The sequence below is a fragment of the Phoca vitulina genome, unplaced genomic scaffold (genome assembly GCF_004348235.1).
Source record: "Phoca vitulina isolate PV1807 unplaced genomic scaffold, GSC_HSeal_1.0 scaffold64, whole genome shotgun sequence".
Classification (NCBI taxonomy): domain Eukaryota; kingdom Metazoa; phylum Chordata; class Mammalia; order Carnivora; family Phocidae; genus Phoca; species Phoca vitulina.
The window spans coordinates 1,199,710-1,271,798 of NW_022589767.1; the positions used below are offsets into that span (position 1 = coordinate 1,199,710).

At 41.3% G+C, this 72,089-nt stretch overlaps 2 protein-coding genes across 2 annotated transcripts in view; one reads left to right on the forward strand and one right to left on the reverse strand.

The window, feature by feature from the left end:
* The first annotated feature begins 28,250 nt into the window (after window positions 1–28,250).
* On the forward strand, window positions 28,251–47,389 carry BCL2L14 (BCL2 like 14). The gene is made up of 6 exons (XM_032391769.1): window positions 28,251–28,410; window positions 33,890–34,326; window positions 38,391–38,570; window positions 40,647–40,717; window positions 42,878–43,144; window positions 47,054–47,389. Exons 2-6 carry the CDS (start codon window positions 33,897–33,899, stop codon window positions 47,093–47,095), a joined length of 990 nt encoding a protein of 329 aa, XP_032247660.1. The 5' UTR covers window positions 28,251–28,410; window positions 33,890–33,896; the 3' UTR covers window positions 47,096–47,389.
* A 12,389-nt stretch (window positions 47,390–59,778) lies between these two features.
* Window positions 59,779–72,089, reverse strand: part of LRP6 (LDL receptor related protein 6) — a 181,164-nt gene continuing 168,853 nt past the window's right edge. Inside the window, exons 20-23 of the mRNA XM_032391785.1 lie at window positions 70,372–70,602; window positions 69,004–69,140; window positions 68,245–68,342; window positions 59,779–65,469 (exon numbers count right to left, since the gene is read on the reverse strand). Of these exons, the coding sequence (XP_032247676.1) occupies window positions 65,175–65,469; window positions 68,245–68,342; window positions 69,004–69,140; window positions 70,372–70,602 (761 nt within the window). The 3' untranslated portion in view covers window positions 59,779–65,174. The remainder of the gene's footprint in view (window positions 65,470–68,244; window positions 68,343–69,003; window positions 69,141–70,371; window positions 70,603–72,089) is intronic.

Consider the following 72,089-nt stretch of genomic DNA (forward strand, 5'->3'; position numbering starts at 1 on the left):
ATCTACACAGTGTTAATTCTTTTACTATACATTCTTTTATTGCAATAAAGCCAGTCTCCTGACCTCTGCCCCATTTATCTGAAAGCAAACTGTGAAGCACTTCCATTCTACATCCTGGTGATTTTTAGTGACCTGGGCTAATGTGTTGTTTCAAGATATGAAAGCTTAGTTCTGGAATATTTTCTTCTTTTGTTGCATTGGTAATATTTTTCCACCCATTATCTCTGTTTTTTCTTTCCAAAACTCCTAACAGTTGAATGTTGGACCACTTGAACATATATTCTAGGTTTTTTTGTTTTGTTTTGTTTTGTTTTGTTTTGTTTTGTTTTCAGAGAAGGAGGAGGGCCAGAGGGAGAGGGAGAGAATCCCAAGCAGGCTCCACACTCAGCGAGGAGCCCAACACCAGGCTCCATCTCACCTGAGATCATGACCTGAGCCAAAACCAAGAGTCAGACGCTTAACCAACTGAGCCACCCAGGTGCCCCAGATATTCTAGTTTTTTAACTTTTCTCTCTGTGTTAGGGAATATGATTCAGCTAGGAATAAAAGAACATCCAATTAAACAGCTTAACACATTAAGGATTTATTTTTTTTCTCACACAGAAAGTCAAAAGATGTGGTTAGACTGGTATTATTTCAGCAGCTCACGAATGTCAGGGCAAAGATCTCTGGGACTCTCTTGGCCTCTCACCCATGGCCACAAGATAACTGCTGCAGCTCCAGCCATCACATCTACACTCAAGGCAGGAATGAAGAGGAAGGGGAAGGAAGCAGATAGGGTGGCATTTGTATCAGGAAAACAAAGGCTTTCTAGAAATCCCCTGCAGACTTCAACTTAAAACTCATTGATCAGAAATGTGTCAAAACGAGGGGCGCCTGGGTGGCTCAGTCAGTTAAGTGTCTGCCTTCGGCTCAGGTCATGATCCCAGTCTCCTGGGATCGAGCCCAACATCAGGCTCCCTGCTCGGCGGGAAGCCTGCTTCTCCCTCTCCCACTCCCCCTGCTTGTGTTCCTGCTCTCGCTGTCTCTCTCTCTCTCTCTCTCTCTGTCAAATAAGTAAATAAAATCTTTTTTTAAAAAAATGTGTCAAAACGCAAATCTAACTACAAGAAAGTCTGGGAATGGAAGAGCAACAAGAGAAAAGTGGTTGTAAAAGAGGAATGAGCCAACCCAGTGTCCTATTTTCCAGGTTTTTTTTACTACTTTATGCAAAAATTCTGCAATTTCATCTTCCAAACTCTGTTGAATTTTTTATTTCTACTCTAATCATTTTAATTTTTTTTTTCAAGATTTTATTTTTAAGTAGTCTCTATACCCAACATGGGGCTCGAACTCACAACCCCAAGATCAAGAGTCACATGCTCCAGCAACTGAGCCAGCCAGGCGCCCCTGATCATTTTCATTTCTTTCTCTTTCTTGTTTTCTGATATTTCCCTGTGTTTGTCTGCTTTAACGGCACCCATTCTCATTTCATGGCTGCAATATCATCTCATCTCTCTAAAGATACTTATAATTTTTCTTTAAATTTTTTGCCCCTTCCTTACAACATTTCTTTTTTCTTCTAATTGATAGTCTTCCCATACACACACTTTGTTCTCTGTCTTTTATTTTGATGGTGTCTCTCAAAAGTCTGATGATCCTTGGCTTAAAAATGAGACACCAAAAAAATAAAAGTTTTATTGGTCCTAAAAAAAAAAAAAAATGAGACACCAAGTAGTTGTTTGGAAAGGCTGTGTGGTTGGATCAGATTTGTCACCTAGTGGCTGGAAGAGTGATCAGGTGTTGAGTCACTCTGTCATTAGGAGATACACACCTCCCTCCCAATTGTCATGTGTGAGTATTTACTCTGGAGCCATTGAATTTTTCCATGGACTTTTCACTTTGATCTTCTTCAACATGATGGGGTTGGTGAACTGGGTCTGTGTAATAAGCCTGCACCATAGTGGGAGCAGGGGGGATGACGGGGACTCACCAGCTAGCATGGCCCAGAGCCACCAACTCTGGTCAGTTTCTTCAGAGAAGGAACTCCCCTGTTCTACAGGAATTAGAGAGAGGTTGTCCCACAATAGTGTGGGTTCAGAGGCATAATACGTCCTTAGGGAAACTTTCAAACCATCTCCCTCTTCTCAGTCCATGACTCACCCTTGCTCCTTCCACTTGGCTAGTATCTCCAATTCCAGAACCCTTCAAGGAGCTCTAGGGAACAAACCTTTTGCTGCTCATCAATCTTCCTTTCCACAGGCACTTGGGTTTCAGTCACTTCTATCTGCTAAGTCTGTTACCATCCTTCAAAACACTTTTCATCTCCCAGGTGTGAACACATCTCTTTTCTACTCTTTCCTGTCTCTTCTCCAATTCTCTTTGTCTTTATGGGTTTAAGCCATTTTATTTTTTTCACTGTGATTTTGGATGGAGAGAGAAGGATGGGGATGGAGCTCAGATAAAAGTATGTGTTTAAAGTCTACATACATATTTTTCAATTTCTCCAATTTCATAATACATTTCCCAAAAAAAAAAAAAACCCTCATAACTATTTTATTATGAATGCGGCACCTGCCACCAGTAAGAATATGCCTTAGCAAGTTTATAAATATGTGCTAAATTTTAAACATTTGATAAACCCACATTTGGTTGGTAGCCCCTATGGATTCTCCAAAATAAATATAAAGAGGAAGAAGGTAAAACAAATTCGGATTGTGTTTATGTTCTATAAGTCCCAAGGTTTTGAGAAGTAAATTCAGGTCTTCCAATATTATAAGATCTGGAGGGTAAGGATAAAGAGAGCTAGGCTTGTACATTAAAGGAGTAGTTGAACACCTACCAAAAAAACTGTGATTGCTAGAGGAAACCAAATTGTGAAAATGTATAAACAACCTCAAGATAATTATATAAAAGAAAATGCATTTTCAAAAGCTAAGAGACATCGAGGAATAAAAACTCTAACATAACCATAGGGAAAAAATTAATGCACCTAGGGCTTATTTCCTAAGAATGGCTTGTAAAGTATATCTTTTGATCTAACAAATCTAATTCTAGGGATAAGTTCTACAGATACAGTTGCCCAAGTGTTCAATTACATACACTCAAGGATGGTTTCAGGAGCATTTTTAACAACACTGCAAAATGGAAACATGCTATACATTCTTCAGTGAGGCCCACCAGCCCCAGGGATCCAGCGGCCATAGCAATGATACCTAGGCTGTGAGTGTAAACAAAAGACACAGCAGTGAGCCAGAGCCAGGACTCATTGGCCTGTGTAGGACCCATTTAACAGTGATGGTTCAAGCTGCTTGTGCTCTCAGTCTCTCCAGAGACTCTGCCTGGCATTTGGAAACAAGGCTGACCTCCTTGGACTGAACAAATCCCTCGTGCAGACCATGGGAGGAGCCTGGGCTTCCTTCTCCACCTGGCAGTAAAGAGAAGCCTCTCCTTTCCCTGCTGAGGTGGTATCAGAGGAGGCGTAGTGGAGAGTCAGGATTTTCACCATCACCCAAAGTTTATAAAACCACCTCCACCATGGTGTCAGTGAAGACTATATAGGACTTCCAGAACCCATGGACAATAACAAAAGAAAAATGAGATCTAATATCCATGTCATCAGAGTCCCAGAAGGAGAAAAGAAAGAAGACAGACAGAAAATAAAGAATTACCACAGAAATAATGGTTGAAAACTTCCCAAATTTGCCAAGAGACATAAACCTACAGTTTCAAAAAGCTGCACAAACCACAAACAAGACAAATCCAAAGAAATGTGCACCAAGATACATCATAGCCAAATTTCTGAAAACTGAAAACAAGGGAAAAATCTTGAAATCAGCCAGAGAAAAACAGAGGCAAAACAATTAGAATGGCAGACTTCTCACCAGAAAACCACAGATGCCAAAAAGAGGTGGTGAAATATTTTTCAAGTGGTGAAAGAATAACTGTCAATCCAAAATTCTATACCCCACAGAAAGAAAGTATCTTTCCAGACCTAAGGAGAAATCAAGATATTCTCAGATGAGGGAAAACTAAGAAAATTTGTTACCACTCTCACTCTTTGCAGATGATACGATACTTTATGTGGAAAACCCAAGAGACTCCACCCTAAAACTGCTAGAACTCATACAGGAATTCAGTAAAGTGGCAGGATATAAAATCAATGCACAGAAATCAGTTGCATTTCTATATACCAACAAGACAGAAGAAAGAGAAATTAAGGAGTCGATCCCATTTACAATTGCACCCAAAACCATAAGATACCTAGGAATAAATCTAACCAAAGAGGCAAAGGATCTGTACTCAGAAAACTATAGAATACTCATGAAAGCAATTGAGGAAGACATAAAGAAATGGAAAAACGTTCCATGCTCATGGATTGGAAGAATAAATATTGTTAAAATGTCTATGCTACCCAGAGCAATCTACACATTCAAAGCAATCCCTATTAAAATACCATCGACATTTTCCACAGAGCTGGAAAAATAATCCTAAAATTTGTATGGAACCAGAAAAGACCCCGAATAGCCAGAGGAATGTTGAAAAAGAAAAGCAAAGCCGGTGGCATCACAATTCCAGACTTCAAGCTCTATTACAAAGCTGTCATCATCAAGACACTATGGTACTGGCACAAACACAGACACATAGATCAGTGGAACAGAATAGAGAGCCCAGAAATGGACCCTCAACTCTATGGTTAACTAATCTTTGACAAAGCAGGAAAGAATGTCTAATGGAAAAAAGACAGTCTCTTCAACAAATGGTGTTGGGAAAATTGGACAGCCACATGCAGAAGAATAAAACTAGACCATTTCCTCATACCACACACACAAATAGCCACAAAATGGATGAAAGACCTAAATGTGAGACAGGAATCCATCAAAATCCTTGACGAGAACACAGGCAGCAACCTCTTCGACCTCAGCCGCAGCAACTTCTTCCTAGAGACATCTCCAAAGGCAAGGGAAGCAAGGGCAAAAATGAACTATTGAGACTTCATCAAGATAAAACACTTTTGCACAGCAAAGGAAACAGTCAACAAAACCAAAAGACAACCGACAGAATGGGAGAAGATATTTGCAAATGATGTATCAGATAAAGGGCTAGTATCCATAATCTATAAAGAACTTACCAAACTCAACACCCAATGAACAAATAATCCAATCAAGAAATGGGCAGAAGACATAAACAGACACTTCTGCAAAGAAGACATCCAAATGGCCAACAGACACATGAAAAAGTGTTCAACATCACTCGGCATCAGGGAAATACAAATCAAAACCTCAATCAGGTACCACCTCACACCAGTCAGAATGGCTAAAATTAACAAGTCAGGAAACGACAGATGTTGGTGAGGATGTGGAGAAAGGGGAACCCTCTTACACTGTTGGTGGGAATGCAAGTTGGTGCAGCCACTCTGGAAAACAGTATGGAGGTTCCTCAAAAAGTTGAAAATAGAGCTACCCTATGACCCAGCAATTGCACTACTGGGTATTTACCCCAAAGATACAAATGGAGTGATCTGAAGGGGCACATGCACCCCAATGTTTATAGCAGCAATGTCCACAATAGCCAAACTATAGAAAGAGCCTAGATGTCCATCAACAGATGAATGGATAAAGAAGATGTGGTATATATATACAATGGAATATTATGCAGCCATCGAAAAATGAAATCTTGCCATTTGCAATGACATGGATGGAACTAGAGGGTATTATGCTAAGCGAAATAAGTCAATCAGAGAAAAACAATTATCATATGATCTCACTGATATGAGGAATTTGAGAAACAAGACAGAGGATCATAGGGGAAGCGGGGGAAAAATGAAACAAGATGAAACCAGAGAAGAAGACAAACCATAGGAGACTCTTAATCTCAGGAAACAAACTGAGGGTTGCTGGAGGGGAGGGGGGTGGGAGGGATGGGGTGGCTGGGTGATGGACATTTGGGAGGGTATGTGTTATGGTGAGTGCTGTGAATTGTGTAAGACTGATGAATCACAGACCTGTACCCCTGAAACAAATAGTACATTATATGTTAATAAAAAGGAAAAATAAGAACATTTGTTACCAGTAGAACTATCCTAAAAGAATGCTGGAAGTTCTCTAAACAGAAAAGAAATAAGAGAAGGAACTTTGGAACACAATGAAGCAAGGAAGAGAGTACACAGTATGCAAAAATATGGACAAATACAATAGGCTTTCCTTCTCCTTTTGAGTTTTCAAAATTATGTTTGATGGTTGAAGCAAAATTTATACCACTGATGTAGTTCTTAATGTGTGTAGAGGAAAAAATTAAGACAATTATAAAAAAAAAAAAAAAAAAGGAAAGGAAAGAGATGTGAAGAGAGGAAAGGTTTCTATACTTCACTCAAACTGGTAAAATGATACCAGTTGACTATGATAAGTTATGTATATAAAGTATAATACCTAGAGCAACCACTAAAAAAGCTATACAAAGAGATACACTCAAAAACACTATAAATAAATCAACAGGGAAAAATGTTCAACTAACCCAAAAGAAGGCAGAAGAAAGTAAACACAAAAACAAAAATCAGAGAACAAATGGAAAACAAAAACAAAATACCTTAAGCCATAACATATCAATAATTACATTATATGCAACTGGTTTAAATACATCAACTAAAAGACAGAGATTGCAGATTGGATTTAAAAATATGACCTGCCCAACTATATTTGCTGTCTACAACAATTTCATTTCAAATAATGATACAGGTAGATGAAAGTAAAAGGATGGGGAAATATATGCCATGCAAGCATTAATAAAAGAAAGCAAGAATGGCTATATTAATATCAGATAAAGTAGACTTCAGAGCAAAGGAAATTACCAGAGACAGAAAGGTACTTTATAAAATGATAAAAGAGGGGCGCCTGGGTGGCTTGGTCGTTAAGCATCTGCCTTTGGCTCGGGTCATGATCCCAGGGTCCTGGGATCCAGCCCTGCATCGGGCTCCGGGCTCACCAGGGAGCCTACTTCTCCCTCTCCCTCTGCTCCCCCTTCCCACTCGTGCTCTCTTTCTCTTTCTCTCTCAAATAAATAAATAAAATCTTTAAAAAAATAAAAAATAAAATAAATAAAGAAAATGATAAAAGAGTCAATCGACTAAGAGGTTACAGCAATTCTGTGTATGTACCAAAAAAAAAAAAAAAAAAAACAGAGCTGCAAAATACCTGAAGAAGAAACTGATAGGAGAAATAAACAAATTCACAATTATAGTTGAAAACTCCAACATCTCTAAACAATTGATATAACAACTAAAGCAAATATCAGCAAGAGTGTAGAAGAACTCTCCAACATCATTAGCCAATATAGGACACTTGACCCAGCAGCAGAATATACATTCTAATATGCATTCTTTTCGAGTGCCCATTGAACATACACCAAGATATATATTGGACAATAAAATGAACCTCAACAAATTTAAAGGAACTGAAAAAAAATGGAACAAAGCTAAAAATCAATAACAGAAAAATATTAGGAAAATATCTAAATACTTGGAAACCAAACAACTCACTTCTAAATAATTCACGGATCCAAGAAGTCTTAGCCCCACATCACATCGGGCTCCTTGCTCAGCAGGGAGCCTGCTTCTCTCTCTCCCTCTGCCTGCCACTCCCCCTCTTGTGTGTTCTCTCTCTCTCTCTCTGTCAAATAAATAAATAAAATCTTTTTAAAAAAATGAAAATGTAATATATTGGGTGTCTGGGTGGCTCAGTCGGTTAAGCGTCTGCCTTCGGCTCATGTCATGATCCCAGAGTCCCCAGATGGAGTCCTGCACTGGGCTCCCTGCTCAGCAGGGAGTCTGCTTCTCCCTCTGACCCTCACCCAACTTGTGGTCACTCTCTCTCTCTCTCTCTCTCAAATAAATAAATAATATCTCTAAAAAAAAAGAAAAAGAAAATGTAATATATTAAAATTTGTGAAACAAAGTAAAGCAGTGCTAAGAAAAAATTTGTAGCACTAAATGCATACATTAGAAAAGAGGAAAAGTCTCAAATCAGTAATCTAAGCTCCCACCTCAAGGACTTAGAAAAAAGAAAAGGCAAAATATACTCAAAGCAAGTAGAAGGAAAGAAATATAAAGACAAGGGCAAAAATCAATGAAATTGAAAACAATGGAGAAAATCAAGAGTTGGTTCTTTGAAAAGATCAATAAAATTGACTAACTTCCAACAAGACTAACAAAGAAAAAGAGGGCAAAGACACAAATTACCAATATTGGGAATGAAATAGGAGATACCACTACAGCCCCTGCAGACATCAAAAGGACGAAAAGGGAATTCTACAAACAATTCTACATACATAAATTTGACAACTTTGGTGAAATAGACCAATTCCTAAACACACACACACACACACACTACCACAACTCACCCAAAATGAAATAGGCCATGTGAATAGTCACATGACTATAAGGAAATTGAATTCATATTTTTAAAATTAAAAAAAAAAAAGAAATCTCCAGGCCCAAATGGCTTTTTTTTTTTTAAGATTTTATTTATTTCTTAGAATGAGAGAGAGAGAGAGCACAAGAGGGGGGAGGGTCAGAGGGAGAAGCAGTGTCCCTGCTGAGCAGGGAGCCTGATGCGGGACTCCATGGAGGGGGGCGCGGGGAACAACTCTGGGATCATGACAAGAGCCGAAGGCAGACGCTTAACCAACTGAGCCACCCAGACACCCGCCAAATGGTTTCACTAGACAATTCTACTAAATGTTTAAAGAATTAATGCTGGGACGCCTGGGTGGCTCAGTCGGTTAAGTGTCTGCCTTCCACTCAGGTCATGATCACAGGGTTCTAGCATTGAACCCCACACCAACCTCCCCACTCAGCAGGAAATCCGCTATTCCCTCTCTGTCCCTCCCCCTACTTGTGCTCTCTCTCTCAATTAAATAAATAAAATCGTTTAAAAAAAAAAGGCTCTTTCAATATTCAAAAATTAATCAGTATAATTAACCATATTAACAAGCTAGAGAAGAAAAATTACATAAGCATATCAATTAATGCAAAAAGACATTTGACAAATTTCAACATTTATTCATGGTACAAATTGTCAAAAAAATATGAATAGAAGGGATGAAGATGCTTTGGTAAAAGCATCTACAAAAAGCCCACAGCAACATTACACTTAACGGTGAAAGACTGAATGCTTTCCCCTCCCAAGATAGGAATAAGACAAGGATATTCACTCTCATTACTCTTATTCAATATGGTCCTGGAAGTTCTACCCTGTGCAATAAGGCAAAACAAAACAAAGTAAAAAAGCAGAGTACTGAGTACTGAGTTCAGCAAAGTTGCAAGATATAAGATAAGCATACAAAAATCAATTTTATTTCTGTATACTAGCAATGCACATGTGGACACCAAAACTAAAAATATAGTACCATTTACAATCACCCAAAAAATAATGAAACACTTAGATGTAACTCTAATAAAATATACACAGGACTTTTATGCTGAAAACTATAAATACAATGCTGATGAAAGAAATTTTTAAAAATCTAAATAAAAGGGGGCACCTGGGTGGCTCAGTCAGTTAAGCATCTGCCTTCAGCTCAGGTCGTGATCCCAAGGTTCTGGGATCGAGCCCCACATCGGCTCCCTGCTCAGGGGGGAGTCTGCTTCTCCCTCTCCCTCTGCCTGTCACTCACCCTGCTTGTGCTCTCTCTCTATCTCTTTCTGTCAAATAAATAATAAAATAAAAAATTTTTTTAAATCTAAATAAAAAGAAAGATATAGTGTGTTCATGAACTAGAAGATTCAATATAGGTGAAATATCGGTATGTTGATAAAGATAGATGAACATAAGTATATAAAGATAAGATATAGCTATATAAAGATAGATAAACATAAATGGAATATAGAATATAAAGATGCAGCATAGATGTCAAACTTCCTCAAATTGATGTACAGATATAATGCAATTCCTGTCAAAATCCCAGCAAGAGGGGCGCCTGGGTGGCTCAGTCGTTAAGCGTCTGCCTTCGGCTCAGGCCATGGTCCCAGGGTCCTGGGATCGAGCCCCGCATCAGGCTCCCTGCTCGGTGGGAAGCCTGCTTCTCCCTCTCCCACTCCCCCTGCTTGTGTTCCCTCTCTTGGTGTGTCTCTCCCTGTCAAATAAATAAATAAAAATAAAATCTTAAAAAAAAAAAAATCCCAGCAAAATTTTCTTGTAGATAAGGCAGTTATTCTAAAATTCAAATGGAAAGGCAAGGAACTAGAATAGCTAAAAATAATTTTGAAAAAGAAGAAAAAAAGTGGAAGGAATTAGTCCATAGTAATCAAGATTGTATGGTATTGGTGGAGGGATAGACACAGAGATCAATGGAATACAATGGACAACCCAAAAGCAGAAACACACAAATAAGCCCAACTGATTTTTGACCAGGTGCAAAAGCAATTCAATGGAGAAAAGACAGCCTTTTCAGCAAATGGTGCTGGAGCAATTGTACATCCATGACCAGAAAATGAACCTCAACCTAAATCTCACACCTTATACAAAAATGAACTCAAGGGACGCCAGGGTGGCTCAGTCAGTTAAGCGGCTGCCTTTGGCTCAGGTCACAATCCTGGGGTGCTGGGATCGAGTCCCATATCGGGCTCCCTGCTCAGCGGGGAGCCTGCTTCTCCCTCTGCCTGCCACTCCCCCTGCTTGTGTGTTCTCTCTCTCTCTCTGACAAATAAATAAAAATCTTTTTAACAAAATGAACTCAAAATGGATCACAGACTTAAATGTAAAATGTAAAATCATAAAACATTTAGAAAAAAAAATAGAAAATATTCAGGATCTAGAGCTAGGCAGAGTTCTTAGGCTTGACACCAAAAGTATGATCCATAAAAGGTGAAACTAACAAATTGGATTTCATCGAAATTTAAAATGTTTGTTCTGTAGAAGACCCTGTTAAGATAAAAAGACAAGATACAGGGGTGCCTGGGCGGCTCAGTCAGTTAAGTGTCCAACTCTTGATCTCAGCTCAGGTCTTGATCTCAGGGTCATGAATTCAAGCCCCACATTGGGCTCCATGCTGGGCATGGAGCCTACTTTAAAAAAAAAGGAAAGAAAAGACAAGCAACAGAGTGGGAGAAAAATATATGAAAACCATATACCTGATAAAGGATGAGTACTTAGAATATATAAAGAACTCTCAAAATTCAACAGTAAAAAAAGCAACAAATTCAGTTAGAACACAGACAAAACACATGAAGAGACATTTCACCAAAGAAGATAGAGAGATGACAAATAAGCACATGAAAAGATGTTCTTCATTATTAGCCATTAGAAAAATATGCATTAAAACCACTATGAGAAATCATCACATACTCACCAGCATGGCTAAAATAAAAAGTAGCGACAATACCAAATTCTGACAAAGATGCAGAGAAAACGGACCACCAATATATTGCTGGTGGCAATGTAAAATGGTAGGATTTGGCAGGTGTTTTTTTAAACTAAAATGCCATTATAACCCAGCAATTGAGCACCTGGGCATTTATCTCAGAGATATGAAGACTTGCATTTACACAAAAATCTGTACACCAATGTTTGTTGCAGCTTTATTCATAATAGTTCCACACTAGAAACAATCCAGATGTCCTTCAGTGGATGAATGATTAAACAGATGTAGTACATCTAGACCTTGGAACACTGCTCAGCAGTAAAAGGTAATAAACTATTGATAGATGTGATAACATAGGTAAATCTCCAGTGAATTATGCTGGGTGAGAAAAAAGCCAGTTCCAAAAGGTTACATATCAGATATTTCATTCATGTAACATTCTTGAAATGCCAAAATGATAGAAACAGAGGATAGATTAGTGGTTGCCAAGGGTTATGGAGCAGGTGGGAGCAGGAGAGAAGGGGATGTGGTTATAAATGGCAACATGAGGGATCCTTATAATGATCAAAGTATTTTGTATCTTGACTCTATCAATGTCAATATCCTGGTTATGATACTGTGCTATAGTTTTTCATGATGTTACCATTGAGGAAGACTGGATAAAGGGTGCATGGAATCTTTATTATTTCTTCTTTTTAAAAGATTTTATTTATTTTTTATTTTTCTAAGTAATCTCTACACCCAACGTGGGGCTTGGACTCACAACCCTGAAATCAAGACTCACATGCTCCACCACCTGAGCCAGCCAGGCACCCCAGGATCTTTATTATTTCTTACAAGTGCTTGTAAATCTACATTTATCTCAAAATTAAATTTTTTTAAACCAAAAAAAACCCTTATTTTTCATAAGTCTGCAAGGTTCAGCTAATATAGACCAGGTGGCTCTGTTGATCTTGGCTGGCCTCACTCATGTGTGTAGGGGTTTAGCAGATCGAAGCTGGGTTCCTCTGTTTCAGCTGGGGAACTTGACTCCATTCCATGTATCTCTCATCCTCAGCAGGCAGGCCTGGATATGTTCTCATGGCTACTGCACAGTGCACAAGAAAGCACAAGAAAGCAAGCTCTAATGGACAAACCTCTTTCAAGCCTGGGCTTTAGTCTTGGCTTTGACATTGTAAAGGCTGAAGCAAGTTAAAAACTTAGCCCAGAATCGAAGGACAAAGCAGATCATTCTAGTCATGATGGGAGGGCACCACAACATCATACGCATGGGCACAGGGAGAGAGGAACAGCTGGGGCCATAAAGGACTCTACGGCACTATCCCAGATCACCTCCAGGACTAAAACCACCTATCACCACTCTTCCTTCTCTTAGGCAGGCTGTGGCTATTCTGTGTTGTTTCTGGGACCTTGCAACAGGATCTGACTGTTTCTTGTCCAAAGAGAGGTCACAGGGGAAGAGAATATACGTCTAAAACCTTCCTACACTGAACCAGTCTGCCTCTAAATGTCCCACCGCCACGTGCCTCCACCTTCCCCAGACTCAATCTTTACTCCATCTGCCACCCGCATCTGATTCTCTTCCCACCCCTTACATCTTCTAGAATCCTGTGCCTCTCCTAGCACTCACCAGACTTTATTTCATGTGAATCCCTGTCCAAAGCCACTGAGATCAGTTCTTTGGGCGTCCCGTTTCCTCATCTGCAAAAGATGGATAATAGCAGCACCTACGTGGCTCCATCAGTGTTGATGTGAGGATGAAACAATGTAATTCACATAATGAGTTTACCCTGCCTGGTGCATAGTAATCCCTCAATAAATCGTAGTGGCTTTATTTTCTTTTAAGATGGGAGCAAAGGGCATGCTTAGTCTAACTGCAGGCCATTAAAGGAATTCCAGCATTCCAAGTGAGAACTCTGAAAATATTTCCCCATAGAAACACTGTTCTACACCATGATTGTATTCTGTACGACCATTATTACTCCTAATGATTCTATTGTTCTGGTGTTTCAGCTTAATCCTGCACATTAAATGGGCTCTCCTGAACTGGCCTGGCAAAACTAACCACCATGAGGAACACTATTGCAGGGGGAAAATGTGAGTTCCAAACAAGTCCCTTACAAATGAACTTTTGAAATAGAACCCACTCTTAAGTCTGATATTGCCTAGAAATGAATGTTATGAAGGCAGATACTTTGGCAGATACTGTAAATGTATCAGGCTGATGTATTCTACTGACGTGGACTCTCTGAGCAAGAACCTTATGAATGAGGCCAGATGGCAGAGGTACTCAGGGCCAAGGGTAGGAAGCAAAACTGTGTTGTAAAGAAAACTAGGTAGACTTTGGGGGGTGGGGGTCAATGGGAGATCACAATCAATACCTGGGTATGCAGCAGTTAGGGAGACATCTTGGAAAGGAGCCTCAAAAACGGGGAAAACAGGGTCCTGAGAGCAATACCAGAGGGGTACCTACTTGATGTTGAGAAGCCTATGAAAATGGAAAGGTCGTAGCCAAAAGCTTATAGAAGCCTATCTGGGACCCAGGGAGGAAAGGAATAGCTAGACCCATAATTTGAAAGTGAAATGGAATGGCTAGAAGGAATAGAAAAACTATAGCTTCAAGGCTAAGAGCCTAGAAGGGATGGATTCGGGGCTTCCAGGTGGAAGTGCTTGATAAGGTTTGAAAAATGCTATAATCTGAAGCTAAGCTGCGAGGTTTCAGGATACAACCAGGAGACACTCAGGACTTTTCACTGTAGTAAAGTTCAGCATAAAGTTGACCTTCTAGGTGCACAGGACAGCAAAGAGCAGAACGGGAGAAGGTGAGGGAAGGGATATTGCAAGAAATAAAGCAAGTGGGGAAAGGAGCTGGGTTCTGTGGCAGTACAGTCCCCTTTGCACACTGGGCTAGTGAGAGCCAAGAAGGCACCTGAGTGAGACCCAGCCAGCCCTAGAGCCAGGTCTACTGGGCTCAGTCTCACACCAGTTAGCGCACCAGGCACCCCTCCCATCTGCTGTGTCTGGGACTCCATGTGAACCCTAACATGGCACCAAGATCTTTAGTGATGTAGAAATGCAGCTAGCTAACAAGGAAGCTCAGGGATGTATCCTATATTCCTGCCTACCACATACGCCTCTCCTCGAATAACTTCACTGATGGAATCCCACTTCTCCTGAGGCTCCCATCTCCTTATTAAAGGACTGTCATGTGAAGAATTCTCTCCAATCAGCCAGATCAAATCTCCCCCTGGTGACTCCTAGTCCCCAGTCCTTGTTCTGCTCTCTGGAGCTAAGTAGCTAAATCTAATCCTTCCTCCCCCTGAGACCCCGTTCCATTCCCCTTAAATCTTCTCTCTTCTAGGATAAATGGTCCACATTACATAACCTTAATAACCAAGTCAATGAGCATTTCCTGATGGCCTTAATGTGAGCAGAGCACAGTGCACATGCTAAGTGAATAAATTGTCTCTTTGCTCTTCAGGTAAACAGGGTGAAGACAGAAGCATGGATGAAAAACTCTAATACAAAGAAGACTGGTAAATACTATAAAAAATGTTCATAACTTGGTGTGGTGAAGCTCTGGGGAAAGTGTAGACCAGTTCGTGTTGGGGGATCTGAAAAGGCTTCTAAGAAGTGGGATTTGAGCTGGGACTTTAAAGACTTTGACAAGCAGATGCAGAGAAAGAGGCAGGTGGTGAACTGAACAGAGGACGTGGGCTAGAAGACCCTAGTTCTTAATTTCCTACTTGATCTTGAGCATATTTAAAATGAGGGCCCTAAACTAAATGATCTCTAACATCTAGTGATAGAGACCCAAAAGGGTATGAGTTGGAGCATTCCAACTTAGGCAAGAGTCCAAACCTCCCCGTATCAAGGGAGTGGTGTGCGTGTTTGGGACAGGGGGTGGTGGGATAAGAAGAGGGTCATTCCTTCTCTGCTCTGCCTGTCACACTGATACGGCACCCTTCACCACTCTGACCGTGTCATTTTGGGATACTGACAATGTCCTTCGTAGAATGGTGTCCTTCTTAGAATAGCAGTTACTATGAGCCAGACACCTTTGGAAGCATTACATATTTACACTTACATCCCACTAAATCCTCAGAACAACCCTATGAGATAAGTACAAGTTTGAGTCTTCCCATTTTACAGATGAGAAAACAGAGGCACCGAGAGATTAAATATCTTGCCCAAAGTTTCTTGAGCTAGTTTTACAGCGGAGCTGGGATTTGAACTCAGGGAGTCTGGCTCCCTGCTTTACTTCTTCACTAGAAACCACAAGGGCAGAACAGGGCACAGCTCTGTAGACACGCTCTGCCTCACCAGGAGAGAGTACTGTGACACTGTCGCTCCTTATGCATTCCCATTACCTCAGCCTAAGACAACATCAGCTTTCTTGGCAGCCAGAGCACATCAATGATTCATGCTGCGCTGGAGCTCACCTACAGCCCCTAAAACACTTTTGACAGGAGCTGGTCTTAAACCAGGTCAGTCCCATTCTGCTCACATGCAGTTAATTAGTTAATCCCAAATGCTGGTTTTTCTTTAAGCCTCATGATAGGCTAGGTTTTAGCTCATAGTTTCACCTACAATAATTTTGAAACATGATATGTTAGCCAATGTTCTCTCTCTCAGTTCAGTAATAATATAACATGAACAGCTAGTGGTCATTGGAGCATTCCTTAACTGAATGTTTTTCATATAGTATCTTCTAGAGTAGTTTAGTCTTTACATGAAGTCTTTTATGATTGTTGTTGTTGTTACTGTTTTTCCCATTTAAGGGGACAGAAAATCAAGGCTAGCGAATTTAAGAAACTTGCTCGACGTCCAAATAGGAAGTGACAGACCCAAGGTTCATATCCAGGTGGGGCCAGAAGTCATCCATAGGCTTTCTCACCTCTTTGCATCATCCATAATCTTGCCATTATCTAAGTCAATCACAAAGAAATGTAAAACAGGGGCGCCTGGGTGGCTCAGTCGTTAAGCGTCTGCCTTGGGCTCAGGTTATGATCCCAGGGTCCTGGGATGGAGCCCCGCATTGGGCTCCCTGCTCTGCGGAAAGCCTGCTTCTCCCTCTCCCACTCCCCCTGCTTGTGTTCCCTCTCTCACTGTCTCTCTCTCTCTGTCAAATAAATAGATAAAATCTTAAAATAAATAAATAAATAAAGTCAAAACCCCTGTGCCCTTTCAAAAAAAAAAGAAAGAAAGAAAGAAATGTCAAACAGAATCAAGGACAGAACTCAGAGGTAAATCATGTCCCTCCAGGCATATATGAACCAATTATCCATGTAGTCATACAGAGATGGAGGCATTCTTTTATATAATATTGAAAGGCCCGAGAAGTGCAGTAATTTGCCCAAGCTCACACACTGAGGAAAGAAAGGCGAATGGAAAGAAAACAATCCAGAGAGCTCAGGCTCTTCATTCCATCAGCACACACTTGGAGTAGAAATGAGTAGAAATAAACCCAAAAAGTTTTGCAATTACAGCATCATCTAGACTGCAATTCTCCAATTTGTTCGTATGCATCTCATGAGAATCTTTATCAAAAACCTTGCCGGAGTGAGCATGCACTTTATCAAACACACCTCCTGACCCGTGTCAGGGATAAGTTTGCCCTGACGGACTCTCAGTGAACACTCAGAACCCCCATTCTAATGCTTCATAAATCATCCGTTTAATAACGCGGTATAGGATTTTGCAGGGAATTGCCGTAGGTGAGCTTCTTGAGGCACCCCAACTCCCTAAAAACTGTACAAGTCATGTCCAGTCATCAGGTGCCACCGCACTGCAGTGGCCCTGGAGCTCCCCGCACTGGGCCTGTCTTTTCCTTAGAGCTGATAACATACCTCCGCCATCTCCTCTTGATTGAAAGCTTCAACTTTTCTCTATCATTTCCCACTGAGACTGTTTTCCATAGTAGAGAAGAGACAAGTCACATTGAACCAGAGTGGTTCTGTTTTCTTTCTACCTTCTGCTGTAAATGAATCTTAAAAAAAAAACTCTTCTTTTGTCATTAATATTTTCTCTTTCTTTAAGATTTTACTTATTTATTTGAGAGAGAGCGTGCACGTGCGCACGCACACCCACACAGTGGGGGAGAGGCAGAGGGAGAAGGAGAAGCAGACTCCCCGCTGAGCAGGGAGCTGGACGTTGGGCTCCATCATGACCTGAGCCGAAGGCCAACGCTTAACTGACTGAGCCAACCAGGTGCTCCATCTTTTGTCATTAATATTTTCAAGAACCTCAGCGGCTGACACTCCAGGCCTATTCCACTCTTTTATATTTGCTTTTTGTCCTAGCCACTGACCAAGACTCTCTTCTTGACTGAACTATAGCCAGGCTCCTTTGAGCCCAAGGAGGACTCATCCTTGGGCATGTTCTCCAAGAGCCCAGTTTTTGCAAGAATCCTGCCAAGTTGGTTTAGCTGGAATCTCCCACCCTTGATAATCAGATCACCCTTGATATCTGACCAGATTCCTTCATTCCCAACCATTCCCCAGGGAATGTCTGGCCGCCCTGGCCTGCCTCCTGCCAAGAATCTTATCAGGTTGGTTTAGCCAGATTTCTGCCCCCCTTATCCCTAATTCTTCTTCTTGGCAATTTTCCATGCACTGACCTCTCCACCCTGCTCCTTGGCTAGGAAGTCCCACTTTGCCCTGTTGCATTCAAAGCTAAACCCAGTCTCCCTCCCCTACTGCAAAACTTCACTGCCGTGGTCCCTATACCTAGTCCTGAATATGGTCCACCTTATCATTTTAACAAGTGACAGAATAACTTTTTAATGACTCCTTTGGGCACCTTTTACATGTGTTCTTTTAAAATGAGAGCTCATGCAAGAACTTCCTTTTGGCCTCAAAATCAAACGTTTTCCCTTGGCTTCCTTCTCCAGATCACTCCCTTCTACTTCCTACCTAGTAAGAGGCAGAATCAGGATTCAGCTCCAACCGGTTCGCCTATACAGCCTGAGGCCTCATGATACTGTTATTATTTGTAAATGGGGCAATAACTAAGTGGTTCAAAACAGCCAATGCCAGAACCTCGAGATCTCCATCCAAATGCCTCTCAATTAGACAATCAAAGAAGAGCCTGAAGGGAACATGAGGTGCAGAGAATTAAGTGATTTAACCAATGTTAGGAGATACTTTTTTCAAAGGTGAAATAAACAAAGGTGGACCCTGGATTATGGTAAAGACAGATTTTAAACAGTAAAGTACTGGGCGCCTGGGTGGCTCAGTCGTTAAGCGTCTGCCTTCGGCTCAGGTCATGATCCCAGGGTCCTGGGATCGAGCCCCACATCGGGCTCCCTGCTTGGCGGGGAGTCTGCTTCTCCCTCTCCCACTCCCCCTGCTTGTGTTCCCTCTCTCACTGTGTCTCTCTCTGTCAAATAAATAAATAAAATCTTTAAAAAAATAAAAAAAATAAACAGTAAAGTACTATTGCAATGGGGAAAAGAGTCCAGTGTGAAATGAATGAAACTTGGATTTGTTCAGGGGTGAATGGGTGAATGAGAGACAGTGAGTGGAAAGGGAGTAGAGAGCCAGTGAGCAGAAGAGAGTGAAAAATTTCAAAATGGAAGGGAGGGTTGGTGCATGTGAAACCATCTGGGTTGGTTAGGCTCCTCCCCTCCCACAGAGACTGGCAGACAGGGGCCCTGTGGTCAGGTGTTGGCTTGAATGAACAGTAAGTTCTTTTGTGATCCTTGAGTTTGCTCAGCAGGCACTTTAAGGGGGCCTAGCTCAGGCCACTGTAGGGATGTGGCCATGCGCTCTTGGAAATTATGTTAGTGCTCCATTCAAGTCTTTCTGGGCCAAGATTGAGGCCTAGTGAAAAAAAGGCTCACAATGAGCCTGGCTAGAATGTGGTCAAAAAAAAAAAAAAGAATCTTTGTCAATTCCCACATAATACAAAAGAACATGTGTCAAATATTGTTATTTACCTCATTAACGGATGGTGGAACTGGTATAATATTACAACCAGTTGAAAGGTGCACTCAAACTGCCACACATTTATAGTCAGCTAAGGAATACTGGAATCAACTGACAAACAAAGGCAAACTGGAAAAACGGGTCAATACCCTCAGGATAATCAACAACCCCATTCCACTGGGAAACCATCTGCATCTTAATGGAAGGAACACTTTGCATTATCATCAGTCTCCTGTAAGTCAGCTTTTTTCTCTACAGAGTTGTAAAAGAACCCAATCCATGGAAAGCAAGCAAAGGTGCAGACGGGTATAAAATCAAATAATCTCCAAAGTTTCCAGCATTCCATTGAAAAGATATCCAATAATATCTTTTTGTCCATTTCAAAATCTTCTTGTTTTTACCTACACCAAGCTCAACAGCAGTAAAAGTGAATTAAGAAAATCAAAAAGAGGGGCGCCTGGGTGGTTCAGTCTGTTAAGCGTCTGCCTTCAGCTCAGGTCATGATCTCAGGGTCCCGGGATCAAGCACCGAATGGGGCTCCCTGCTCGGACAGGAGTCTGCTTTTCCCTCTCCCTCTGCCCCTCTCCCCTGCTCGTGCTCACTCTCTCTCTCTCTCAAATAAATAAATAAAATCCTAAAAAAAAAAAAAAGAAAAAGAAAATCAAAAAGATGATTGAAAAGCATCAATGATCAGGGATAGATCTATAAAGTAAGTATTAGGAAGACAGTCAGTTTCGGTGGTTAGGTTCCTGAACTCTGAAGCTTCGCTGCCTAGGGTCCTTCAAACCCCAACTTGGCCACTTTTGGTTGTATTATAATGAGCAATTTTACTCGGTTTCCCCGTGCATCAAATTCCCCATCTGTAAGATGGGCATAACAAGTACCTATTACACAGCTGAGTTAATCATTGATAAAAGCTCAGTAAATTACAGATGCCACCATGATGCCTGTTGGAGCCTGCGGCCGTGAAAGCATGCTTATCTTTAGTCTACAAGGCAATGCTTGGCTAGGCCAGAATTCTATCTTCATGATCACTAAATTCTACACTAAGCCAACATTAATTCTTTCTCCTAAGCTTCCCATTGCTTCTAGTAGACTAACCAGTTCCTCTCTGCCAAGTGTAAGATTCGAGTGTAGGCAAAATTTATCACCATTGCTTCCTTTGACTTTAGAGATGACATTAGCATCAAGTATGAGGTTCTCTTTGTTCATCGGGAGTGTTTAGCAAAAGTCAAGTTAGTTTAAATCTGCTGTCACAATTAAACTCTGCTTCTATGCCAGTGTGATCTCTGTAACCATTATCCATCTTCCTTCTGGTTATACCAACCCCCCAACATTATTGCTTCAATTCCTTTATTTTGTCTTCATTCGAACATTCTAACCACAACTTACAGGATTTCCTTACAGGTGTAGAGGAGGGAGAAAACCTTTTTCCTTAGCCTCTTAGGTACTTCACCTGGGACCCTGCAAATTAGACAAAGGCAGATTAACAACAGAAAAACAAATATAAGTTTATTAACACATACAGCTTACATACACATGGGAAAAACTCAGTGATGAGTAACTCAAAGGGGTGGCTAGAACTTGGGGCTTATATAGCATCTTAACAGAAGAACAATACATCTACACAACTATAGCAGACAAAGAAGCAATTATTTTTTTTTTTTTTTAAGATTTTATTTATTTATTTGAGAGAGAGAATGAGATAGAGAGAGCATGAACGGGGGGAGGGTCAGAGGGAGAAGCAGACTCCCTGCTGAGCAGGGAGCCCGATGTGGGACTCGATCCCAGGACTCCAGGATCATGACCTGAGCTGAAGGCAGTCGCTCAACCAACTGAGCCACCCAGGCGCCCCCAAAGAAGCAATTATTAACAGGCATGCAAGCACTGGCTGTGGCCATCCCCCAGGGCTCAGAGCAAAGGGAACAGGCAAAAATTCTCATCTTTGAGTCTTACCCTGGAAAGTGTTTGCACTTTACAAGCTGCTGCCTGAGGTTCTTGCTTCTAATTAGCACACATCTAAGTGCTAACTACAATCCTTCCTGGAGCCTGAAAGAGCTGGTGGGCACTTCCCCTGCCTCCTCCCTCCTACTGGCTCCAATAATAAAACCAAATTGTTGGTATCTCCTTGGAAGGATCTAGATGTGTCAACACATCTAGTGCCCCAACTTTTAAGGCTGCCACCTGAGAAATGGGCTGCCAAATCACCCAGCTCTGATAGCCGACATGGCTTGCCTCTGCCTTCTCCCCCTAGCCCATTCCAAATCACCAGTGTCTCCCTGGAAGGAACTTACACACATGTGTGGCACCCCAGCTTTTGCAGATGGTGGCCAAAGGACAGACCCCCAGATCACCTGGTTCTGAAAGCCAATAGGGCTTGCATTCGCAGATCCCACAGGACTGTAGCAAACAAAGAAGCTGTTCTTAATGGGTGCAAGAGCACCCACCTTCACAGCTACACACTGAGGTCCAGTGCAAAGGGAGCAGGCAAAAAAGCCCATCTCCCAGTTTCTACAGGAAGGGCCCTAATTACATACTTTCCCAGCTGCTGCCTAAGGGTTTGGCTTCCAATCAGCCTGCAGCTAGGTGCAAACTATGATTCTCCCCTTTGGGACACTGACAGGCACACCCTCAACTACTGGGCGCCACTAAGAACAAAGCATGGTTAATCACAAAGGTTTGAGAGACAACTAAGAGCCACTAGTAAAGAGATTGAATCAGTACTCAAAAGCTTCCCAGCAAAGAAAATGAAGATGGCTTCATTGGTAAATTATACCAAACATTTAAAGAATTAATGCCAATACTTCTCAGTTTCCCAAAAAATAGAAGACAAGGGAACCCTTCCAATCTCATTTTATAATATCAACATTACCCTGATACCAAAACCAGACAAGAACACTATAAGAAAAGAAAATTAAAGACTAATATCCCCAGTGATTCAAAAACCCTAAAAAATATTAGCAAACCAAATTTAACAATACATTAAAAGAATCAATATCACTATAATCAAGTGGGATTTATTCCAGGGAGGCAAGGATGGTTCAACATTCACAAATCAGTATGATACACCACATAACAAAATGGAAGATAAAAATCATATGATCATCTCAATAGATGCAGAGAAAACATTTGACAAAATTCAATTCATCTCATGATGAAAACTCTCAACAAACTGGGTATATAAGGAACATACCTCAATATAATAAAGGCCAAACATGACAAACCCACAGCTAACATCATACTCAGTGCTGAAAACTGAAAGCTTTTCCTCTAAGATCAGGAATAAGACTAGGATGCCCACTCTAGCCACTTCTATTCAACATAATACTAAAAGTCTTAGCCAGAGCAATTAGGCAAGAGACAGAAATAAAAGGTATCCAAACAAGAAAGGAAAAAGTAAATTCATCTCTATTTGTAGATGACATATTATAACCCTGAAGATTCCACCAAAAAAAAAAAACCTCTTAGACCTAATAAATGAATTCAATAAATTTCAGATACAGAATGCAATATACAAAAATCAGTTGCATTTATATATACTAACTACGAACTAGTGGAAAAGAAAATGAAGAAAACAATCCCGTTTACAATATCCCATTTACAGTAGCATCAAAAATAATAAAATACTTCTGCATGAATTTAACTAAGGAGACAAAAGATCTATACCCTGAAAACTATAAAACATTGGTGAAAGAAATTTAAAAAGACACAAATAAATGGGTAGATATTCATGCTCATGGATGGGAAGAATTAATATTGTTAAAATGTCCATACTACCCAAAGTCATACACAGATTCAGTGCAATCCCTATCAAAATCCCAATGGCGTTTTTCACAAAAATAGAAAAATAATCCTAAAATTTATAAGGATCCACAAAAAATTCCAAATAGCCAAAGCAATCTTGAGCAAGAAGAATGAAACTAGAGGCAACACACTTCCTGATTTCAAACTCTATTACAAAGCTGTAGCAATCAAATCAGTACTGTATTGGCATAAAAACAAATACATAGATCCATGGAACTGAATAGAGAGCCCAAAAATAAACCCATGTGTATATGGTCAATTAATTTTCATCAAAGGAGCCAAGAATATGCAATAGCGAAAGGATAGTCTCTCAAAAAAAACAGGATATTTTCCTGCAAATGAATGAAACTTACACACAAAAATCAACAAAATTGATTAAAGACTTGATTGTTAAGACCTGAAACTGTAAAACTGTTAGAAGAAAACATATGAGTTAAACTCTTTGGCGTTGGTCCTGGTGATGATTTTTTGGATTTAACACCAAAAGCAAAGGGAACAAAAGCAAAAATAAGCAAATGAGACTACATCAAACTGAAAAGCTTCTGCACAGCAAAGGAAACCATGAACAAAATGAAAAGTCAGCATATGCTGTGGGAGAAAACATTTGCAAACAATATGTCCAATAAGGGGTTAATATCCAAAATTTACAAGGAACTCCTACAACTTAATAGCAAAAAAAAACTAAGGATTTTTTAAATGGGCAAAGAACCTCAATAGACATTTTGCCAAGAAAGAGTTACAGATAGCCATCAGCACATGAAAAGATGCTTGCAATCTCTAATCATCAAGGAAATGCAAATCAAAACCACGATGAGTATCAACTCACACCTGTTAGGTTGTCTATTATCAAAAAGGCGAGGGCGCCTGGGTGACTCAGTTGGTTAAGCGACTGCCTTCAGCTCAGGTCATGATCCCAGAGTCCGGGGATCGAGTGCCGCATCAGGCTGCCTGCTGAGCGGGGAGTCTGCTTCTCCTTCTGATCCCACCCCCTCTTGTGCTCTTTCTCTCACTCTCTTTCTCAAATAAATAAGATAAAACCTTAAAAAAAAAAAAAAAAAAAAGGCGAGAAATGTTAAATGCCGGTGAGGATGTGGCGAAAAGGGAACTCTTGTGCGCTGTTGGTGGGAATGTAAACTGGAACACACACTATGGAAAACAATGTGAATGTTCCTCAAGAAATAGATATAAAATAGAATATTTTCAGCCTTAAAAAAGAGGGAAATCTTGCCATTTGTGACAACATGGATGAACCTGGAGGGCATTATGCTAACTGAAATAAGCCAGACAGAGAAAGACAAATATTGCGTGGTATCACTTATATGTGGAATCTGAAAAACAAAAACAGACTCATAGAAACAGGGTAGAACCAGGAGCTGGGAGGTGGGGAAATAGGAAGAGGTTAAAGGTACAAACTTTGTTATAAGACGCATAAGATCTGTGGATCTAATGTATATCATGGTGCCTATATAGTTGATAAGACTGTATTGCAAAATCAAAATTTAAGAGAGAACTTAAGTGTTCTCACCAAAAAAAAAAAAAAATATGCGATGTGATGAATGTGCTAATTAACTCCATGATGAAAATCCTCTCATAATGTATCAAATATAGTTTCATATATCAAATCATGTTGTACATTTTAAATATATTACAATTTTATTTGTCAGTTACACCTCAATAAAGCTGAGGGGGGAAATAAATTTGTATAGAAGTGATAAGACAAAGTAAAAGGGCTTTGGGGCTTTTGGGGTGGCAGACTGTGGGAAGGTAAATATACGGGGGAAACTAATGGAAGATTAGATTTGTTTTAGTAAGGTTTCTCTGTCGATTCCTCTGGTGCCGGCTCTAGGCTGGGAAAAGCCTAGTGTTGTCTCCTGTGATTAAGAATCTTAATCAGGCTGAAGGCAGAGCTTTTCTTATGTCTGCTTCTTAATTGCCCTCGGCTCAAAATATTCCTTAGGACCAAAGTGGCATGTTTTGGAGTAGCTTACTCTGAACCCCTTCACAGGTAAACTTTGTAACAAATGGTGCCTTTCTTCCGCTCCTTTTTTTCCCAAATGTTTCATTTGAATCAGTTGTGTTCCTTTGTTGCTTCATTTCATCCAGTTTCATCATTGAGATTGAAATAAAAAGGAGAGTCAGCCCCAGAATAATATGGTGTCCATTCTAAAATCTGCTCATTTGGGCTTTCAAATCTTATTTGGTATTCACTTTATACTCACTTACAAAGTTGGGCAAAAACCCAAAAGTTTTCCTGAGGGTGAGCTTTTTATTCATACTATCCAAACACTTAGAGATTTTTCCCTTAGACGTATTTCCCATAATAATTTAAATAAATTCCAGAATCTAAGATTAAGGGAAATTGAAAATAAATATAACAATTTCAAAAATAGCCATGGCCAATAATTCAACTTCTAGGAATCATTCTTCAGGAAACAATACAAACTATTAGCAATGATGACAAAACTATACTCTGCAACATTATTTATAATAGTGAACACATGAAAACAAACAGAACATTTGAAAACTATCTGCCTGGTTGAATAATTTTAGTGCTTCCATTCACTGGACTTACACAGCCATTAAAAATTCTATTTATGAAATATGTTTGTTGGTATGGAGATAACCTCATGATAGAGGTTAAATGCAGAAAGCAAGTCAGAAGGGGCACCTGGCTGGCTCAGTCGGCAAAGCATGGGACTCTTGATCTCAGGGTGGTGAGTTCAAACCCCACGTTGGGCATGGAGCCTACTTTAAAAAAAAAAAGCAAGCCACAAAGCTATGATAACATCTTAACTATGTAAAACCATGTACATTGTATTTGTTCAGGAATCCTTCTGGTTGAAAGAAACACTCTAGGGGCGCCTGGGTCGCTCAGTCGGTTGGGCGGCTGCCTTCGGCTCAGGTCATGATCCCGGGATCCTGGGATCGAGCCCCGCGTCGGGCTCCCTGCTCCGCGGGGAGCCTGCTTCTCCCTTTCCCTCTGCCTGCCGCTCTGCCTACTTGTGCTGTCTCTCTGTCAAATAAATAAATTAAAAAAAAAAGAAAGAAACACTCTAATCAGCTGAATCAAAACAAAACAAAATGCATGGGTAAAAGAAGTCTCCCAGCCCCCAGGTGGCAAGCGGAGAGTTCTCAGGAACCAGGGCAGTACTCTCTCCTGCTTCCTGGGACCCTATTTCTCCCCAGTTCTCTCTCGATTAGTTCCTTCTTCACTTTCTCTGTCTGCCAGTTTTTAGTCCCCTGCTGCTTGGGACCCAAACACGACCTCCCCGTTGAAACACCCGGCAGAGGCCGGCTAGAATCCTAGTAACACAGTTCCAAATTTCTGGCATATGGAATTGAATGGGCCTGGCTTGGGTAGTAGGCAAACCACTTCTTGTCCAGTTGGCTATGATTAGAGGGGCAAAGGGTTATTTTGTCCACCGAGGCAATGGTGCCTCCCCTTAAGTGCATAATTGGAAGCGGTGTGAAAGGGAAGGGCAGTGGGCAGGGCAGACTCTCGAGAGGCACTTAGAGGTTATTGTCATAGAAGGCAATACATCAAATTTTTAATAACATTTACCACCGACTGACTGGATCATGGTGACCTTTATTTTATGTATGCTATTTTACGTTTTACAAGTTTTTTACACTATGTGTATTTTTAGAATCAGGAGAAAAGTGGGTTTGGTTTGGTTTTTTAATATATAACATGTATTGAGTCCCATCCCTATTATGTGCTAGCTTGTTGGTTATGGGAGTTGCCAACTTGCATGATTAATGGGCGTTCTCTATCCTTGATGAGCCTACCTCCTTGTGCCAGATCCCCCTTTCTTGTGTTTGTACTTAAACTTGCCAGGACCTCGTGGGATTGTAAATGGTTTCTGCGACCAGTGTCACTAAGTTATACAACTCTGAACACCAATAACAACTTTAGCCCATACTATGTGATTTAGTTATTGATGCTATGCATTTGTTGATTCTTGAACCGTTTCAAATGAGTATCTCTTTTTTTTTTAAGACTAAGTTGGTTTTTTTAAAAGATTTTATTTACTGAGAGAGAGAGCGTGCTTGCACATGCGCCCAGGCATGAGCAGGGGAGAGGGGCAGAGGGAGAAGGAGAGAGAACTTCATACAGACTCCCCACTGAGCGCAGAGCCCCATGTGGGGCTTGATCTCATGACCCCGAGATCATGATCTGAGCAGAAATCAAGAGTCAGACGCTTAAACGACTGAGCCACCCAGGGGTCCCAAAATGACTAAGTTTTAAAAAAAAAAAAAAAAACTATTCTTAATATTTTGTGACCCCCTAAGTTGACTGACTTCCACATGTCATATGCTGTAAATACTAGTTTGCTGGTTAACACTCACTTTGAGTCACCAAAGAACTGACTTTCCCATAACCACTGTCCGTTTGTTTCTCCTGGATCTGTTTGCCTAACACTTAAACGGCCAGTTCTTCCTTCACTTTTATGAAATTAGCCTTAATTCCTCTTTCCCCATTCACACTTCCTTCATCTTCACGTTTTATTGGCCGGCTCCCAAGGTTTCATGATCACACGTATGGCCATAAATGTCTCTTTCGGTTAAGGATCTGGATAGAATGTAAAATCATTTTTAACTCTCTTCTTTCATATACATAGGGAACTCCATCTTTAAAATTGTGGGGAAAAAATGAGTTTTTGTGGCTTCCATGGCTGGGGTTAGAGTCCATTTTTAAGGCTTTTCCAGTGGTTCCATTTGAATATAATCTTCGAATCACAGAGGAGGGGTAACAGGATATATAACGTGAAGCTAGGAGGGCCAGGGTTTGGCTTTCAGCCCCAGACAGGGACCACTAACAAAAAAGGTTGCTTCCCGGAGCCTGATTCCTCATCCGTAAAATGGGAATCCTAGCACCTGCCCCTCCGTGTTAAGATTAAGTATGTGGACAATGCTGGTCCTCTATTAGGTGGCTTGTAAACATTTGCTAAACTGATGAAATGTAAAGAATGTAAAGAACTATCAGGGAAACACCCACCTAATCTTCCGGAAGGGCAGCCCGAGGTTTTGATAAAGGATGCAGAACCACTTTGAGAGTCAAATTACTTGGGCAAAGGTCGGCCCCTCCTTCAGTTAAAAAGCTGGGGGCAGGGCTTAAGGAGGAAGTGACAGTCCTTCCCTGAGCCTCCCTTCAGCCTTGGTCCTCAACCTGAGGAGGCTATAGCCATGGAAGTCTTGATCACATGAGGCTCCCTCCATGAGAAGCCAAGAAGACCCGGTGAAAGTTTCATCTTAAGTTCTGTGGAGAGAGACTCAGGTCTAGAAATATCCTTGCTGCCACGTGACCTGAAGAGGGGGAAACCCGTGCCAGCCCCATTCCCAGGTAAACCCAGGGAGCGCCAGTCTTGGTTCTCAGGCTTCCAGGAGGACACGGTTGGGTCTTCAGTCCTGCTTTTGCTAAGGAGGCAAATCTAACCAAGGGAGAGGTTTACAGGGTTTATTAGAGAGTTCTTATCATGTCAGTCTCGGGAAGCAAAATGACAGCTAAGAATCTGGGGTGATTTCCAGTAAAAGGAGAGAAAAGATATATGAGGGGTTTCCAGGAAAAGGAGAGAAAGATATATGGGGTTTCTCTTTCATTTCTCCTTTGCTACAGAAGGTTTGAGATAGTGCAGTTAAGCATATTTAACTGGCTGGATCACTTTTTTTTTTTTTTTTTTTAAAGATTTTATTTATTTATTTGACAGAGAGAGACACAGCGAGAGAGGGAATACAAGCAGGGGGAGTGGGAGAGGGAGAGCAGGCTTCCCGCCGAGCAGGGAGCCTGATGCGGGGCTCGATCCCAGGACTTGGAATCATGACCTGAGCCGAAGGCAGACGCTTAACGACTAAGCCACCCAGGCGCCCCTGGATCACTTTTTAACATTATGCAGTCCCCTCTCATTGAGTGTGTGACAGCGTGTGTGATGACGTGACCGCAGGTGGGTGGCCAGGAGCCCATGGAGATGCTGACTCCCTCGCCGAGAGCAGGGATGGGGCTGAGGGCAGGGATCCCTGGGTTTGCCCGAGCACCTGGTGGGAACGTGGTCTAGCTCTGGCCTGACCCTCATTTGCTTCCCTGAGGACAAGGCCCCAGTAAAATGGGCAGTCCCTCTCCCTCCCCTCTAGAAAGCTCCCTCTGAGTCCCCACCCCCCTCTATGCCTGGGTGCTTTTGTTTCACTAATGTGCCCAAGGCTCTCTCAGTTTAGTTTCTCTGGTGGGGAAAATGAAGACATGTTAACCTCATTTCACCCTTAGGATTAAAAAACAGGTCATCCTCAGAAATGACAAATGGGACGGGCATGGAGATACTAGGAAGTCTGAAGTTCAGGGAGGAAGGAAAAAGGGCAGACAGGCTCCGAAGGGCCCAGGGGGCATAAGGTGCTGACGGGGAGGCTCCAGGCAGCCGGACATAATTGAGCTGACCATCTGGCTTGGGAAGCCCCCTCGGGGATGAGTGTCTAGGGGCGTGAGTGACATCCGGGCCTCACCTGTCTGTCCCGAGCAGTGAAAGTCAGCTGTTCCGCTAAGCCTGTGCAGGTGCCCTCCCTGCCCCGCCCCCCCACCTGGCAGGCCCAGAGCACAGGGGACTGAGCCAAATTCTGCCCAGTTTGCTCCGGGTACTCGTGGCAGCGTCTGCTGGAACCACGAAGCACGCATGTTTCTGCAGGACCCGCCGTGGGAAGGGAAGTGAAATCTAATCTCAGCAAGTGAATCCACTACTAAAAATCTCCAAAGCGTGTCTGATGATAACAACAGAGGAGCTTCCCAGCAGGTTCGGCCTTCCCGGCTCCTCCAGTGCTCCCCAAGGCCAGGCTGCGGGCACCCCGGGGGACTTTGGCCATTTAGGAGGTTGGGGGGGAAAGGAACCATGAGAGAGGGAAAAGAGGCCAACGCAAGAAGCTAAGCTCGGTAACCTTGCTTTTGCAAAGTAGGTTTGCAGGCCGTTTGTTCTAGATAAGGATGTGAACAGAGGGTGGGAGGCGGAGGCTTGTGTCCCCGGAATCCCTGAGTTAGCATAAACCTCACAGGTGTTAATCTGCAGCGGATTCCCCAATCCTGGGTCTGATCCAGCCGGTGGGGGAGCCGGGCTTCCTTTCCATATACGTGCATAACATTTATGGTGTAAGTTTCCATGAACCCAGAAGTTGGGTTTTTACTTTCAACAGGAATGGCAGAGAGCACTAGGGATCCAACCCATGATAAACTAACCCAATGCTACTTTAAAATAAGACTTAGCTACAAAGCTAACAGTAGCTCTCCCTTCATTTACAATGAGGATCAGTAGGGGGAAAAAACCCTCCACTTGTTAAATGCATTTAAAGTGTTGGAACCAATACTTTGCTGTGTCCACTATTTTGTTTCAGCCCAGTGCTTTCCAGGCCCTGGTCACGGCACACCCCCAGCCCGCACCCCCGCAACCCTGCACCCCACAGTGGGGTTGCCTCATCCGGGCCATTCCAGAGGAATGAGCCCTGCAGTGCTTTCTGCTTCTCTCTCATTTTTGGTCCCCAACAATTGGGGGGTGGGGGGCAAGTACTCTGTTCCTTTCCCTGCCCGTAATACGACAAAAATCTCTTTCACAAAATGGAAAGACCTTGTGCTCCATCTTGACCTCATTGGTTTTCCCCTTTTCTGATGTTGCTCCTGCATCAGCATTCAGCAAACTTGTCTCTTAAAGAAGTCAGACCCTCCCTCCGTCAGTGCCGCACACACACAATTTTCCAGTCTTCCTGCTACATTAGAAAGTTTTGGGGTTTTTTAACTTACATGCAGGTGTCTTTGGAAGCATAGTATGTCTTGAAGAGAGGGCTCACCCTCCCACCCAGGACATAGATCCTGCGGAACCTGAGTGTATTTCCTGCCTAGAGCTGTCCTGAGCTGCCCAATTCAAAAGGAAGCTTCAGATTTAAAACCTTCTCACTTCTGTCCTGACACAGTTCAGCTCTGGGCTCTTGTCTGGGCGCAGCTCCTTCCACACCCCGTCTGCTGCCCCAGTTCTGATCGCCTATCCTGCTCTCGCCTCACCCTTTCTGGCTCCTTCTCTTGCTTGTCTCAGGTTGCTCACTCCCCCTCACCCCTTGGTCCACTTTAGTCGCTTACAGTGTGCCTCAGTTCTCAGTATTTCTAAGCTACATCTTTCGTTCATAGAGTTGCCAGATTTGCATAAAAATGCAAGACACCCAGTTTAGTTTGCATCTCAGATAAACAACAGATACATTTTTTTTAACTATAAGCATGTTCCATACAATATTGGGGACATATTTATACCCAAAAATGTTTGTTTATCTGAAATTCAAATTTAATAGGATGTTCTGTCTTTTCTCTGGCAGCTCTATAATTATTTTTCATTCATTCGTCAAAAAAATATTTGTGGAGAACTTACCAGGTGTCAGGCATTGTGCTAGGTGCTGGGAAAGCCGGCCAGGTCCCAGTCTTCATACCTTACAGAATATATACTTTATACACACATACACTATATACATACACATATATATATGAACCTATAGGAAGAGGGTGGTTTTTGTACTAAACCTAATATTTGTATGTCACTAGTTAGTTTTAACTGCTCCATTTGATGAGCTTGCTTTTATAAACATTAATATTTACATCACAAAAAAGTAACCTATTAAAATAATATAATTGTAATAAATAATGGATGCCAATATTTCTTGAGCATTTATCATCTGCCCTGTACTATTTTAAGTGATTTACACACACTAATTCTTTTTACCCACATACAAAGTTGATGAAGCAGGGTTTTTTTTTTTTATCCCCATTTTGCAGATGGGAAAATGGAGGCCCAAATAAATTAAGAAATGCACCCAGTCACACAGCTAGTAAACAGATGACCCAGGATGTGAACTAGATTATCTAACTCAAGAAACCAGCAGGTAAACCACTACTCTGTGCAGACCAACACTTGTTTTAAGGATTTTCAGTTTGTAATTCATCCTCCTCCACGACTTAGATAATATGAGTCACATTTTATAAACAGGAAAACTACACCACAGAGAGGCTAGTGATTTGCCTCAGTCCCTTTGCCAGTAAGTAAAAAAGCAGTTCTTCAACCCAGCTTCTCATTCCAAATGCTGCCCTCCCCCCATGCCATCTGAAACCCCCTTGGAGCTTAACTAAAACAGTGGTGCCCAAAGTGAATTTCATAAAGATTCTTTAATGAAAGACTTAATCAAGCACTTGTTCAAACACTTAAGTTCTACTCTAAATGCTTTACAAATATAACTAATTTGGGGGGCTGGGGAGCTCCGTCGTTAAGCATCTGCTTTCAGCTCAGGTCATGACCCCAGGGTCCTGGCATCGAGCCCCGCTTTGGGCTCCTTGCTCAGCGGGGAGCCTGCTTCTCCCTCTCCCTCTCCCACTTCCCCTGCTTGTATTTCCTCTCTCACTGGGTCTCTCTCTGTCAAATAAATAAAATCTTAAAAAAAAAAATACTAATGTAATCTTCATAACAGTATGAGATGGGTACGGTTATCATCTTCATTTTAAACATGACAAACTGAGGCATAGAGGCAAGTCACATAACCACTAATGGCAGAACCAGGATTTGAGCCCAGTCTGTCTCGGAATAGGAAAAGAATTCCACAAGTCATTGTCAAGTGCCTTTTTGTGCCGGGCATTATTGTAGGCACTGGGCCCGTGGCAGAGACAAAACAACACACACACATGCCTGCCCTCCTGGGGCTTATCTTGTGTTGAGGAGAAGAGAATAAACCTGGACAAACTTGGGAAAGGATCCTAATGGGGAGTGACTAACACCGCACAGGGGTGGGGCCTGTGAGACCACGAGGCAGGGGAGGGGAGGAATGATGGGCCAAGGGGGGCAGAGGTGGAAAAGCGGGAAGGAGCATGTGCTTTCCGGAGATGGTGAAGTGACTCCAGACAGCAGAGGCTTCACTGTGATGCATCACATGACGTGAAATTGGGAGATGGTGAGGGAAGAAAGATTGTCAGATTGTCCAAGCCCGGAGGAGGATGGGAGTATGAGGAAACAGAAAGGAGGTGGGAGCAAAGCGGTCATGACCCCTACCTCACGCCATAGCCCCCAAGTTTTGCTTATGTTCAGTTCCCTGAGGCAGGTGTGTGGGCCTTAGATGTGTACAAGCCAAGGCAGAGGATAAAGGAAGAAGGAAGAGAGGATGGGAAGGGTCAGGGACTGACACAGACATTTCCCTTTGCTGAGTTGGCCTCCCTCTTTGCCCACCCAGCCTCCCCAAGAAGCCCTTTACCTGTCTCCCGTGGTCTAGGGCTCCTTTTGAGATGTGCTGATGGATCCAGAGAGAAAACGCAGAGCTTTCAGTGGCCCAGTCAAAGGCCCCCATGGTTGGCCTCACGGCCATTTCACTTCCTGTCCCTCCACACCCCTCAGCCCCCCATCCTCATAAAGCGCCTGTGCGTGCTCTGCCGGCTCTCTCACCACTCTTCAAACTCGTTCTGAACTCAACCGGAGCCGTCTGCCCTCTGCCCAACCTGTCCCACCCACCCACATAAACCCTTTCTGTCTGTCAAGGAGACCTGGCTTGCCGTCTCTCGGAAGCTGTCTGTTCCTCCCCACACTGGCTCTCTGCACCTCTGATCCCCCTCCTCGCCCACTCTCTCTGTGTGGAGCTGTCTGTGTACCTTCTCTCGTCATGGTCTTTCACAAAGAACCCTGGACTTTCCATTTCTGCGGACTTCCTGTCTCCCTGCACAAAACAGAGTAGGTGCTCAATAAATGTTCGTGGAGCTCCAGGCCCGTGCCTCCTGACCCCCAGGAGTAGCATGCCCACAGGTGAGAGGACACGTGTGGACTTTGTTGTTGCAGGCCCGCCATGTGCACCACCAGCGCCTGCGACCTGGAGGAGATCCCCCTGGATGAGGACGACACAGGCAGCATAGAATTCAGAATCCTGGCCTTCTATGCCAAACACCATGTTTTCAAGAACAGCCCCGCAGTCTTCTCGCCGAAGCGGCTGAGAACAAGGAGTTGGTCCCAGAAAGGACTGAGGGGTTGGCCAGCAAATGAGTCATGGACACAGGTGTCGTGGCCTTGCAGAAATTCCCCATCCAGCGAGAAGCCCCTAAACCTGGCCAAGAAAAAGTCTTCCTGGAGAACACTCTTTGGAGTCACAGAGAAGGAGGAAGATGCACAGAGCTCACCTGTGTTCGTTTTGCAGGGTGCCACAGCACATCAGGCTGGTCCTCAGAGTCAGCAATGGTCTAGGTCCCTCACTAACGTGGAGCAGCACGCCGAGTGGGAAGGTAGGCTTTTGGGGGCTGCTTCTCTCCCAGGACAAAATCTTTCCCTTCTTTGTATGCGTGGTATTTCATCTCCTCCCAGCTGGTAATGTGGCCTGAGGCAGGGCACTCCACTGTGCCTCAGTGTCCCAACTTACTAATGTTCAGTAATAATTGCCCTGCTTTTCTCGAGACTGAGTAGAAAGTAAGAGGCTGTCAGTGAAGGGTGGCAGGACTGGTTTTCTGGCTGCGCTGTCTAGAAATAAGCTTGCTGCCCTAAGTCCTGATCCTCTGTGCCGGAGACCAGTATGGAGGGAAGAGCCCTACGTGCAGGTTCAGGCTGCCGTTCTTCTTGAGGTAAGTCAACTCACCTCTCTGGGCTTCTGTTTCCAGCTATATATTGGGGTATCCCACCCTCCCTACCTCTTAGGGTGGTGGATGGAAAGATCAGGTAGCTACATACAAAAATACTTTTCAAAGTATAAAGCACTCTAAAAAAAAAAAAAAAAAAAAACCCAAAAACTGAGAAACATTTTAGTTTGGGTTTTTTTTTTTTTTAAGATTTTATTTATTTATTTATTTGTTTGTTTGTTTGTTTGTTTGAGAGAGAGAGAGAGCACGAGCACTGGGGAGGGGTAGAAAGAGAGAAGCAGACTCCCCGCTGAGCAGGGAGCCCGATGCGGGACTCCATCCCAGGATCCTGAGATCATGACCTGAGCCGAAGGCAGACGCTTAACCAACTGAGCCACCCAGGTGCCCCAGCTGAGAAGCATGTTGACAAAACCTTTCCTCAGTGGGACAAAATACATTATATTGAATAAAACATTTTCATGAAGGACTTCACCATAGAGAGTTGCCCTTCATCCACAAACCTTGGCACAAGCATCTTCTTCCCCTTCAACAACGCCCAGTCCCTGCTGCCCAGGTTTTGAAAGAAAACCCCCTCTCCTGCTGGGTTTGATTGCTGGGCTAACTTGTCAGTAATTAGTCAACAGGTGGCAGTAATGTCTCAATTTTAAAATGGTGTGACTCTCCCGGCTTACTTGGAGAATCAGCCCACAGTTGGCAGTTTTTGATCACTCACTATGACCAAGGAAACTTTTATTTCCCAAACTTTTATAAGTCCCATAGACTAATAAAATTTTAGAACAGGAGTTAGGGATGAGATTATCTGGGGAACTCCCCCTCTCCCCACCCCCCAGTGGTACAGCAAGCTCCTGCTGGAGATGGTAGCTGAGCTTGGGGCATCAACAGTTTGGAGGTACCTAAATAGGCTTTTCTGCTTGGCTATCCTTTGGACTTCACCGAGAGGCAGAGGGAGCATTTACAGACTTTAATCTTCTGGTTTCCTGAGATAAATGACATTCTGAATTTAAAGGTACCAGAGTGTCCTTTGACCTTTTTTATTTACTAAAATTTCAAGATCTTTATATAGATATAGATATTCTTTAAAATAGTAGAAATGATTACTTCCTAAGGAGACCTTGCCGTAGACATTTATGTTCAGTGTATCCTCCCTTCCTATCTTTCTCTTGCCCACTTTCTTGTTTGGTGCATTGTGTGGGTGGTTAGCTGGTTTTACATTGGACGTGACTCAAGAGAGCCTCACGTTCTGTTTCTATTTTGCCACGTATAAATCAGAGTTTAGCAGTTGGTGTCACCTGGGTTCTTTTAACTGAAGGTCACAATTTAGACCTCGCTGCTGTGTCCAAGATTCAGACAGCAGGCCTCAGTGAGAACTATAAGCTATGTCCCAAGATCGAAGCCTAGAAGTGAGAGGTTTTCAGGAGGTAGAAAAATGGGCATCAGTACCAACCCAGGTTCTTTGACTTGTGAACCCTTGTTTGTCCGCAGCTAGGATTTGCTACATGTGGAATGTTACAGTTACGATTAGGTTTGGTTACATAGAGTGGAAAACTCAAATAACTATGGCTTCAATAATGTAGAGATTCTTTTTCTCTCCTATAAGAGAATACCAAAGTTTGGCATCCCAGGGCTCATATGGCAGCTCCAACTTTCATTAGAGATTCTTATTCTGCCATCCCTTGGCTAGTGGCTTCCAACCTCAAAATCACCTTGCATTCCAAGGTGGCTGCAGAAACTCCACCATCATCTGTACATTTCAAGCAGGAGGAAGAGGAAGCAAGGGGTGGGGGGCACAAAAGGGTGTCTTCTTTCTAGATAATTCCCTTCCCTTTTAGAGAGCTTTCTTGAACCCACACTCAACTTTTCTTACATCTCATTGGCCACTCCTTACTGTAAGGGAGGCTAGAAAATGTAGTCTGTTCAGCTCAACCCATTGCTGCCTGTAACACCTCGGGTGGGGCTCTTGCTAAGGAGGAAGAAAATGAATACAGGGAAGCAAATAGCAGTCTCAATCGTAGAAAAATGCCGTACCCCTTCTATTTAAAGCAGTTGCCTCAGGCCCTATGTCAGGCTCTGAGCTCAGCGGGGAATCTGCTTGAAGATTCTCTCTCCCTCTCCCTCTGCCCCTCCCCCCACTCACACTCTCTCTCTCTCCCTCTAAAATAAATAAACAAATAAATCTTTTTTTTTTTTCAAACACACAAATGCCTCAAGCCAAAGGCTGGCTGGCACCCTCTCAACTGTGCTGTGCTCTCTTCCTCTCCTTAGCGCCATAGTGACACCCCCCCACCAAATAGACCCCAAAGGATGGGCAGCCTTTCTGTCCTCTCCCTACCCCATCCAATTCTCCCTTGCCTATCAGATGAGATCAACTCTAACAAGAAGGGAATCTTTTCTCAGTGTTTAAAATTAAGGTTTTTAAAATGGGAATCTCAACTAGAGCTGGTTCATCTGAGTCGAAATGTGTTTGCTTATCCTGTTTCCTGCACATACATCACCTGCCTCCCTCACTCCGTATCCACCAATTCATAGAAATGGATACGCCGTAAGCAAGCGAGCCAGGGTGGCTATTTCTGTGCCTGCCAGTGGTCTCCTGATTACCCTGCCACAGGATGGGGGCTGGAGGATGAGGAGGGACCGCCTCTGGGGCCTTTATCTGCCTCCTCTGAGTGCAAGACGGGCACAGTGTGACTTCCGGCGGGAGAGCCATGTGCTGACCACCGTAGACAGGCTGCACAAGGTTACAGAGGAAGAAGCTTTCCTTGCCCATCTTCTGCGGATACAAGGGAAGGCTCCCACTGGCTTTGGGATTCAGCCTTTTTCCCATTTCCTTGCCAGGGGCCATGCGTGCCCAGCATTTCATAGGAGGCTGGTTGGGCTGCAATAAGGTGGAAAGTATATATTTGCTTTGATTGTTAAAATGGGAAGGAAAAGCATCGGTCCTTTTCTCCTTGACTTCTCTCCTAATTCTTCTCTCTCAATTCTCTCCTTATCTTTTTTGAACCTGATGTGCCAAGCATGAAAAAGTGTGGCTTTTTAAGAAAACCATTATGCCCTTCTTTAAAGGAAAGCATTTTGTGGATCGCACTTTATGTATCCTGGTTTCCCTATCGACATTAAGTAGATGTTTCGCATTAGACGTGGAGGAGAGACAAGACACGTAACTATATGAGCAAGAGCAAGGGGAGTTCGGTGTTTACTTGATAATGGGCTTTGAGTAATGAATATGGCCTGAGAGCAGGGATATTTCTCTTTCCTCGGTGACCAACCCCCAAAGGCTTGTCAAACTATTGAATGCCCTCTTATGCACATAGGGGCCAGCTCTTCAAGATATAAAGGATGTCCAAAAAAAAAAAAAAAGAATAAAAATAAAAGCATAATGAGCATTCCCTCAAGCAAAGAACTAAGCACTTTCTTTTGTGTTTCTTCCCCTGCAGAGGGGAAAGGGGATCCTAATTTTGCAAGACTTCAAAAAGAGGGTGCAGAAGGGCAATTGTTTCAAGGTGGCAATCATTCCTCGGTGCACTCCGCCCCCACCCCAGCCTGTGCCAGGCAACTCCCAGTGCTTTCTGAAGAATGGCCTCCCCCCCACCTCCCCCCTGCATGCACACACCGCAGTTCCCTCTAGGCTGGCCTTTTCATTTCGGGCGACTGTGCATACCAATGAGCTAGACAAAGTTCTCCTGGGAAGGGCCGCTCATCCCCATTTGGTCTCGTTTCAGCTGTGGACCCCAAAGTTGTTTCCATTGCCCAGCGCGTTGCTGAAATCGTTTATTCCTGGCCCCCACCCGAAGAGTTCCAGGCCCAGGGAGGAAGCTCCAAGTCCAAGGGGAATTTTGTCCATCAGGTCCCCCACTTACAGGGCCCGTGCTCCCAGCCTCGAGCCACCAGTACTAAGAAAGGTAAAAACTTCCCTTCCGCACGCGTGGGTCGCGTTGAGTGTTTGCCAGGCAGAGGTGCACGAGCATCGGTGTGTTTAGCCAGCACCAGGCTCTGCAGTTGAGGCAGCTCTGCTGCCCTGGACCAAAAGCATGACTGCAACGTGCTGGAGGCGCCGCCGACCTTTAGCTTTGGAGACCAGCCCAGGCCCAGGGGAGTGCGCCAGCCACACTCTGAAGCAACGGGCCAAGCTCACTGCGAAGTGCAAAAAGGAGTCTCCTCCCGGTGGGGGGGGGGGGGGGGGGGGGGGGGGTGGGAGAAGTAGAAATCGGGTACGCCACCTTGTCCGCAGAGGGCAATGCAGTACTCGATTCAGTCACGTGGGCGACGGTCAAGGGCGATGGCCAGTTTGCTTATGGAACTGCACGGGGTATAGATGGCGCGCCAGCCCGGGGATTTCTAACACTGCCGGGGGCTCCTGGGAAAAAGCAGGGCGTTGTCGGACACCAGGTCTGGTGCAGCCCACGAAGCAGACCCGAGAAGTAGTGAGCAGAAGGCGGTCAGTTGTCAGCAAAACCGGAGCAGGAGCGAGGACCGGAGTTCCCATCAGATGGGCGGGAATTGAGGGGAGCAGAACCAAACGCCACAGGAAGAGACATTTGGTCCTTCTTTCCCTCCCTGACCACTGTCCCTGCTCCTGGCTCCCTTTCCCCAAACTGCAGCAGAGGGGCTGGGGCAGAGGCAGCCCCCTGGGTTGGCAGTGTGCCCACGTGCCAGGAGCTGGTGTCTGCGACTCCCAAGCCTGGAAGCAGAGTAGTGAGTCCGCCTGCACCGTGCTGCGTTGTGGGGCTTAGAGTGAGTGGCCAGAGGAGAGGGGGTCCCTCTGAGTGCTCGGAGAAGAAAGGTGTCTCCACTTTATTGTGATCTCCTGGGTGACATAAAGCCATACCCCACTGCAGGCTCAAGCTAAGGCTCTTGGCCCCCATGCACATGAGAAATTCAGGCCGTTGTTAGAGCACCTTTCCCGGAAAGACACAGAAGCATCAGAGAAAAACTCCAGACGGGCGATGGGGACCCACGTTCTTGCTTCTCCCACGGGACTTGAGTCTCAGACTTCCCACTTACCTTGCCTTTCGCTGGACCTTCTTGGGATGTGACGGGCTGGACTGATGTCCTGGCCTCCCTTTCCCTCTTATCTAGAACAAACAGGAAGACTCCACGACTTCAGGGATTGAGCCATAAGTGGAAAGTGCCGCTGGATCAGGAACTAGCTTCTCCCTGTTTGGAGTCTGTTCTGTGGCAACAGCCATTTTCCTCATGGTCGGTGGTTAGCTTGTTTTGAGATAAGAAAAATCATACTCCACCTCCCCTCCACCCCGTTTCAACATATACACCCCACAGCAACTGTAGGCGTCTCTCTATCCACCTGCCATTTTTAGCGTTCAGGGTGGGAGAACTTAATCATTTTATTTATTTATACCCCACCTGGTTATAAAGACAGCAAAGTATGCATTGTTAGTAAGATCAAATAAATCCCACTTGAAAGATAATGGAAAATGAAAACACTAGCGGGGAAAGAAGGTGGATTTAGGAATAAGTTTAATTCCCAAAATGTAGGCCAGGAAGACTGTACCCCCTCTTCGATGGGGGCCACAAACTTGGCTCTACACTTTCTAGCAGCACAGAGTGGGGAATATGAACCAAATGGAATTTATGGTGTCCACGTGGAAAAAAAAAAAAATCTGCTCAGGGGAATCCTACAGACCAGAGAGGAAGTTCTCCTGAATATCTTCAGAGATAAGATCACGAGCAGTGGAACTAACATCTTCAACAACATTCTTACAATAAATATATGATGCATTTCGTGGTGAGAAGGGAAAAAGGAAGAAGAAAGGAAAGGAGGGGTCTGTAGAAGAGGGTGGCTGGAGTGGTTTGTGCCTCATCAGGCAAGGCGAGGCAAGAGTTAAGTTGCTAAGAATTACAAAGCACATGTCTCCCTCAATCCCTAAGCTGGCTACACGTATTGTCCCTGGGGAAAAAAAAAAAATTAAGATTATATCTTTTCTTAAAAAAAAATAACTGGAATTTCCCCCCGACAGATGGAGAAGACCAAATTATAGCCAAAATCGTTGAGCTGCTGAAATATTCAGGGGATCAGTTGGAAAGAGAGGTATGGAGCTTCTTGAACTGATGTGATTTCTTTCTGTGCCCACGCACTGGGGCAGAGAAAGCAATCGTACTCCAGATTGTATTCCTTTGCAAGTTCTGGTTTCCACTTAGTCCTAAATTTTATTTCCCTTGGAGTGAAAATTCTTCATGCTGGCAGCATCTCAAAAATGAATCACTTTGGAAAACATAAGTAAACCTTCTGGAGCCTCCCTGGAATTTTTGGAAATGAAAAATGTAACTTTGTTATTGCAAGAAAAGACACCAATAAATTAAAATTTGCTGAATAGAATTATGAATCTAGTTCCCCATGTAACTGATCCTTGGGGAAGTTTAGACTCTTGCATTTGCCCTGCAGTCTGGATATTGATGTCCCATGCCAGCTCCAAGGCTGGAGTCCTTCCCGAAATCTCCCCTGAGAGTGGCCAGACTATTCTCTGCTCAAGGTCTTTCTTAGCAGTTTGGCCAGGAGGGGCGGGTTAAGTGTTACTTGGAGCACTTTGGCCTTCCTGCCATTTAGAAGTTGAGACCCCATCATTCCGGTCAGGAAGGTGTAAGAATGCCTTCAGATACAGAGCTGGTGAGCAGGACCCCACTGTAGCCAAAGAGAAGTTCTGTTTGGTTACCCACAGACTGTCGAGTAGTCTCTAGGGCGCGTCAGTCAGGCCCTGGCCTGTGGACCCTTTTCCTTGTCCTACCAGGATCAGTGGGAGGAAGTCAGGCCCCACGGGTCTTGTGCAGGAGGGGAAAAGCACTGACTGGCCAGCCAGCCTTCCCCAGTCCCGGCATGCTCAGCAGCAACTCTCTCAATGCGTTTGTCAGGGGTGTGCCCAGCGGATGGTGACCTCCCGGGACGGTGCAGAATGAGAAACGGAGAAAACCAGGGATATCAGATAAAGAAAAGAGAACAGGTTATGTGAACTTCGAGTCCACAAGTAGGCAATGAACAGGGGTGCAGAGAAGGAACACAGAATGTGCCCTCCTATGTTTCTCCAGAGCTAACATCAGTGGATAGGGATGATGGGGCGATTGATTTTCTCCATTTTAGGAATGAACTTTCTAGCACTCAGGACTGCCTTGTGAAGGAATGATCTTCCTGTCACCAGAAGAATTTCAAGGAGATCCCAGTGACCAGCCAGCAGCGCAGTACTTGAACTGGGAGAGACCTATTCGAATCCTCCAGGATTCTTTACAGCTTGAAGATTCTGTGGCTCTCTCATGGCAGCCTCCTTCCCAGCCTCCCTAAGCAGTGACTTGCATTGAATCATGGAGGCAAGGGACAGGAGGTGGTATGAAGCCGACCTCCGTGGTTAGAGAGAGAGATGCTTTCCTTTTCACCCCATAAATTACCACTTTAAGAAATCTCGCTTTTCTTGGTGATTTGGGGTGATAACTTTACATTCTTTATGTAGAGAACATGGTTGTTTCCCCAGTAGCAGACTTTGGTAGGAACACACGGAGGGTCTGACTTTGCTGTGTGGGTGCGGGTTCCCACTGGGCCAGGACAGTGACGATGGCCAGGGCCACTCCCTCCATGGCTGCAGGGTGCCTGCAAAACCACTCATCCCTGAGAGCACATGTCAGCCTCATCCAGCACCTTCCTGAGAGGCCAGACGGCCAGGGGCAACCCAAAGGAGCAACGCTGGGACGGGCCAGGGTCCTCTGCAGAAGGTGTTTCTTTCTGGTGTTTCTTCTTCTACTGCTTTAGCAAGCCCAGGCTTCCAGCTACCCACTGGGGTTTTTGCATCTAGCTTCTACAACTGGGTCACTGATCAAAAGGAGTCCATTCTTGCTGTCGAGGACACTAGCCCTTCTTGCTTCAGATTTGTAATTCACACGGGCCCCCTGTGTCTCACGGAAGTTGGGGGGTGGGCTGGACTCACAGAAAGAACATTGCTCCACCAAAATCTTTACATAGCATCGGACGCACCCCCAGAATGTCCCTTTTAGAGACAATATTTGTTGAGAAGCTGCTTAGCTTAGCATTTCTCAAAGACAGAACTAGAGGATTTCCAAGGAAACATGTAGTCCTCGCTCACTAAGTAATTTCTGTATGACTGGAATCGAGGGTTTCCCACTGGGTGTTTTGGTGGCCCACTGCTGAGCTAGAGTCTGCTTCACGGGGCCAGGCTGCTCAACTGAACACATATCGTCTTGTACGCAGTTGAAGAAGGACAAGGCTTTAATGAACAGCTTCCAGGACCAGCTATCCTACCCTGTTTTCAAGACCATCACGGACCACTTCTTACGGGGTGTGGACACCAGGGGAGAATCAGAGGTCAGAGCTCAGGGCTTTAAGGCTGCCCTTGCAATAGATGTCACGGCCAAGCTCACTGCCATCGACAACCACCCCATGAACAGGGTGCTGGGTTTTGGAACCAAGTACCTGAAAGACAACTTCTCGCCCTGGGTCCAGCAGCAGGGTGGATGGGTAAGTGTATCCTATTTCAATATGAATCTTCCCAGAGTTCAGAGGAGGTGGAATGGAAAGTTATGGGGGTTTTGTTTTTTTCCAGTGAAGGGAACACATCTTTGAAGCAGCTCCCAAGGATTTAGAACAGTTGAGTGGCAAGAGATAGATCCCAGTGATGGGAACATATTTTTAGTGATTATCTTCATCATCAATAAATATTTACTGGGCTCCCAAAGGGTACAGGGGGTATGTATGTTGGAGGAGAGGCACTGGTCAGATAGAACAGGAAATGAAGAGATGGTGAGATATAAAATGTTTAGATAGATGTAATTTCTGTTTTCGTAAATTGTGCAGGCAGCGGAAGTCTGACAGTGAGACAAGGAGAGGCAGACAGTTCCTTATTCCCTCAGATGCTGACAGGCAGAGAGAGAGACAGCGCTCATCATATTTGGTCATTGCTGCTTGGACCCAGCCATTTTGACAGGGACATTTTGATACAAACCAAAAAGCAAACTGTTAGATTTGTGTCTTGTTTTTTTAAAAAAATGAAGTTTATTTATTTATTTTGTAGTAATCTCTGCACCCAATGTGGGGCTCAAACTCACAACCTCGAGATCAAGAGTCACAAGCTCTTCCCACTGAGCCAGCCAGGCGCCCCAAATTTGCGTCTATAATTCCTTGCTATCAAGCAAAACAGACACCTTCACCCCCATGCCTTCTCCCCCATCCTTTGTCCTCATTCCTTGAGATTTCCTCCAAGCTGCCATAACCTCAGAAGGTTAACCTCTTCAAAACGCTTTAACGCATCACTTTAAATCTCAGTAGGCTCAGGGTATTTTTGTCTGTTCAAACCCTTCCTTGGAAGGACAGGCCTTTGTCCCACATTACCCTTAGTCCTCTTTCCACCAAAATGGTCCAAGGGTAGCAGGTTTGAGTCTGCTCTACACATGGTCCAGCATGGCCTTGCGGCCTCCAAATAGGCTTGGTCTCTGGGCTACCAGAAGGAAAGTACAGCTGATCTTGCCAACGGGCTGAAGTGCCCACCGTGGTCTTCAGTGGCTGCCTGTTGAGCTTACCTAGTCTTCTGTTCCTTCCTGTTTTCCACATTTGCACCAGATATGGTAGCCTGAAGTGGCTGATCTGAACAACTAAGGCTCTCAAGTATTCTAAACTTAAGCTGCCTTAACTCATGCTAAAAGAAGGATAGATTCTTTGACATTATTTTGGCTTTAACTGTTCTTTCTTCTGGACCCCCTCAAGTCCCTCCCCTGCCCCAGAACCTTTCCTGACCACTCTAGCTTAAAGGCCTCACCAGCCTCTGACCTCTTATAACACTTCATGTCTGCACTATAATTATATACAGGAAAGAACCATCCTTGTTGGTTGTGTAGGTATATTTTTCCAAGGAGATTGTAAGTATCAACTGGGCTTATAGGCCAGTTCCCAAAAGTCTGTTTAGTTAGTTAATGCAGCTGAAATGCCAAAAGTGTTCTAGAAAAAGGCTACACCAAAAGCACAAACAACAAAAAAAATAAATTGGACTATATCAAAATTTAAAATCTTTCTGCTTCAAAGGACACTACCAAGAAGTGAAAAGACAACCCACAGAATGGGGGAAAAATACGTTCAACTCACATATCTGATAAGGAACTTGTATTCAGAATATGTAATAAACTCTTACAACTCAACAATAAAAAGACAAAACATAATTTTTTAAAATGGGCAGTGGATTTGAATAAACATTTCTCCAGTGGCCAGTAAGTACATGAAGAGATGCTTGCTTTACATCGTCATTTCAACATTAGGGGAGTGCAAATCAAAACCACAATGAGGGGCACCTGGGTGGGGTGGCTCAGGTGATTAAGCATCTGACTCTTGATCTCAGCTCAGGTCTTGATCTCAGGGTCATGAGTTCAAGCCCCATGTTGGGCTCCATGCTGGGCTTGGAGCCTACTTAAAATGTAACAACAACAAAACACAATGAGATATCACTTCACACCCACTAGCCATGCTTCCCCTTTGGAAGCAATTTGGCAATTCCCCAAAATATCAAACATAGAGTTACCAATTCTACTCTTAGGTATCTACCCAAGAAAATCGATAACAAAGGTTCCTGTAAAAACTTGTACATGAATGATCCTAGCAGCTTTCATTATTATACTCACCAAAACAACCCAAATGTTCATCAGTGATGAATGATGAATGGAAACACCAAAAGTGATATACCCATACGATGGAATAGTTTTTAGCCATGAAAAGGAATAGAACAGATGGATGAACCTTTTTTTTCCATTTTTAAAAATTTAAATTCAATTAATTAACATATAGTGTATTATTAGTTTCAGAGGTAGAGTTCAGTGATTCATCAGTCTTATATAATACCTAGTGCTCATTATATCATGTACCCTCTTAATGTCCCAGATGGATGAACCTTGAAAACATTATGCTAAGTGAAAGAAGTTAGACAAAAGGGCCCTATATTGTATGATTCTATTTTTATGAAATGTCCAGAATAGGCAAATTCATTGAGACAGTTGAGAGGTGAGGGAATGGGGAGTGATTGCTAATGGATAAGGAGTTTCTTTTGGTGTGATGAAAATGTTCTAAAATCAAGCAAGGGTGATGGTTGCACAACTCTATGAATATACCAAAAGCCACTGAATTATATACTTTAAAAGGATGAATTCTGTGATATATTTCAATAAATCTGTTATGAAAAATGGTGGTTTTAATTCTAGTAAGCAAATAAAAAGAGGAAAGAAGAATATATTTTTATTTACTTATTTTTTAATTTGGCTGCCGGTGCTAGAGAGAAAAACCGTTCTAATTAGAGAAAATAGATGGATTTTGGGTAGAAATAATAAAGGGCATTTTCAAAGCTTTAGAATTTGACAGCATTTTTTTTATCATTTGTAATTTATTAGTTTACTTTTCTGGGCCATCATAAATCCTAATTTTAAATCTTGGCCACATTTAGGTTTAATTTGGAACATGTAGCTGGAAATTAGGAGCGGGAAGAAAAAGAATGAGAAAGGACTAATTTTCCCAAAGCTGAGAGAGGACTTGCAAAAATAAAGAAGGAGGATATTGATAAAAGAATATTTATGAGTTGATAGGAGCTATTGAAGTGTGGAGGAGATGTGGACTGAGACTTGTGTTCAGTGTCCATGAACAGGAAAGAAAGATGATGCTGTGGTGGCAAGAGTCTAGGGACTTCCATTGACCCTTGGTATTTTGGCTCTCCAGGGTGTCCTTATAGTAGTGGAGAAGGAGGAAAATGATTCCCATGCACAAGGTTTCCAGGGTTCCTGACTATCTCAGTATTCCGCATTTCATGCAAATGTATCTAATCTTCCCAACTAAACTGCAAATCTGAGGGCAGGCTTAAGTATTTTATGCCTGTTCCTTCTATATACATCATAGATGTTCAGCCAGTACTCCTAACATAATGAATTAGTCAATCAAATGAATAGCAACTATATCTAAAAAGCATGCTAAACAAACTACCATGAGATTTAAATTCACTTGTTGGCCATTTTTCTTCATTGTAAAGCACTGTTCAAATAGTTACTCTGTGGTCTTGCAACCTCACCCATTTTACAGCACTTTGTAAGGAGACGTTTGCAACCTCCACAGTCCTCAACCTTTCAGCATCTACTCTTTTGAATGTTAAATACAGCATCAAAGCCTTTTCCCATCTAGCTTGCTAGCCCTGGATATATAACATAAGTCCGTAGCATATGTTTTGCTTTCAGAATCCCAAGGACACTGGTCATCTTTCCAAACCCTCCCCCAAACCCTATCATAGTCTCCGAACCCTGGGTCATGCCTGGAACATGAGAGCAGAGTTCACAGGTATATGTTTTCAGTTCAACCGTGAATCAAACGTGGAATGTTATGAGTCTATTTCTCTTGTTTCCCCTCTAGGAAAAAGTACTTGGAATAGCAGCACATGAAGAGGTAGACTGAAGCATCAGAAGAGTTGTCGTCTGGAATACTCATTATCCAACTGGGATCCTGTCTACATTGGTCTCACCATAGAGTGTGGGAGGAAATACAAATGTGCAAGGCAGAGGGAGCATTGAAGCTTCCCAGATCATCGTTCCTGTGAATCCAGAGGCATCAGGAGAGGCCTCGTCTGTCTCCAGCTCATAGAATGTGTAGTAGCATGGCCCGTGACATCCATGTTTTTCAGGTCCTCCCTTGAGTGTGGGAGGAAGTCTAGGAAGACGAGTGGTAATTTTCCTTTCAAATGTTCAGAACAGAAACTGTCATCTTGCCTCTTGGCCAATTTAGGGAAATTTTGTTACACATATTTGCTGATTCCATGAGGGCAAAATGATAAATCGTGCATGTGCTTACTCTTTGGTTTCTAGTACTATTTATTTTTAAACTACACTTGGGATGGCCTAATAATGGCATTGTTTCAATGCCTACCTTTAGGAAAATGTTGCTATTCATGTTGGTAAACATAGGTCAAAGAGACCCGAGTTCACTGCTACATCCACTAGTCTGGGGAGATGGAGCCATATCTGCCTTTTGACTCACTTCCCTAGAAAAATTCTTTGGCAGTTTGAAAAAGTTGCATTTGGCAGAAAATAATTACTCCTACCACCCTTAACCGTCTCAGTGACCCCACCTCTATTTCTCAAGGTCTCTGAAACTTTCTTTGTTATTTTTTTGTGGTAGTGTAATGATTAGTCACTGGTAAAATAAATATGTGGAAAAACCACTGTCAAAAGAATATCTTGTGGTTAAAATAAGTAAAAAGTAATAGTACTAAGATCTCTGTGAGGATCAAATGAGTTAATTTATAAAAAGCGCTTACAACAGTGCTTGGTATTTAGTGCTGAGTGTTCAATTATGTTCAGTATTATGTGCTGCCCTCAGCTAAGATGAAAATTTCCTCTCAAAGCAATCACTGATTGTTTTTCTGAAATTGCTACTGCTCAGAATGAGGTTTTATAGTAAGTGAAATATGTTTCACAATTGTTTGGCAATTATTTAAAACAACAATTATTAAAATAATTTTAAAAATACTGTCAAATTATAATCCTAAAACTTTCTGGATCTGTTGCACCCAGAATGTAGCCTGATATAAAACAGGTGTTTAATAAACCTTTGATGAACAAATAAATGGATGAATTAATCAGACTTACTTTTAGCTTCATGGGAAAATTGGGCCTATCTAATATCACATGCTTCACTACTCTACCCATCTTAATTAAAATGATTTATTCTCTTTTACTTCCTGCCCCCCCCCCCCGCCACCACCACCACACACACACACAGAAAAATCATAAGTGTTAGGGATAAAGGAGTTTCCTTTTACAGATGGAGACACTGGAGACCGCCTCTTCTCCCATGTTGATCCAATCATTCCACACTATTTGCAGTTTCCCAAATGTATCATGCAACCTTGTACCTCTAAGCCTTCATAACAATATTTTCTCCACTTGGCGTGTCCTTGCCTCCTGGTCCTCTCTCCCCTTATGTCCATTAATTCAATTAATTCCGGTCCCATCTTTCCAAATTTACTCCTTCATCTCCTCCAGGAAACATTTGCTAACCCTCCCTTGGCTGCCATAGGGCTATATTTGGACATTGTCAAAAGGATGTTCCATAACATATTGCTTATAGACATTATACTTAATACATTATGCCATAAGACCCAGTCTTTTGCACTGGATTATAAACTCTTTTATAAACAAGTATTATGTCTAATTTAACTTTGTCTACCTAATGCCTGGCACATTTTAATGTATAATTCAGCCTCGCTGCTATAACCTGTAAATCAACGAGATTGGACTATGGCCCAAAATATGTGTCGTTTTAAAAAACTCTCCAAATGTTCCAATATTATCTGCAGCTTCCAGCCAAGATGAAGTAATAGTAACAGAGTTTAATCTCCTGCTTAAAACACTGGGAAAAAAAAAAAAAAAGACAAAATGTATGAAAGAATAGTTTTCAGTTTTCAAGACGTTGTGCGTCAGATAATGAAGGACTTGTCCCTGAGAGATGAGAAATAAAGTGAGCCCTGTGATTGCCCTAGAGTACTGCAGATAGAGTTTTTAGGCTGTGCTGGAGGGAAGGGAACCCACATAGGGCTCAGCAGTCTCCCAGACTGGAGGAGATAGAGCCTTGGAGTCCAGGAAGGCCAGGGAGATCAAGTCTGCAGGACAAATAATGGACAGAAGAGAATGGCACACAAAGCTCCAGAAATTTACAGACAGATCCCCTCAAGTTTTCAGATGAATACTGATCAGCATGTGCATGTGAAGAAGTTATTGAGGGGAACACTCTCCAAGGTTCAAGTTCACACAGGGCTGGGAGTAGTCCCTATTTCCATTAGCCAGAATGGAAAAACCAAAATTTGCATGGCAGTAGGTAGAATACCCAGAAGAATTTTGCTTCAGTAGTGGGAAAAAAATAAGCTCTAGATTAAACATGCTGGTTCTGTCCAACAAAGATGAAGAGCAAGAACCAAAAGGATTAAGCTGTGATCAAGTAACTTAGCTGTGTTCCAGAACAAGAATCTTTATAGGATCACAAAAATATCCAACACCCAACAAGATAACAATCACAATGTCTGACATACAATAAAAAATTACAAGATATGTAAAGAAGCAGGAAAATGAGACCTACAATGAAAAAATCAAGAAAAACCACCCCAGAAATGATACAGCTGATATAATTATTAAACAAGGACATTAAAACTACTGTAACCATATTCCATATATTCAATAAGCTGGAGGAAAGGCTGAACATGTGAAGAACACATAGAAATTATACATATGACTCAAATCAGAAGAAATCTATAACTCTGAGATGAAAAATACACTGGATTGAATTAACAGCAATGAGACATTATAAAAGGATAGATAAGTAAACTTACAGACAGTTTTTTGAGCCTTCGGCTCAGTTCAGGATCTTGGGGTCCTGGGATCAAGCCCCACATCAGGCTCTGTGCTCAGCAGGGAGTCTGCTTCTCCTTCTGCCCCTGCCCACCTCTCACTCGCTCTCTCTTTCTATCTTAAAAAATAAAAAAAGAGGCCAGAGAAAAAGGTATATTACATACAGAGAAACTAAAATAAACACAGCAAATTTTTTGGGAAACGATATAAGACAGAAGAAAGTAAAGTAACATCTTCAAAATAGCAGAGAAAAAAAAAACTCTCAACACAGAATTCTATACCCAACAAAATAGAAAGTGAAATACTTTGTGAGAGGTACAAAAGCTAAAAACTCCACACAAGTACATTTAAACTACAAAAAATATTAAAGGAAGTCCTTTAGGCAGAAGAAAAATTATACCAAATAGAAATCTTATATACAGAAAAGAAAGAGCACTGGAAATGATAAATATGTGAGTGAATATAAGACTCTTTTTCTTATTTAAATCTCTTACTTAAAAGATAATGGGGAGCGCCTGGGTGGCTCAGTAGGTTAAGCATCTGTCTGCCTTTGGCTCAGGTCATGATCCCAGGGTCATGGGATCAAGTCCCACATCATGCTCCCTGCTCAGCGGGGAGTCTGCTTCTCCCTCTAACCCTCCCCCCAGCTCAGTCTCTCTCATGCGCTCTCTCTCAAATAAATAAATAAAATCTTTTCAAAAAATGATAATGGATTGGGGCACCAGGGTGGCTCAGTCGGTTAAGCGTCTGCCTTCGGCTCAGGTCATGCTATCAGGGTCCTGGGATCAAGCCCCGCTTTGGGCTCTCTGCTCAGTGGGAAGCCTGCTTCTCCCTCTCCCTCTGCCTACCACTCTGCCTACTTGTGCTCTCGCTCTCTCTGTCAAATAAATAAATAAAATCTTTAAAAAAAATAAATACATAAAAATTGCTCTATTAAAAAAATAAAAGATAATGGATCATTTAAAGGAAAAATAATAACAATATGTTGTAGCGTTTATAACATACACAGAATAAAATATATGACAATAATAGTACAGAGGCTGGGAAGAGAGAGATGGAAGTATAATTGTAAGTGTCCATACTACACATGAAGTGTATAATTTCATTTGAAAGTAGACTGGTAAGTTAAAAATGTATGCTATAAATCTAAAAAAATCACTGAAATATATACATACACCTACATAGTCACATAAGGTTTATAGCTAATAAGCCCAACAAAGGTGATAAAATGGAATCATAAAAAATACTTAATCCAAAAATAAAGCAGAAAAGGAGGAAAAGGGGAACAAAGAACAGACAAGACAAAAAGGAAACAAATAAGTTTGGTATATTAAATCAAGCCTTATCAATAGTCATGATAAATGAAAATGGTCTAAATATCCCAATTAAAAGGCAGAGATTACTCGGTTAGACTTAAAAAGCCAGGCCTAGCTATCTGTAGTCTACAAAAAAACACTTTAAATATAAAGACATGATTATATTAAAAGTAAAAGGATGGGAAAAGTACTATGATAACACTAATCGAAAGAAAGATGGAGTGGCTATATTTACATCAGTCAAGCAGATTTCAGAGCAAAGAATATTAATATTATTAATTAATTGTCATTTAATAATAATAAAGGTCAATTCATCAAGAGGACATAACAGTTCTAATGTTTATGCAGCTTCCAGTGTGTTTTTTTCCACACCACCAGGAATTCTCTGACACCAGCTGGTTATCCTACAGTTCAGCTCAATTCAGCTATCTACCCAGAGATAATGTCAGAGCCCACAGGTTAAGGGCCTCGTCCCATGAGATTGGCTTCCCGAAACACAGTCTTTAGACACAATCTAGGTTTTTGACCAATAGGCTATAAATCAGAAGTTCCTATGACCTCCTCCTTGGGTTCAATTAATTTGCTAGAACAGCTCACAGAACTCAGGGAAGCATTTCACTGACTAGATTACTGCTCTATTATAAAAGGATAGAACTCAGGAACAGCCAGATGGAAGAGATGCATAGGGGAAGGTACGGGGAAAGGAGCATAAAGCTTCTATGCCCTCTCTGAGCGTGCCACTCTCCCAGCACCTACATGTGTTCACCAACCTGGAAGCCCTCCCAACCTCATCCTTTTGGGTTTTTATGGAGGCTTCATTACATTGGCATGATTAATTAAATCACCAACTATTGGCAACTGATTCAACCTCCAGCCCTCTCCCCTCCCCCGAGTCAGTGGGAACTTTCAGTCCCAAGCCCTCAATTCACAGGGTTGGTTCCCTTGACAACCCATCCATAGGTTACCTAGGGACTTTCCAAAAGTTGCCTCGTTAACATAACAATAAACACCTTCAGGGCGCCTGGGTGGCTCAGTCGTTAAGCGTCTGCCTTCAGCTCAGGTCATGATCCCAGGGTCCTGGGATCGAGCCCCACATCGGGCTCCCTGCTCAGCGGGAAGCCTGCTTCTCCCTCTCCCACTCCCCCTGCTTGTGTTCCCTCTCTCGCTGTGTCTCTCTCTGTCAAATAAATAAATAAAGTCTTTAAAAAAAAAAAAACAATAAACACCTTCATTGCTCTCAAAACTTAGGAAATTCCAGGGGTTTTATTACTTCTGTGCTGGGAGGAGCAGGGACAAAAACCAAATGTATATTTCTTATTGTAAATCATAGTGTCACAGTCTAATAACAGCCTCAAAGTACACAAACCAAAAACTGATAGAATTGCAAGAATATAGATTAATTCACAATCATGGAGATTTCAATGCCTCTCAATAATTGATAGAACAGGTAGACAGAAAATCAATAAGAATACTGTAGCCTTCAATGCTGCTAACCCACTAGACCTAATTGACATCATAGAGCATTAAAACCAACAATAGAAAACACATCTTTTTCAGATGCATGCAGAACATTTACAAACTATATTCTGGGCCATAAAACAAATGTCAGTAAATTTAAAAAGATTCACATAATACAAAGTATGTTTGTTGATCACAGTGGAATTAAATTATAAATTGGTAATAGATATCTAGATAATCCCTAAAATGTTTGAAAATTAAATAACCCATGTCTAAATCACCCATGGGGAGATGAACCATGAGAGACGATGGACTCTGAAAAACAAACTGAGGGTTCTAGAGGGGAGGGGGGTGGGAGGATGGGTTAGCCTTGTGATGGGTATTAAGGAGGGCACGTTCTGCATGGAGCCTGCATGTTGCAAATAATGAATCATGGAACACTACATCAAAAATAAATAAATAAATAAATCACCCATGGGTTAAAGAGGAAATTTGAACTTAAAGAAAATGAAAGCATAGCATACTAGAATTTATGAAGGGAACTTAAATACTTAGGGGGGTACTTACTACTTGAGGGGAAATTTATAGCACTGAACACCTACATTAAAAGGAATGGTCATTAATTGATGACTTCAGCTTGTACTTTAAACTAGAAAAAGCAAATGCAGAGTAGGCATAAGAAAGGAAATAAAGGGAATCAAAGAAATAGAGAAAAACAATGAAACCAAAAGATGGTTTGTTGAGCAGATCAGTACAATCTCTAGCCTAATTGACCAGGAGAAAAGGCACAAATTACCAAGGAATGAGAGAGGGAACATTACTATAGGTTCTACAGATATTAAAAGGATAATAAGAGAATATTATATGCCAAAATTCAACAACTTAGATGAAATGGACAAATTTCTTTCTTTTTTTTAAGATTTTATTTATTTATTTGAGAGAGAGCATGAGCAATGGGGAGGGGCAGAGGCGGAGGGAGAAGGAGAAGCAGACTCCCCACTGAGCAGGGGGCCCCGAAGTGGGACTTGGTCCCAGGCCCACCCCCCAGACCCCCAAAATGGACACATTTTTTAGAAGACAAACTACCAAAGCTCACTCAAGAAAAATACAATGTAAAATTTTACATTTCCAAAATGGAAAACATTTTAGCAGATTCTTTAAAAGTTAAACATCTGCCATATGACCCAACCATTTCACTCTTAGGAATTTAGTCAAAAGAAATGAATTTGGTCTAAAACTTGTACCAAATGTAATAACTATATTTGTGAAAGCCCTAAATGGGAAACAACATCAATAGTTGAATGGGTAAACAAATGTGGTATATCCATACAATGGGATACTATTCAATTTTAAAAAACAAGGAATGAACTATTGGTATATGCTGTAACATGAATGTGAATCTCTAAGTGAAAGCTAAACAAAACACACACTATAAATTTATTTATATAAAATTCTAGAAAATGCAATTAACTTATTGTGACAGAAAACAGGTTATGGATTACCTGGGAATGGAGGGATGGAAAGAAGGAATTACAAAGAGGCATGAGCATTTTGGGGTGATAGAACTGTCCATTACCTTGTCTTATTATTTTGTGGGTGTATACAACACAAAATTAATTACTGTATACTTCAAATACATGCAGTTTATTGTATGTTGATTATACCTCAATAAAGCTGTCATAAATTTTTTTTTTAAGTGAAGGCAAAATGAAAACATTTTGGACAATCAAAAGCACAATTTGTCATGATCAGACCAACACTGTAAGATATGTCAAAGGAAATTTCTTCAACCTGAAGGAAAATTATACCAGAAACCCAGATCTATAAAAAAGGAATGAAGAGCACCAAAAAATAATAACTATATGGGTAAGTAAAAATATTTTTCTCATGTTTAAATTTTTTTTAAAGATAATTTTTAAAAAGAAAATAAGTAAATTTTTAAAAAAGATAATTGATGGGGCGCCTGGGTGGCTCAGTCGTTAAGCGTCCGCCTTCAGCTCAGGTCATGATCCCAGGATCCTGGGATCGAGGCCCGCATCAGGCTCCCTGCTCATCGAGAAGCCTGCTTCTCCTTCTCCCACTCCCCCTGCTTGAGTTCCCTCTCTTGCTGTGTCTCTCTCTGTCAAATAAATAAATAAATTATTTAAAATAAAATAAAATAGGGGCGCCTGGGTGGCTCAGTCGTTAAGTGTCTATCTTAGGCTCAGATCATGATCCCAGGGTCCTGGGATCTCCCTCTCCCACTCCCCCTGCTTGTGGTTCCCTCTCTTGCTGTGTCTCTCTCTGTCAAATAAAGAAAATCTTTAAAAAAATAAAAAAATAAAACAAAATAAAAGATAATTGATTAAAGCAAAAACAATGTATCTTGATATAACATGCAGGACATGTATGACAATAAAACACAAAAGACTGGAAAGGAGAAATAAAACAGACTATTGTAAGGTTTTCATATTATATGCAAAGTGGTGTATTATTTCAAGTAGACTACAGCAAATTAAAGATGCATACTGTAAATCATACAGCAATGACTACATCTGAGCATAGCTAGTAAGTTAATAGTAGAAATAAACTGGAATCCTAAAAGATACGCAATTCAAAAGAAGGCCAGAGAAGAGAAAAAAGAAGGAACAGATGGGACAAAAAGAAAATATCAAGATGGCAGACAAAAATCCAATTGTAGCAATAATTGCATTAAATAGAAATGGCTAAATAGTGCAATTAAAAGGCAGAAATAATATTGATAAAATGAAGACCCCGCGGTACCTGGGTGGCTCAGTCATTAAGCGCCTGCCTTCAGCTGAGGTCATGATTCCAGGATCCCGGGATCAAGCCCCACATGGGGCTCCCTGCTCAGCGGGAAGCCTGCTTCTCCCTCTCCCTCTCCCTCCGCCTCTATTATCAGTCAAAGTGGACTTCAAGTCAAGGAATATGGCGGCAAAGAGGGACATTATATAATAATAAAAGGGTGAATTATTAAGAAGACAACAATCCTAAATCATGCAGAGCTCAAAATGAAGCAAAAATTGACAAAACTAAAAGGGGGAAATAGACAAGTCCACAATTACGGTTGATTTCAACACTCTTTTCCCAGGATTTGATAGAACAGAACAGAAAATCAGCAAAGATCTAGACGACTTGAACAACAGTATAAACCAAACTGATCTCATTGAACTTTATTGAACACCGTATCCAACAACTGCAAAATACTATTGTTAAATAACAAAAATTGAACCAAGTAAATTTTAAAGATCTAATTGGCTTTACTGAACAATTCATGAATTGGCAGCATCCCATCTAGCAAGTAGAGGATAGCTCCAAAGGGCTACAGAAAAGGAAAGGTTTTTAAAGGGAGGACAAGGAAGTCATAAACAGGAAAAAGGATTATTTTGGGTGATGTCACCTTCCTTTGGGGAACAAAAGGATCTTATTAGGTGGATTGCTTCATCTTCCTTTTGGGGAGGGCCCATGTGACGGATTACCTTATTGGTGCTGACCAGAAAATTCCTGACAGGTTAAGACTACATTTCTGGGGGAAGTTGAAACTGCAATTAAGTTAAGCATTACACCCTGGTTTGTTGACGTGGCCTAGCATAAATGACTCCATTTTGGGCCTGTGATTTTCTTTTTAACACTACTCAAGTGCCCTTAAAACATTCACTATGATAGACCATAGTCTGGCCCGTAAAACAAGTCTCAATAAATTCTAGAGTTAAACTCATACAGAGTACTTATGACCATTATGGAACTAAATCTGAAAATAACAGAATGATATCTGGAGAATCCCCAAATATTTAGAAATTATACACACTTTTATGTAATCCATGGTTCAAAGAAGAAATCACAAGTGAAATTAGAAAATGTTTTAACTGAATGATAATGAAAACATCAAAATTTGTGGGATGCAGCTAAAGCATGCTTAGAGGGAAACAGATAGCTTTAAATGCTTTTATCATAAAAGAAAGGTCTAAAATCAGTGACTTAAGCTTTCATCTTAAGCAACTAGCAAATTTAATCCAAATAAGTAAAATGAAGGAAATAATGAGCAGAAAACAATGAAACAGAAAACGAACATACAATAGAGAAGAATAAGAACAAGAGCTGATTTTTCCAAAAAAAGATCAATAATAGATATACCTTCAGTTTGACCAAGACACAAATTACCAATATCAGAAATGAAAACAGACATTGAAAGGATAAGAGACACACTTTATGCCAATAAACTGAAACTTAGAGGAAATGGACAAACTCCTCAAAGACATAAAAAGACAAAAATTGACATGATAGAAAATATAAATAGCTCCAGATCTAAATTGAGTTCTTACTTAAAAACCTTGCCATGATATACATCTGCACCTAAGAATCACAGGATTGCATAAAACTTGAGGCCCCCTAATCCTTTCCTTCCCAAGGAACCCCCAAGAGAAAAGGACTCTAATTACAGGACAAAACACGGAAGTCTTCAAGGCCATGAAATTGGGTAATGTGGTAGTGGGGGAGCTTTTGGTAGGATGATCAGAAGTCAAAAAGCTCTTAAAATAATCTTTTGTCTGCCATACAGCTAGTGTATGATGGGCCTCACACTAAGTCTCTTGGGAGAGGTATAAATTACTCTGGAATGCAGAACAAGACTAGAGAAGGGACCAAGAGGGAAGGACTCCTCCAACAGACACCTGCACAGAGTAGGATACTTCACAGGTGTTTGGCCTCCAGCAGACTCTACCTTGTAATACTGTTCATTGCCTAGAATGCCGTAGGTGTAAGCAGGTCTCTGGAACAGGTAGTGGAAGTGGCCAATTAAAGAGTCAAGGTTCAGAAAACCCTATTAGAGCCTAATACCAACAAATACTGAGAGATTAAATGAGTTCAGACATGCCTTGGCAGTTGATTAAAATGGAACAGAGATTAGAATCTCAATCTCGATTTAGTGTCCTTTTTCCTCCACTCACTGCCAACTGCCTCTGATCAAAATTTTGCACTGGAGATTTTCATACTCAAACTGGGCATTTCCTGTCAAGCTTGGGTATTAATCAGCTGATTATTGAGGGGGAAAAAAGGGTGGGGGGACACTTAGCGTAGTACCTGATGCACAAGTAAATGCTGCACGAAATCTTAGCAAAATTATCCCTTATTTTTGGCCTCTTAATTGGGAAAGATTGGCTTTATTAGGTGATTAATGATTAATTTACAAATGCAAATCTTGGGTAGATAATTTGCAGGGTGGGGGAGGAGGGCAGGGTGGTGGTGGTGGTGGTGTGGAGACTGCATGCCAACAGCAATCGGAACACAGTGTAGAAAAGGAAAAATACTTTTTAAGTTTTGAGTTGGATCCCTTTAACATGAGATCAACAAGAGAAACACATACAAATGTATTAGGTTTTATATAATAACACAGGAGCCCTCATAAGGAAATGAAGACCCAAAGAAATGGTTAAATATGTGTTTTTGTTTTTGTTTTTTAATTTTATTTGACAGAGAGAACACAAGCAGGGTCAGTGTCAGGCAGAGGCAGAGGGAGAAGCAGGATCTCTTCTGAGCAGGGAACCCGATGCGGGGCTCCATCCCGGGACCCCAGGATCATGACCTGAGCTGAAGGCAGACGCTTAACCGACTGAGCCACCCTGGCACTCTTTAAACCTGTTTTATGCTGGGTTTGATGAAAACTGGAAAGTCATGGAAAGATACGATAGAACAGAGTATGGGCTATGTGTAACAAACTGAGGCAAACTCAGCAAGGCCGGCTTGTTCAGATTCCTCTTCTGTGTCCTTTTGTCTTCTGAGGTAAGGATGCTCCTTTCCTCTGAGTACAGGGAGGGCACTTCTCACATCAGGGGTTGTGACCTGCTTCAGGGGAGGGTCAGAGGGTTCTTCCTGCACATGCCATTTCTCAAATTCCTTCAGCTTAAAATACGCACTATGCTAAGGTGCCATATTTTGGGGTATCATGTCCTGAACCCCATCAACAGTCATTCACCCTTTATTTTCAATTTACAGAAATAATGCAAACTGTACATGAAGCAAAGAATTAAAATAAAAAAGACTGTATACTTAGCAGAAAACTCACCTGCGGAGAGAAGGATCCAACAGCTTGCACTGCCCTTCCCATTCTTGAGCCTGCCTTCAAATCGGGCAAACCAAAAGCAAGGTTCTGCCTCTCCTTTCTTTGACTAGATTGGTAACAGCACAACTTGTGATCTTTGTTTTCCAGAAGAAAGAATGGGATGGGTCAGCAAAGAAGTCAAGGTAAGCTCACTTACTCAAGAGCATCTGCGAAGAAAAGACCTTTACACTAACATTAGTTCCATCCAACCCCCTGATATTTGAGCTTAACTAATGCCAAATAATAGAACTTTCCTCTCTTCCTGTCAAACCAGCAAACTTTCACTCACGTAGGGATCTAGTGATTTTGAGTTCTCCTTGGTTCTTTCAACCCTCTCTGGAAAGAGTATTGTAAGGGAGGAAAATAATATTCTGTCTACCCTTCTAAGTTCTTAGCTGAGACCCTTGTAATAAAAAACAGATTAACAAGAGAAAAAACAGAATTTATTAACATGTACACTCTATGTATACATGGGAGATACCAAGAAACTCCCCCAAATAGCTTAGAACTCAGGCTTAAATAGCATATTAATAGGAAAAGGGGCGGGATGATGTAGGCCTCTTAGGGAAGAGTGATTTTTAGGAAAGATGAATGGGCCCTTAGAAGAGCAGGTGGGAGGGATGATAGTTGTGGCAAAGTTCATCTGGCTGTTTTTTCTAGTCTCCTCTTCTGTGATAAGAATCAATTTTCCCTGGTTGATGAAACTCTCAGGGAGGGGGATTTATGATTTATGACAAGTTGTGTTCCTTTTAGAGGAGTTGTCTTTAGACATATAAGGGGAGCTCAAAGAAAGCCTCTATTTGTATTTGCTGTTTTAAAGTACCTGACTCAAAACAGTCAAGATGCCTAAGTGGCATATTTTGAGGTGGTAAATTCTGCTACCCTTCAGTATCATAGCATATTGGGCTCTGCATCAGGAGGAGCAATGTTCACTTTTAAATCTAATCTGGAGAAGGGGGCTGTTCAGCGTCCACAGCAGGGCTCCTTCCAGGAGTTGACTGAAAACCAGAGCAGGAAGCACAAAATGTCTTCCTTATTCTCTGTTCCCAATACAGGTACGGCCAAACACTCAACTATGCAACAGGCCTTCTCAAACCTCTCTTCCAAGGTTGTATTTTATTTGAAATGCAAACAATAAAGGTGGGTTTTGTTGCCTCTGAAACACAAGTCACAGCAAAGCACAATCAGCTGTTTTAATTTCTTGCTAAAAAGAAATGACGCTTTTATTTTCCACTGTTTTATTATAAAAATCAACATTTCATTTGTTACAACTCAGCTTATTGTAATAATCAAAAGGGGATTTATACAAGGTATTTTTATACAGTTTACAATTAAAGCACTTATTTTACAAAAAGGGGGAAGTGAATAGTGGACAAGGGCTGACCAAATGTTGGCCATTAAAATATAAATACATCCTTGCAAAGCACCATCGTACCAAAGTCCATGGACAAGAAACACCAGCTGACTTTAAGACAATAACAAAGATTAAAGCTTAAGAAAAAATTTAAAAACACAAAGGATAAACATCTGAAAGCAGCACCAGATCCTTCACTTGCAAATAAGGCTAGTCCAGCTTAAGCTTCTTGGTATCCTCTTCACTCTTTTCAAATTTTCCTAACCCCAGATACTTAATTTCATGTAAAATTAGATTTATTCACTTTCTTTTCCTTTTAATATTCATATTTAGGTATATCTATCTATCTACAGATATAGATATAGATAGATAGATCTATATATACATATATATCCCTGCCCTGCTTATATTTGTTTTAAAAAAATGGACAGTTAAGCATAAGCAAAAGCACATTGTCTCTAAATCTTTGGTGTAAACTTTTGGGTAAACCCTAGGTAGCAGTGAAAATCTACAAGTTAGTTTTTGTTAGGTCTATATTCTTGAGTACAAGAAATCACATAGTCTATAGTTGTATCTGTAAAGTCATGAGGATTTTTTCCAGCAATAAACTTAACAATAGCTTAAGGATGCTTTATGAAAAAGAAAAACCGAGCAAAATTTACCTGGACTTAAGGAGGGCGAGAGTAGTCAGTAAGAATCTTAGAGTGAGTAAGAATCTTAGATTTAAGATTCCTTCTACTCAGGTGCAGGCTTAGTTTAATGAGATGCAGAATCAAGGCAATGGAAATATCCTGAGTATATGGATTCACACGCTCATAATTTAAAATTTTTAAACTATAAATGTAAAATGTTATCCCCTAAAACTGAAAATTTCATAAGCCAAATTTTGGGACTATTATAAAATGATACTATCCCAGAAGTCAGAAACCACACATATGCTACCAGTACTTTCTAAAATCATCTGTTATTTCTCTTGGCTCATTTTAGGCTTCGGATAAAGAAAGGAATACCAAATAAAATTAGAGTTTAAGAATTCTGAGAACATGTTTTAAACAACACTTGATTATCAACTCCTGACTCAGTCCCTGTCTACACTTGGTGTATAGTCTCATTTGTGGATGCCCAAACATTTGTTGGCCAACTGATACTCACATACTCGTAGCCACACTCCAAACATACTATGTATGTCATTATACAGACTTAAGCTTATTAAAAGCTTGGGGGTATGAAAAGCCCAAGACTTTTGTTTCTCAATTTTGTTAGATGTGTCATGGTAACCAATACGCAGCTCTTATGGCATGCAAATCAATGAAGTGGCAAGTTGCCCCTGCAGGAGAAAAAACAATTTTAAACACTACGTTTCTAGGAATCGAATCTAGGCACAGGACGCCACCAGCACAACCATCACAGAGAAGCAGAAGTAGTCTATTAGGATTGCTGGTGTCCCGTTACATAAACATACACAGATTCATTAAAGGCTAGGGAAGCCACAGCTACTAACTCACCTTGAAGTATTCTTCATTAACAGGCCTTGATGGCAAAACAAAAAGATTTTACCCCAGAACTAACTGCTACCTAACGGAGATGGTGGCTATTTTTATATTTTATCAAAGTTGGAGTTGGCCTTATACAAATTACTGACCTTGAAGGATTTTAAAATGATGAACAAATATAATCCTCAATTCATGCTAAAATTTTACTGCTCAAAAGCCCCGCCCCCAAATTATTGGCCTGTTAGATGAAAATGTACTGTAAAGTCTTCATTTCTAAGTATATATCGTCCCTTTAGAGTAGCTGTGCTCGAGGATCCCATATACCTCTTGATGGTATATCACAAAGTATTTTATATTAAAATTAAAATAACTAAAGGAACTCTAATTTTCTGCCAGACAGGTGACATCTCATGAATGCTACTACCGAAGAGCAGCCAAGTGTCAAAGGCATAAGAAAATTCCATGAAAGAAAAATTAATACTGAGAATCCCTTCTATCCCTTAACTCCATTTTTTTCCTTGTGACTTAAGCAGCAAAATCCCTTGGGCCACTGTTCAGAAGACCAGGGCTCTGAAGGAGACAAGTCCTAAATTATAAAAGTTCAGAGTTAAAAAGACCACCTCAATGAAGACTAGTCTACTATATAGTGCATGAAAAATATGCTATGCTAGAGCTCATTTCTCAGATAATTTCAATCACATCAGTAAATAGGCATACTTTAAGACATACGTTCAAAATTAAATACTTTAGTATTTAAAGAATCTAGTAACATTTTATTCCTTTTTTCCTCATGGATAGTGAATATAGCAATACACCAAATTCCAAACCCTTTTCCACTTTTTCCCCTGATTTGTACTGTTTATTTTTTATCTTCAGTTTCTCCAATTAAACCTCTTGTGTTTAATAATCAAGAGAGTTTACTTAAGCTTAACTGTCCATGTAACCTGAGGTCCAATCTTTCCTGAATTTTGATAATTCTCTCATTTAAAGGTACCCTCCCCCAAATATTAAGAATCCATCTCAACTACCCCAGAAAGAGGATTCTGAGATTAAGCGGATCTGCCTTCAAATAATTTCAAACAAATTGGCACACAAATCAGTATTTTGCAAGAAGAGGCCATTGCCATCGCAGTACAAGCACTTGGACTGAGATATAACAAGGCAATATTCTTCTTAATTCGTTATAGTGCAAGTTTCCACATGGGAAGCCCACCGGATAAAGATGCACATTAAAAAATGTAAACATATAGAATTCTCAAATTCTAATTGATACCCAGTTATTGCTAACCTTTCCATCTTCATTTAAGCATCAAAGGCCCCAGTGTCACAGAATGCAACTCCAGTGTCCATTCTGTTAGACTGTGGGCACTTTGTCCACCGACAGGAAGAGTTAATGCTTGTTTGACTGAAATGCAAGACACTGATGGATCACCATTTATTTATATGCAAAATCAAGTGCACCTGATTCGTATAAGGTGTCCCTAACAATCTAAGCATTATTCTGAAACCACGTTTTTTTCTCTTTAAAAAATTTCCTTAGGTATTTTTAATTACTTAAAAAGTTACTTCATCCCTGCCAAAATTCTGAATCTTTTCTTCCATTGTTTTCTCTTGGGCCCTGAAATCCAGAGAGGAGGCCTCAGCAAGACAGAATTAAAAAAAAAAAATCATCCAGTAACTGACCGACATCTAATAAAGTAAAAATACATTAGTTTAAAAACACACTCGGTTTTAGCAGAGAAGTGCTGGAAACATGTAAAAAGCAGGAAACTGACTTGTGGCAAGGTGGCAGAGCAGTGCTAGAATCATCCCACATGTCAGTCCTAAGAGCTGAGGATGCAGCAGCCCGAGGACCACACAGGTCAGGCAGATCATGGAAGAGCCTTCCATTATTCCCCTCCACCCAAGTTCTGACAGCTGAGAAGTGACTAGTTGGCCTTCTCATTTAACCCATATTGGTAAATTTGTTTAATCATCTTAATCCGTAATGGGATAAGAGAGAACACACACAAATATATGAGGTGAGTATAAGAATAATTTGTGGATAATTTGAAAACAATCTAACATTCACATTGGGTAACAGGAAGATATTAAACTCATGTCACACATTAAAAGAGGTATGTATGTAGACATCATTCTGAGAAAAATTGGCCTAAAGAACATGAAAATGTCACAAACAGTTAATAAAGGGAAAACCTAATGATAACAAAAAAATTCTCTTTTTAAATAGATTGTCTCTAACCGGAACATATTTAAATGTTTTACTAGGAAAAAAATATATATATATAAATGATTTCATATTGTGATATTATATGCTGAAAGTACTGCAAGGATATATGATTAATTTACAACAAAAACATAATGGTTAAATTTGTAATTCTTAAACATTGCCTATATGTGTTGTAAAAAGAGATTTTAATGAGCATTAAAACAATCTTGGAAGAGGAGCAATAATATGTCTACCCTTTGATCATTATGCAAAAACAGCAGGCAAATTCAAGAGCTAAGCCTACAGAGGAATGGAGCTAGTAGAAATATTAAAATGAAACCTTAATTTAGAAAATTCCATTTAATCAATCCTCAGATAAAAAGCTGTGAATAAGTCGTGATATCTTGGCAAAATGGCCTACAAAGCTGCTGGCGGGGAGGAAGCAAGGTAAAAACACCTAGAGAAAAAATTAATTCTTTTGACAGAGGTTGTGGGTTCTAAGGCAGGGACAGAAGACTCGCACACACAAAGAGCCCCACACCATCTTACTGGACAGCTGATCTCCTACAACAGCAACACCCAGAAGGGATTTTTATAAATACCTATTTTCCTCACTAAAATAATTGGATTCCTAGAGAAAACAAAGCCCTTTGTCCAAAGTTAGTTTTAATTCCTTTTTTTTTCCTTTTGTGATTTCTTAAACTTGTTGGCCCTCAAATGTTAGTTAACATGAAGGCTATTTGGCTACTTCCAAGTATCTATGGTTTGCTACTCTGAGATGGACTTAAATTTTTCTTCTTCTTCTTCTTCTCTCTCTCTCTCTCTTTTTTTTTTTTGGTATCAATAAAGCCCAGACATTCCTGGTCAGTGATGCCTTTATCATTCCTGTTTCCTTTGTACTCAGTCACTTCACTGGGTTTAAGGCATGCTTTGTGTATTTAGTTTGCAAAAATAAAACTTTTAGTACAAATTTATTTTTTATACAAATTTTTATGGCACAAGCAGCAAATCTGCTGTTTTAAGAAAATATATAAATATCCTTTTCTTCTGTACAAATATCTCCAGTATTCCCTACCCCATTTATAATTTTTAACTGTACATGGTCTGCCTCATCTTTCTCTAATAGCTCCCTCCCCCCCTCCAGATCTCAACCAAATTTGTATTTACATTTTTGCATTGGAGGCAGTCAGAGGAGGAGGGCCCCTCCTCAGGAGGAGTCTGTACAGGGAGAGGGCGGCGGTGGGTAGAGGTGATGAGAGTAGCTCCTCTCTGTGTATGGAGAAGGTGGGCAGCTTTCATAGTTCTCTTCTGCTGACAGGTATTGGCTTCGGGGTGTGGGAGGTGGGGGCACAGGCTCTGAGTCATAGTTCAAGTCACTAGTGTAGCCCTTGGCTGTTGCCACCGAGGTCATTCTCCGGCTGGGAGCATAGTCACTGTCACAAACATCCGTGCTGCAGGGCGTGGTAGGGGGTGCAAAGTGCCGGTAACTGTATGGCCTGTAGCTGGTAAGGGGGGAAATCGAGAGAAGCAGACAGTTAGTTTTACAGAAAAGCTGTTTTCCCTATCAGAATACAGAAGTATTAGATGTAAACTTCACTTTGAGTAGAATACGCTACTACAATCTAAATTTGTACAGACCAGGAGGCAATTTGCAACGGCCAATTAAAGGAGGAAGATAGCATGTATTTCATATTTGCAAATAAAATGTGACTAGAGGCATTTAAAAATGGATAGGATGGGAATGCAGAGGTAAACTCAACCTAGCCTCTGGATGTGCTCTTATACCTTCTTCAAGTTAAACCGTATCACTGAATAACAAAGAACTATTCAAAGTAGTACTTAATGATCATCTCTGGAAAATCTGTTACACATTTTGCATTTAGTCTATATAGTGGACGGACCTCACCAATTTCTGCTGTTCCATAGTCTGTGAGAAGAATGGGTCTTCACATATTTGATCCTACTCAACCATGTTAGTATTCCTTTAACATTCTTTAACTGCTCTATAATTTACCTAATGAATAATTTAATGATGTCTGAAGACTTCATTCTCTCTTTAAAACAAATATTGTGCAAGCCATGCTGAATTCTGGTAGACAGCCTAAGGGGCATATCTATCCCATTACTGTTACTATCAGCAAAGACAAAGTGCTATGGTTTGGGGGAAAGAGTTCTGATCCCTTGTGTACAGACAAGCATACTGTCCTAACAACAAAATGATCAATTCTAAATATCCATGTAGGACCAGTGTATTTTCTAATATGTACTTAGAGACCTAATTTATTTCTTATACTTGTTGTTCCACCTTTTCAAATAATCTACAGCTACAATCAAGTTTGCAGCATGGTTAACTAAGAAAAAAGGAACTGAGAAGACATGAACACACTAGTGAAAAGAAGAGCTAAAAGTGCTAGCTTTCCTATCGTTTCTACTTCTATCTGTAACCTCGTATACCACTTACATTCCAAATATCATAGAGCTGATCTTATTTCATATTTATCCCAATCAAGGTTTCTTCATATGCTTGGTCACCAAAGTGACTACAAGTGAGGGACAGGAGCGTGTGTAAACCTGAAGGAACAATCCATAAGATGCCCAGTGCTACGGACTGCCACAAGATACTATCCCAAGATATAAACCATCTGATATCACCCAGGGTTTGCCTCAAAAGAAATGGCTGCCAAAAGAACAAAAGGTACATGACCTGCTGAGCAGGTTCTCAAGCGTTTTTACTACCAATACTGACATGATGTCATAGTACTTTTTAGGTTTTATCTTTCTGTCCAATCAGGCATTGAGTCTTGGTGAAATTTCTTGGCTCAACATTTAAAAGGCCCAACACTTCCATTTTCATGGGAGAAAAAAAAAAAAACAGCTAAGAAGAAAGGAAATAAAATTAACAAAATTCTTTTATGTTCTAGTCTGGACAAAAATCTCAAATGATAAGTGTGACTCAGAAGAAAGAAACTGGGCTTAATTTGAGACCTGGGAAATGGTCAAATAAGAAATGTTTTTGATGCAATTATGTTCATTTTAATCAATGTTTTATTCAATTTAAATAAATTAATTTTTCATTTATTTTTTTTTTAAGTAGGCTCCACGCCCAACGCAGTGCTTGAACCTTGAGATCCTGAGATCAAGAGCTGGATGCTCTATCAACTGAGCCAGCCAGGTGCCCCAAAGAAATTGATTTTTTAAAAATAAAATTTTAAGTCTTTCATTTTGTTTTTTCAGTTTATGGGTTTCTGTAACTGAACAATCAAACTAGTGGCAAGGAAAGCAACATTTACAATAAAACATAAAAACATCAGTTCAGAATCAAACCTATCTCAAATAGTCTTATCTATAAATTGAAATGTGAGTTCTGAATAAGATACTATAAACCGTTTCCACTTGGTTTTTATATATCTGTAAGGTTATATCAGGATAATTTGACTAGAAGTCTAGGAAACACCTTAACTAGAAGATAACAGGCACTTGAGGGATGCCAATAAACACAACATTCAGCATTTAGAGACTATCAAGCTGTTGACTTTCTGCTGGCCTTTGAAAGAAGATGAAAAGAATGCTCCCTTCGGCAGCACATATACTGAAAGAGGATGAAAAGACTAAGAATATAATATACTAGTACTTCAATATGCTCTACAGACACAAATCAGCAGAAAGGCATGATTTCCCCCTTTCTGTGTTACAAATATATTTCATTTATTTTAGTGAGTCATGATTTATTCCAAGCAATTTTATGAGAATTTTTTCATTCCAGATTGTAATAAAGTGTGTGAAGCAAGGGCTGAACTTCAGCTTCTCTCGACTTCTCTCGAATTCTATGCTCTTAGTCCCCCTGCTATTATTTACAGCTCTCACAACTCTCTGAAGTTAGGCTTGATTGACAGTCTAAGAACGGGTTATTGGACAGTCTTACGTCAATAGACTATCTTACGCCAATTAGACGATCAATCAAACCTAACTTGAGCAGTAACCTATTTTGAGATCAGTTATTTTGGTGGGTAACTTTTCCTTAGAATACTGTTAACAGTATTAGGGGCTCTACTTTATTACTCTAAAAGCTAGCATTTGTGACTCTCTTTAAAAAAAAACGTATAATGCCCGAAAGAAAAGGATGTGTGGTAGGGGCAACATTAGCATTACCAAGACAAGATGCCTATTCTCTCTCAGTGACCATTATCTACTTATGCAGGGCTACAACACACCCACAACCAGAGTACTTCTTTCTTCTAATAAATACTTTGATTATACTAGAGGAAGATATGTATTACCTGTAGGACCTATGAGTGGAAGGACTATTCGAAGAATAACCAAATTCCATAGTGTAATGTGATCGCTCTGTGGCTGGGGATGGCGGAGGGTTCAAAATCTAAAGGGAAAAATAATTAAATTATTAAAATAACAATAGTCTATGCCACACAAAGACCATTAGACTTTCCTACATGCTCTTTCTTCATCTGTTTGTATTCCTTTCCATTACAAGGTTAGCACAATCTTTCTTTCCCAAAGAACTGACCTCAAATAGTACTTTAGGAGTGGGGCTCTCCATTCCCTAAAACACAATTTCATCATGGCTAAACAGTGCAATGTGATAAGAAGGAAATCTGTACGTCACTGGTGTAAGTTCAGCACAGCCGGGTTCTGATTTTTTTAAATTATAAATGTTTAGAGAAACATTACTGACTGAGGAGAAATACGAGGTGTGCTTCCTTTTTTGGGGAGGTCACAGAATGTAGATCCTAAGCCTCTCAAGAGATACTATTCAGTAGTTCTACTTTTACCCAAACTATGAAATTACTGCCTAGTGCTTTCAAATATGCTGGTTACTACACAGTAAACTTAAAGATTTAGATTTAAGAGTGCTTGTGTGGTGGTGGTAAATCCCACTTGTGAGCCCTATTTGCCTAAATTGTATACTAAAAAATTCTTTACATTACCATCATTGAGTACCCCCATTTAAATAGGTTAAAAATCTAGGATCCTATTTATCTTAGCATTCAAAGTCAAACAAAGGAAAACAGACTGCTTACTGCAGGGAAGTAAGTGCCTTTGGTGCTTGAAGAACTACTTGATGATGCTCCTGTGACATGAGCTCGGTCATAAGGGGGTCCACTGCTTCCCCCCATGATACTTAGGGAGCTGATCATTGATTTACCTCGAGACATTCCTAAAATGAAGGATAAATACTGAAGATGAATAAGATCTATAAAAATTATTTCCACGCATAAAATGTTTTTATTCAACACTAGGATTACAAATAACAATAGTCAAATGGTTCGATTTTAAAACAATTTATGCCCTCTTCTCCTAATAATAATCGAAAGTACTTAATGGAGAAGGGAAATGAATGTTCTCTAGACATGAACACTGCTGAGAGCTGGCCTAGAACAAGGCTAAGTAAATAGTTCCTATCCCTTCTCTCCAAGGATAGAAGCAGAGCTCTCCAAAATAAGAAGTTTTCAACCTTAGAGGATTTGCAGAAGAAAAGGACTATGGGGAGTGGAGGTTGTAAAGCAGGACAGATTAAAGAACAGATTTACTCAAGGGGAAACTAAATCCACTTTTAAGGGCATTAATACAAAGTATGGATTACTTCTTCATCTTCTAGATGCAAATGTTGTTGGAATCACAACCACCAATGTGAAAGAAGAAATTCTATTATTTTCCAAGTGACTTCCCATATTCCACTAACTGAAAATAGGTATAGCAACAAGGAATCATTATCATTAATAGTTTCAAAATCGTATCTGTTTTCTTAGATTTACACCCAGATAAGTTCTTATTTTCTGAGACCTTTTGCCTCCCTCTCCATATTCATTTAAAAAAAGGCTCCTTTTCACTATGGGCACCAGAAGGCACTGAAAAGAAAGCCGTACTTCCCTAGGGCAATATGGTCTACCCAAACACGTGGAATTTCTGGCTACTTAGTTATTGTTTAGGCATAGCCTAAGATAATATATCCCTCCCTGTTATCACCCAGCTATTTCCGATCTTTGCTGAAAAGGAATCTTAATCTATTTTTTTCCCACCTTTAATTGCTGGGCTCCATAGTACTGAGGTCCCCTGGTAGTGCACCTAAAGGACCTGTGGTTTATGACTCCTCAACAAATGTCTAGCTATTTACTTTCAGGAGAGTACATCCAGAAATGCAGTACATGTAGTACGTGCAATAAATGCAGTCGGTATGTATAAATACGGGTATTATGTATTTGCTTTATAACCTTTCATAAAAAGAGACAGTGCTAAAAGTAAAAGAGAACATTTGTTCTTAGAATTTTTTAAACCCAAAGTAGTCTAGTTTGGAATAGACTCTAGGCAATATCCTATTTCCATAATGGAAAGTTGGCAATCCTGCCAGGATCCCAGACTTGATTCTCAATGGATCAGTCTTAACTCACCTGGAAGAGATCCTGACAAAGAACTCGGATGTGGCACATAACCAAGGGGCACAGAAGCTGGTCCATGAACTACATAGTCATTAGTCATGGTTTCCCCATCTCCCTTCATACGTGGACACAACATTCTCTGGCAGATAAAGTATATGGTTCCAGACACAAAAATGGTGACAATTACTCCAATAACTGAACCAACCGTGTTGGTGGCCTGTGGAGCTGGTTCCTCAGTTGGATCTAAAATGAGAATGCAGTAGAGTTATATAAAGGAGAAACAACTGTAGACTCAAAATAGTTATTAAAAAGAGGGCTTCTGAGTAGAATGTGAGCTAGTGAAGACAACTCACAACCATTTTTTTATTTCTATGAATACTTATACACCATACCCCATTGGGTATATAGATAAATATCATTAGAAATCAAAATGAACTATCTTTAAGTGAAGACAGAAATGAAATACATTGAAAAGTGTATCTATAAATTCATAAAAACAAAGATGTAAGTGAATCATAGATTTAAACATCATTAAGTTCTAAATACATAGATAAAATTTATCCTACTTCATTTTGTATATCATAAAATAACATGGTTATTTTGAATTTCAGAGAAAATTTTAGGGCCAAAAGGGATGGACCTAGGAAAGTCATCAAATGTTTTACCTGGCATAATGAAGAAGCCAAAAGCAGCTCTGAGCTTGATTTTAGGTTTGAAAAGTGACATATAGGCCTGGTGAAGGGAGATTAGAAGCTAAAGAGAGCATTAGCTCTCAGGCCCAATATGCTGGTGCCTTCAGAGTGAATCTATTGCCTGAGGGCAAGAAACGTAAGGTCTCTGATACTTGAGTACTTACAAAGGCCAGAGCCTGAGAGCACTAGAGGAAGACCCTGTGCATGGCAATCACCTTTACCAGATCTGTGAGCTATGAGGCTTTAGAAGCAGGAGGCATAAATATTACAGGTAAAGGTAAATAGTAAAAGGGCTTGTCAAGTTTAGAGCGTTACTCTTCTATTTGGAAGGAAAATCCTTCCATTCTGAATAGTCAGACTATATCTCACACTGCAGATCTTTCGTGTGTGTGTGTGTGTGTATGAAATTTTTTTGAGAGAGAGAGCAAGAGTGTGAGCGGGGAAGAGGGGCAGAGAGGGAGGGAGAGGGAGAAAATCTAAAGCAGACTCCCCACTGACCACAGATCCCTACAACAGGCTCAATCTCATGACCCTGAGATCATGACCTGAGCGGAAATCAAGAGTCAGACGCTTAATCAGCTGAGCCATTCAGGGGCCTTACAAACAGATCCTTTAAAAACCTCTCTTCTGCTTCATCTTACCTTCAATCTCCCACCCACACAGCTAAACTTGACCTCCAACAGATTAAATAAATGAGAGAAAATGCTATCACTAAGTTACAGAATATGCAGGGGCTGCCAGTTACGTATGTGGTCTGTGGACTCTGGGGTACAGATTCTCCCTAGTCCTTGTGAGCAGTCATCTATCTTTCTTATTCCTTTCCAGTGCCTTGGCATTGCTTTCTAATGCCAAGCTTCAAGAAAGAATAGTTTATACTCACTATCTCCAATTCTTTTAGTCTTCACATCTTAACTCACTGAAATCAGGTTTGTATCCTCACGGCCACAGTAAAACTTGTCTGACAAAGGTCAAAGTTCTCCTATTTGCCATATTCACTAAACTCTTCATCTTACTGACCTCTCCAAACATTCAATACCG

Coding starts and splice junctions, on each gene's coding strand:
- BCL2L14 (XM_032391769.1), top strand. CDS start 33,897: ATGTGCACCACCAGCGCCTGCGACCTGGAGGAGATCCCCCTGGATGAG. Junction 34,327..38,390: donor GCAGCACGCCGAGTGGGAAG/GTAGGCTTTTGG, acceptor GTCTCGTTTCAG/CTGTGGACCCCAAAGTTGTT. Junction 38,571..40,646: donor AGCCACCAGTACTAAGAAAG/GTAAAAACTTCC, acceptor TCCCCCCGACAG/ATGGAGAAGACCAAATTATA.